Raw genomic sequence first — 72,089 nt, 5'->3', positions numbered from 1 at the left:
TTTCTCCCTGTCTTCCTCTCCACCCTTCCCAATGCATCTACTTAAATAAGCAAGGGATTTTAATTTGGCTCAGTTAAAGGGTTCTGATGATGCAAAAATTATTTTGTCATCCATTACAAATCATTTCACCTAGTACTGTTTGAAGAGATTCAGAATTAAATAATCAGTTCCTTGGTTTTGAGGGCTTTGAAAGCAATGCAGAAATGTAGATCTGAATCTACTCTATATTAAAGACAATACACTCCATATTTCCCACAAAGAAGAGTAGTAGTTTATGTTTCTTCATGAAGTGAAGGAAAAGATATAAAAGGGCAGCTGAAAAGAAGACCCATGTCATTAAACAAAAGGAAATAACATTTACCAAGATACTTATGTCTATTTAGGAAGTGCCGAGAGTGTGCTTTTGTGCATGCTGTGATAAAACATATTTGCTTGTATTTTTCTTATGCCATATTGTAAAAATTCAGCTATAAATTAAACCATGATCCCCTTCAGTTTACTCTCGGAGTACATAGAGAAAATACACAGACTGTAGATTTTGAATAGTAAAGCCAAAGCCTGGAGAATTAATGACCACTATAGTTATGTATTACAGACAAAATCCTACAAAATTGTAGGCCAAGTCCTGCCAAAAATCTTCATCTCAGCTGTCAGACTATGTAACAGGAAAACTTTTATGCTTCAGCTGTATGCAGCAAGTTCTGTCAGGATTATGCTAATACAGAAACACTTGCCTATCCCACTTTAATACCAGCTTCAAAATGAGATTGCTAGTGTGATTGGTTTTATGGGAGAGTCATAAGCCTACAGGCATATTCCTGACGTTGTTTATGGTAAGGAGTCACGAATTCAGACATGAAAGCAAAGGAATTCTCATTAGCATGAATATTTTAAGAAGTCACTTTAAGATGTCAACATTAACACTGCATTGAAAAGGTCAGTATTATGGCAATAATTACCTTTAAGGTGTTGGCTTTAAATTTTATCAAAAGGCATGCATGTTCACACATATTTCTGATCAATGAAAAAAGACTAATTAGAAAGCCAAGCAAAAGTGACTGATTGGGGAAGAGACAGTTGGAGTTTTTCTTTTTAAATCTTTAAATCCTGAAACCAAAATTCTTTAGTAGTGCAGAGAACTGAGTCTGTACCATCTGGGCCCTCATCATGTCAGCAGAAAACATTTGTGTGTATAACTTTCAGTGCAAGGGAATATTGAATGTTCAATGTCAGCCTATGGCATACAGGACATAGGAAATAGACTTCAGCCAAATTACAAAAAAGTTAAAGAACTCTCCTAGGACTTGAAAACCAAGTAATTTGTATTGACAGATGACTGCTCAACTTGTGTTACCTGAACTCCTCTGACAAGGTACTGGTACAACTCTTGAATGATAATTTGTGACTCTATCAGAGCTTGCTATTGGCAATGTACACAAATTTGAGTTTTTAAGTGATTGTTTGACAGCTGCACATGCAATGGTGATTTTATGTTATAGACAATAGTCTGTCTACTATACAAAACAAAGAACAAGGGAAAGGTTGGTAGAGGCATTCACATGTTTAATGAACTTGTGTTATTTTAGGTAATCTACTCAGAATGACAAAAACTGGTCTCACGTGGCTAATTCTAAAACATCATAGAGTTTCTAAGTATCTTTCTTTCTAAAAATTGAAACCTAAAGCATGGTCATAACCAACCTAAGGGAATGCTGACATTATCCTCCTTCTGAATTGCAAACAAAATTAAAAATAAATACTGGCACTGTTGTAAGTGATCTTATTGCAGAACTGGAATCATTCAGGCTGCATGGCACTGCTGGAGATCCACCCTCCTGCTTAAAGCAGGATCAACTCTGTGATCAGACGGGGCTGCTCACATCTTCATCTAGTCAGACAAGCCTCAAAGGACAAAGATTACCTGAGCTTTCCAGGCATTCTCTTAGTTATCCTTGGTTAGTGCCACAGTGATTTTTTTACGTCCATAAAGGTGGCATCTCGATTTTCCTTTTTTTTTCTGCCATGCCCATCAGTGGAGGGTCTGGGCTCATCTTGTTGATAACTTGCCCTTAGGTACTGGAAAGATGTTATTAAGTCTCCCCACAGCCTTCTTGTCTTCATGCCAGGCAAGCTCTTCTCCCAGCCTCTTCCCTCATCTGTCATTATGCTCCAGTAAATCACATTTACAATGTGCATAGAGAATAGAAGTATAAAAGTAAAACGTATATGTAATGATTTTAAAAGATCCTATCATAAAGGCAAAAAAACATAGCTAAATCAGATAGTAGTAAGAATTTAGCGCGTCTGACATTTGGATATTACTTTGAAGCATTTTACTAGATGCTGTCAAGCTTGCTATCAGTCCATTACGAAAGGGATTCTTATCAAAACCAAAGAAATGGAACTAAACAAAAGGCCTCAGCATTTAGAGTGGAAATTAAGAAATTAACGAAAATACTTATAAGAAGTGGAAGATATGAGAAGCTAATGCTACTGAACATCAAGCATAAACTATGGGAAACTATTGACAAACATAAAAGGTACAAAAAGGAGGTTTTGGTAGAATGTATGTAAGTAATGTAATGAATGTAAGTAATTATCTAATGTACAATAAGAAATAAAGGATTCATATTAAGTTATCACTCATTTTCTTAATACATCTACACTGGAAAAAAATTTGCTGATAAAACATTCAAGGGATCTGTCTGCTCAATAACTGTTGAATAACTAAACAAAATGACCTGTGTATTTACTGGCCCACCCATCCAATTCTGATTAAAGACTAAATAGAAAGTACCTAAAACTAGATATTATTAACAAAATACTTGAATGGTCTAATCTAATAAATACCAGTCAGAATGGATTTATAAATAATGACAGTCCTATATATGTATGTACTGATACTCCTCCTTATGAGCTAAAAGCATGGTTTGTAAAGATATTGACGCATTTTCTGTGGAGACTTATGATTAACTGTGGCACTATGTTTTTGTAAGGTGGATTGATGTGAGAGCAATACCAAGAGCTCAGTGGCTTAAAAATTACAGACCTGAACTGCTGGCATTTCTAATGAGATCTCACATGAACTTATTATTAGTTCAACACTTTCAACATATTTTATCAATTATGTGGTGTGAAATTACCACTGACAGAGCTATAAGCATGACAATGGTAAACACTTACAAATGAAACACTTGAAGACAAATCAATGCTATATAAGAATTTAAATCATTTAACAACCAGGATGCTATCAAAACATTTGTGTTTTGATGGCATCCAGGTTGTTAAATGATTTAAACCAAGTATGAGGTTGTGCTTCTTGATGAAAAAGGTCACGTCCTAGAGGTATGAGGAGAATATAGTCAACCATTGCAGAGGCTTACACTGATTCTGTGTCACAGTGAAAGCACATACTCATGAGAAGAGCTCAGGCAGCTGCTGGATACAAAAATCATGAAATTTGTTGCAAAGAGAAACAAGACTATTTTATATCACTCCCTTTGGCATTGTGTCACTGGAATACTGCAGCAAATTAGGGAATTACTAGTTCAAAGAGGAAGTTGAAAACTCAACATTTTAGAAAAAGGCAGGACAATTCTAAGCTAATGCAGGTTTTATCTCCTATTAGAGAAGACAGAAAAATGACATGACAGTACAGTCTTTCCTGAAGATAACCTCTTAATCATAAATAATAAATCTCTTCATACTCTTCATTCCAACAGCCAATCAAATATTTAAAATCAAGAATGGAATAAAATAATCAACAAATGTCAGTACTGACAATAATTTGTCAATGGAAAGGTTTACCAAGTTATTTTGTAGCTCTTTTCTTCACTTGAAACTTTAAACTGAGTTTGCATGTCATAGAAAGAGAGATGCTGTAGCTCATCTGTAGCTTTTCGACAGGATGCAGTAACTGACTCGGGTAATCCTCACAACTTGTGGCATGGAACAGGTTAAAGATGAGCAAAAAAGTCTTCCATAGCCTCAAAGTCAATTTAATATGATTCAAGGTAACAGGTTCATATGGTCCATCCATTAAGATGAAGATGTTGATCTGTGTTGTTTGTAGAAGGAGTGCACTTTACTGTTCCATTGCCAGTTAAAGCAGCTTTCTATCATGTTTCGATACTGGTTGCTAAATGCTAGAATAAGCTTACCAAATAGCAAAGCTGTAAATGCTGTGCCTGTTGCCTGTCAAGATATTCAGGGTGTGCCTTCTCTGTTACTGATAGTACTTGCTTTATCAAGCAGGCTGATGTATGAATAGCTGACAGGCTTTTCTGGAAGTTAGATTTGGCACATACTGACTTGATTGCACAAAAGCTAGTCTTGTGGACAAGTTAAGAACTATAATTTTGCTGAATGATTGAAAGAACAAATAATATCGATTTTAGTGCTTCCTCTAGGATTTTTTGAAAGAAGTATGAGAATGTTTGTGTTTTCTAGCTTGTTCGATTTTGAAAGATCATATCATCTTATCTTAAAATAATTCCTTGCAACTGAACTTTCCTATTCACTAAGGGATAATTAATTTTATTTTGTAAAGTGAGTTCCTTAAAGTATTTACTTTAAAGGTGACTGTTGCCTACCATTGTTTTGTAATGAGATTAAGCTTCTCTTCAAGTCAGATGGTGAGTCTAAAAGCATAAAAGCTAAAACCTTTTGTGGTTTTAGTTTAAGTGAATGAAAAAATGTGTAAATTAAATATGACAGAGAGTAATAGCAGATAAGCCTGAGAGTGCAAAAAATACTTCTCAGAGTGGTAAGGTGGAATTTTACTAGTCAGTTTTTCCAGCAAATTTAAATAAACTAAAATCGAAAGAGGGAGCACTATTTTAGATCAGTTATAATCACCAGTGCATTCCATAGACTAAAATGACTATTACAATGTGGAATCTGTAAAATAACAACAAAAAAAATCCATATAGATTACACTTGTCCAATATGAATTTAAGGAGTCTTAAATATTAATCTTTGGTTATAATAAAATAATATCTTGCTGTGCTATGAACATTTTTTGCTTCTTAATGAATAAGATCAAATTTAAATTTGCTTAAATTTTCTAGGACAACTTGTATTGCATTAAATACAGAATACCAACAATACTGGAAAACAGCTAAAATATATACTTTATAGACTTAAACAGTCTTGCTTTTTTTTTAGAGTTTCTTAGGGCATGCATTACCCTACTTTGTAAAAATTAAGCTCCTGTGTATTGGGTTTGCATGACCAGCTTTTGGTACTGGGAGAACACAAGGCTGGCTTCTGCGAGAATCTGGTAGAAGCTCCCCACCATGCCCAACAGAGCCAATGACCTACAGCTCCCCTCCTAGCCAAGTACCTCAGCAAGAGAGGTAGCACCTCTGGGATAACAGGTTTACAAAGGGGTAAAACTTCTGGGAAACAGCAACTGGAGAGAGGAGTCAGACTATGTGAGAGAGAGCACCCTGCAGATACCAAAGTCAGGGAAGAAGGAGGGGTAGGTCAGGGGTAGGTCTTCCTGCACTTCTTGTAAGAGGAATTACAAACTGGGAGTAAGGCTAAGCCCAGGAGAAAGGGAGGGGTGAGGAGAGAGTATTATAAGATTTGGGTTTATTTCTCATTTACCTGTTTTGAATTGCTAATGAAAAAAATTAAGTTAATTTCCACAAGTCGAGGCTGTTTTGCCCATGACAGCAATGGGTGAGTGATCTCTCCCTGTACTTATGTTGAGCCAGGACCCTGTGGTTGAGATTTCTCTCCACCACCCCACTGAGGAGGGTAGGGGTAGAGAGGCTTTGGGGGGCAGGCACCTGGTGTCCAGCTGGGGTCAACCCAACACAGTCATGCTGAGGAATCATGTATGATTTTGTACTATTGTCAGTAAGCTGAAGTATGACAGAATTTGATTATAGAAGACAGAAATAAAATTGAGGGCATCAAGAGAACTGAGATGTTAAAAAGCATTTTAGGGCATAAGGATTTGTATTAAATGTGTAATATCACTAAATGAAAGCAAGATTAGTGAAATACATGTTATCTTGAAAATTATTCAATATTTATACATGACTAAGTGCTCCTAGGTGAATATCCTGCTAATTCAGGGAATAGCAATCAAAATTTGTGACCTGAAACATGACCCTTGAAAAGGACATTGCACAATGATGTATGTATACAAAGAGATTCAATAATTTGTTATTTGCTGCTCTGTGGTTAGCAGGTGAGCTGAATGTACGATGATAAGAATTGCTGGCATTTGACTGTATGCTTAATGTATGGATAATAGCCAGTTAAGAAGGGCTTGCTAAATCTATGAAAGAAGGCAGTAACTACTGGAAGACTATATGATGGGACTAAAAAAGTATTTCCCTGAGGAAACGGGATATTTTACTCTTTGCATTCCAGTCACCTTGTTTTGGGCTTTGATAACCAATACCAGTGTTATGCTTGCTGCCTCTGGTACACTCTATTTAAGAACCTCAGTCTGATCACATGGCAAGCCTTAAGAAGCATTAGACTCCGAAGCACAGTTGCAAGCAGACTTGTTGGAGGTAAATTACTCACTGTCCTTTGTGATGCCTAAATGACAGTGGAGTTGCCTGAGTGCTCAGATTGGTGAGTGTATACCTGCTACATATAAATGCAGCATTGTATTTGCATACTTTTGCACCTGCCCTTTTCTGAGACTTCTCAACAGGTAAGTCTTCCATTCTTATGAAAGTGCTTTGTTGAAAGAGTATTTTAAAAGCTGTTGTTGGCCTAGTTGCCCAAAACACATTCAATGTTGGCCTGAATTGTGTGGGTGTTTATGGATTATTTTGAAACGGTTTAAAACTTACTCCATTTCAACACAAAAGAATCAATGCACTTCAAGCTGATGTGTTTAAACTCACTCCAAATATTCCTTCTATGTGTCATACTCTTTCCATACGGGAGTTGGGTAAGTATTTCTGTGTTTGTTTTCTAAAATGACAGTAGTTCTTTTGTAGACAGTGTACAAACACTTCTCTTGAAGATAAGTTTCTCCAAGATTGTAAATGTTTATTTTCTAGGCTAACTTCCTCCCTACCAAATTAGTTCCAAATAAAAATGGCTATCAAATACAAGATGTTTTTTAAGGTGGTATAATTTACTTAAGCTGTGGGTGAAGGTGCCTGTGCCCAGTTAAAAATTATTATTCTGTGAACTGCTACCTACACAGTATATGACTTTACAGCAGACATTTTCTTTATAATTGCTCTCATCAGAACAGCACTCAGTGTAGCATATATCAGACGTATTGGATCTTGCCAAGGAATTTTCTTACTCCTTACCAACAGTGAAGGAAAGCATTGTCATTATATTATCAATCACTTCCTCCACTTTTTGGTTCTTCGGAAATTCACAGCTCAGGTTATCTGATATGTGCAATCCAATTCAGCAAATTTACTACACAGTTTCCCAAAAGAATAATTTATATGCCTGTTTATACTAGCTTTTCATGATCTTGTTTCTAAATTCCCATGCACTTGAAAAATAATAGCAATCCAAAGAGCTGGAAATCTTCTAGTCAACTATAACCAAAATTAAGAACCTTACCAGTAATTCAGCTTAATAAAGTGTGTTGGAAATATGCTGTTCTTTTTAGGTGAGCATCATGGCTGCATCTGATATATATTCTCGTTAAACCATACTTTTTCTCCAACTGAAGTAATATGTCACAGTTGCTAAAATGACTATAAACAAGATCTGAAGAGCTAAGTGTATAAGGTAAATTACCATGTAGTATTTTTTTGACTCAACAAGCTTGGTTTATCTAAATTAATATCTTCACTCAGTTGTTTAGAACTTATCAGTTGAGGTCTTTTGTAAGCTGTCTGTTTGCACTGTGTTTGCATGCAGAGAAATTTTGTTTCATCATACAAATTCTGAAAATTCATTAAACACTGACAAGCTATTCATTTAATTATTTGCATACAAAATAGGAATATAAGTACCTATCCTCTTATAGGTATGAATTTTCATGAAGTTTTAAATTCAATTTTGTATTGATATGTATGTGAATCAGTGCAATGTGTATTTAATAGTGACTAGAAACTGTCTATTTGTGGATATTACTACTGTACCTATTTAATTACAACAAATGTTGCCCTTCGTGAAACTTTGGTTTTGCTAGTTAAGTTCTGAAAAAGAAATCTTAATTTCCAAAAGAAATGGGAACAATTAAAACCACAGCACTACATTTCACCATCTGAAATCTGGACCCTAAAACGGGTTAATGTGGCTTCTTCCTCATTTTCTTACTTCTTCAGTTTCTGCATTCTAATTTCATGTGCCCATGCCACGAGTATTTATTTCAATGCAACTTTCACACTGGAATTTCCTTTAGCAACTCTAGCTTGAGCTCTACTAATCAAAACCATTGTACCCAGAAGATAATATACAATGGGGGCTGGCTTGAGCTTGGCTGGCTTCCTGACACCTACCTAATTGTCAACATACTGGACAGGATGAAGGAGAAAATAAGATAGAATAGGTGAAGATAAAGGTGGAGATAAAGATAAGAGGATCACTTGCCCATTATCATCCTGGACTTAAAAGGGAAAATTAATTTTTTGGCAATTAAAATTGCAGCAGGAAGGTGAGATACAAAGACCAAAACTAGACCATCCCGCTGTTTTATATTTTACACTCTGAGCAGTGCAAAGGGGTGGGGAATGGGGGTTACAGTCAACCCTTAACAGTTCCTTCCTCTCTGCACTCCTTCATCCTCAACCTTCTTCCCTTCTGCAGCATGAATCCTCCACAGGTTGCAGTCCTTCAGGATAAACCTTCTGCAGTGTGGGCTCCTCTCTGCAGACCAGTGTTCCCTCAGGGCATATTCATCTGCTCTGATGTGGGGTCCTCGGTAGGCTGCAGGGAAATACCTGTTCCACCATGGCCCACTCAGCTGCCAGCAGGCAAACCTGCTCCAGCACCCGGGGCACCTCCTCCCACTCCATCTTCTCACACATTGGGATTTGCAGGATTGCTTCTCACACATCTGCTTCCTCAATCCTCCCTGCCTGTGAGGTATTTTTTTCTTTCTTAAATGTGTTTTCTCAGAGGTGCCACCAGCTTAGCTGGCAGGCAGGATCAGCTGTGCCCTGGGGAGAGTCCATTTTGAACCTGACTGGACCCAGCCATGTGTGGCATGGGGCAGCCCCCAGTTTTTCAGGTCACCTGCTGCAGCTCCCTCATTGCCAACACCTTCACACCTACATCCAATGCAAACAGTGCACTAAAAATATTTAATGAGCACAAATAATAAATAGAGTCACTTGGCAACTTTAAAAAAATGAATATATTCAACCAGAATTATCACTCTAATATTTAATCTTTTATTTCTCTCATTATATAACCTGCACTATATATTCATAGATTTTAATTATGTTAAATGTTATTGAAATAAGGTTTCTTTTCGTGATAATAATGCAAATGGATTTGTGTTCTCTATTGGAAATATTTAATTGCCTCAGTTAAATGTGTCTGTGATAACTTCACACAGAATCCCAAAGATGCCAGAAGCAATGTAAGAAGTGATGACTAGAAACCCAATGAGGTCGACTTAATCTATTTTCACTGAGACTATTAATTAAATGTTACTAATATTTTTGCTAAGTACAGAAATGACCTTAGGAAATTTTTGTTAATCCTTGTAGACACCATGACCTCGGTAACAACAGTCTATTTTTCATTTTAAGAAAAAGAAATGGAGGACAGAATGGAAAGAAGTATTAGCCATTTCACCTTACAAATATTTTCTATATTCATATCCAGTGTAACCTTTTCCATTTTTGTTTGTATGTATATGTCTAATTTAAATTAATATTTTTCTGTCTGATCAGAGTAATAGCTGCATGAACAGGTATGGTTTGTTGTCATTGCATCTTAGAGGGATATGTAGTGCACAGGAACTGGGTTTTTTTTGGTATCATTATTAGATCTTAGTTTTTGGAAAAAAATAGCTGCCTGGCTGTGCTTATAAATACACAATGCATTATAAAATAATTATCTTTATTTGCCTTTCTTATTAGAAATAATTTTTGGAACAACTATTGATTTATTTATTCATTAAATATTTTAAATATATTTTTCTCTCTTTCTTTAGTAGTTAGCTTTTCAGCCAGTTTGAGTTCTTCTTAAGGTACTGAAGGGTGTACTACAGGGCCAAAGTAGGCACTGTCTGCTTTTCCTCTTCTTACCTGAAGAAATTCAGGACTGGCAGTTTTTGCTGTAGAGGTGTACAAACTACTTAATCAGCACAGACCTTGATAAAGAAATGTAAAATATTACTGCAACTGCTATATGACTTCTCAGTAGAAATTGGAAAAAATTCCCTGAAATTAGAGTTGGTTTAAGTTTACACATATGAGTGCAAATGTTCAAAACTTTCTGAGGAGAAGGAACATATTATACCAAACATAGCTTAGTCTTATATAAAAGTGGGGTCCCCAACTGGTGTTGCAAAGAATAATGAAATCAAATTATTTGAAGCTGTCATCTCATTCTAGGGAGACTTTGACTAAAAGAAGGCACTGGGTCTTGTATTTTCAAGACTAAAGTGTGTACATAGAAGTTTCCAAGAACACTCACACAAAATAATCAAAGGATGAGTAAATATTCAGTATATGGAAAGCCAACCTCTGTAGTGTTGCTTAGCTACAAGTGAGGGAAAGACTCAATCGCAAATTCAACAGGAGAGCTTTTTCATTTATTAAACAAAGTTAGAACACTGACTATAGGTTAACACCAGGAAGAGAGATTGTAGAAATATCATATGTACTTTTTGCCACCACTGCCAACTTCTTCGTCATTAATATCTTTAATTATACTGTCATTTTATATAAAACTTTAAAAAATCTTTTTCTAAATTCATATGATCCAGTTCAGCCCTAAATTACTCTGAAATGTCATATGGTTCATGTCACACAAGTTTGACCAGGAAGCCCTTTTTCTGATTTCACAGTAAATAGAGCTATAAAGGCCACCTTATAAGTAATATAATTTCAAACAAGATTCTTCAGAAAATCAGGAGTTACTGTACTTTTTGGACACAGGATTGTGCAGCTAGTTCAGGATTTGTAGATAACTTTTTTCTCTTAAATAGGCAACACTGATCATAATTGCAACTGAGATTTGTTCCCAGAAAGAGTATTTTTATTATCAGGCAGAAATAATTATACATTAGAAAATGTGCAATGAATTTTTTTTTTTCTCAAAGGTAATAAGCATTTATTAACAAAGGTGGCAGAAACCCTACCCTGCTCTTTCTGAGAATTCTGTAGCTTACATAGGTTACAAAAATGGTGATAAATATTAAGGTCCTCTGAGGCATGGAAATAAAGTATACAGCACCATATCACAATGAAAATGTTAATTATCTGCTTCCTGGTTTTATCTTTGTGGAGACAATGATATAAGACTGTATGACTTTATTGCAAAGGTATTCAAAGCATTTCTGCTCAGAAGCAGGTAAAACAGCCTGGAGTATGAACAAAGGTAATAGAGATAATTGAGATAAGTGTTGTTGGTTTTTTTTTTCAGTCATATTGATCATGTTCTAATGAGAAGCTTACTTGAAAACTGAGAAGAAAAAGATCATGCTTTGCTTGAAGATAGATCCAATGAACTTCAGATGCCAAAGAATGATGGGTAGGTCTTGAGCACTTACAATGAGGAAAACAAAACTATTGAAATGAAGCTGAAAGGGAGGAATAATTTCTGAGGGAAAATTGTAGCAAACGTAAACATATTAGTATCCAGACTATTGTTTAGTTCACTGTTCTTGTGTGGAGCAGGTATATAGTTTCCAGAAACTAGTGAAATCATCACCTTGATGATTGACTAACTTTTTTTGCTGCGTTTTATAGGAACAAAAATACATGTCTGTAACTTAATGTTGGATTGCTCTATACTCGAACTAATGTTTTTTATGTCTTCAGTGGGAAAATAGGTAAGTCTTCCTATATTATTCTCATTTTTAAGAAAATAGCTGTGTATTTTTGCTAAAAAGAAGGGTGTGTACATATCTGGCAATTCTTGTAACTTCTATCTCTTCCTTATTTTTCTAGATCAAGACACAAGTGAACAATTTTCTTTTATCATTCACCTATTGTGCCAAATTTCCATTTATTTGCTTTATTGGTAACTATGAATAGTAAAACTATGAAAAATCAGTCATGTGAAAAGACTGACACTTTAAAAATAAACCTGTATTTAAATCTGCAGCTGGGTCAACAGTCACACAGTTCACAGGGATCTTCATGAGAATTATTACATCCAAAGTCTGAGTCTTAGACTGGCCTTTCCTAACTAATAGTTCAGATAACCCAAGTTATTGGGGAGAGCTAGAACTACTTGGTTCCCAGAAGTTCTGGTACTCATAAGTAGCATCCACAAAAAACAGATTTAAAGTATGTTTGTGTAAATACGTGTTCCTGGACTCAGAATACCCAACCTAATATCTCCAGAAAGGAGGCTGTGCCTTACCACAAACCACGTCTCATGAAATAAATTAGTGTAGCTGTGCTTCTCTCCAAAGTAAAATTTCTGACTGCCTTTGCTGTATTCAGTCTCAGCATCCATATGAAAAGCACACTGTGGGGGAACCCCAGTGAAATTGTTCTCAATCTAATAAAAATAATCTTATTAAGAAGCATCTGAAATATTTGTTAGACAGTATTATTATCTAAATATTTTCATCAGATCAGTGTATTAAGTTATTTTTATGACTGGAACACATGCTGAAGAGATGCAGCTGGGGAAATAGGCAGGGGGTTAATATCAACCACAGCATATCAGAGGTGATATTTTATAGTGCACAGCTAGTAAGGCTCTGACAAGAACAAACATAGAGACTAAAATGCTCACAGCTTTTAGTCTTCCTCCTTCTCCCTGTCACCAGAAAATCCTTATGTGCCGTCACATTCTGGAAGTTGTCCCAACTCTATTAGCTGTGTCTCTCTGGTCCAGTCAACATTACCCATCTTCTTTGTCTAAAAGTTTCAAAGCTTTTATTTCCTCTGCAGTATTTTGCCTGAAGGTAGTGCATTAGATTCGCAGCATGCTGAGGTTTATCTCATGTTTCAATATGGTTGTTGCCTTTCTTCGCAGCAGCAGCCCGTGTTTATAACTGAGCAGTTCAGTTTGTTTGCCCAACTCTCTTTGCATTCCTGGGACTTACAACTCACTGCAATATTAGTTCTTGTTGCCAGGGCACTTTGACTCTATTTTAATATACACCTATTTTTGGAGCAGTGCAATGAACAGAGCTTCGGCTTAGTCGTTTATTTTGCTCAGACATTTATTTGGAAGATATTAGTTCTGTTAGGGTATCCACAGATGATAAATTTCTCCATTCATCGGTAGTAGACCAAATATGGCCAAGACCAGATGCTTGTGGCTTAAATGTGAGCACAGAAAGCCTTATACTCTGTGTGTTAGATTAGTCCCAGATAATCTGCACTGATAATACGTGTTCTCAGTTTCCTTCTTTTACACTCTGTTCAGTTGCTCATCTGTGAGAACAAATTGGCTGTAAGCAAATACTAGTGAGCAGAGTACCCTGGTGCCACTCTCTACCAGCTCTGAGCTAATATGCCTAATTAGCAAATATTCACCAGTACAAAATGGCGTTGCTCTGAAGGGATAAGACAAAGCTTCTAAGTCTATACTGTGTATTTTGTATAACCAGTATACTAATGCTTGCCTTTGGCTGAACTGTCTGATCTCTTCTGCGCATGCTGTACAGTCTTAAGTGAGGCTGCCCCAGGCTCTCTTGAGCAGAAAGTCATGAAATCTCTGGCTTCTTTAGCATGTATTACATTGGCTGACAATTACAGTCTCTGTATGCAGGCAGCCTGGGCTGGAGGCTGAGGCTGTCTTCTCCAGCTGTGTGGTTTAAGTCTGAGACAGACATTCCCACCAAAGGAAAAAGCAACCAAACACCATCACCAGTTAAATAAACTTTTCTTCTCTATTCTCTTAGGAGTGTTTTGCGTTACCACTATTTGAACAAGGTTTGGCTTTAAATCTCAACTGAAGGTACCTGACTGCAGAAAGCAAAGCAGTCCATAAAAATGGGAATTGTGTGTATTAAATGCACTGGGTGACAACACAACAGTTCCATGGAGTGAATTATACCTTTGTGGAAAGACTAATTCATGTTTGTTAAAAAACAAAGTCAAATTACAGGTGACTGAGGCAGTATTGGGAAGTTAATCTGTATTTTCACACCATTATACAATGCATAGATTTGCTTCTTCATATTTTATACAAATAACACAACAAAACTTTTAGAGCATTCACCACTCCTAAATTTACCTTAATCACACAGCCAGTAATTCCTGCTTCACTTTCTCTCCCCTACTTTTTCCTTGTCTACTGCTTTCTCCCTATTACCTCAGATACAAACTAGTATGGTAAAATACCTTGCTAAAAATGGAATATTTTTTCTTATCAAGACCAGTCATTTTTCTTTTGTTCAGTCCTTGTCTCTGGTAGACTTAGTGCATTTCTGCAGCTGCAGAGATTGACTGGTATTAAAAAGAAATGCAAAAATTAATACATAAGGAACCTCTGAGGCCAGTTTTCCCCAGGAGATCAAGGAAAGTATGTGGATGGAAAAGGGTTTGGTTCATCCATAAAGGATGTATTTGTCTGTTTTTTTTTTCTGTACAGCAGACTATCTTATACTGTCTAGCTGGAAAAATAATTTTCAGGTGTAAATAATAACTTCTGGTGTCCATATCATAGATGTGAATGAGAACATAATGTCTGAAGACATTATCCTCAAAAAGAGATAGAACCAAAAATATTTCTAGGCATAGGAACATGCTCAACATCATCAAACTCTTCCCCCAACAGCTGTGCAAACAAAAGAGTATTTTCTCTCTTTAGACCCACTGTTCCATCTTGTACAATGATGCTGGATTAGTTCAATATTCCTCCTTTTCAATGAGTGCATCTAATAATGGACTTCCCTGTAGATGTCTGAAAAGCATCTACTTGGAACTGAAAGGCATTCCTGAACCTAGGGAAGAAGCATGCAGCTCTGCACAGTTATTTTCTTAAATGAAACATAATTGTTAGCACAAAGCCTTCCAACAGTTTTGGAATGTATATTGTCACTACATGTCTCTCTAGGGAGAGATGGGATGATGTGCAATACCACAAAAACAATAACCATGAAAACAAAAAACACCATTAACCAATATAACTCTCAAATAGATTTATGCCCATCTAAACATATTCTATTTGCTTATCTGAGACAATTATTCTAAATGTAGACCAAACAGTGGCATATTCAACTATTATGCTCAATACTCCAACAAAAGTTTTGGCAGCAGATAACTCACACTTTATCCATCTCTGCATGTGGTAATAGACCCGAAGCATGTCATTTGTCAGCATAATGACAATTCCTGTATTCCCTGAATGCCTAGAGGAAAAGGTTTAACTGCAACATTGTTTCTGGCTAAGGGGCAGTCATCTACAAAGCTTGACATTTAAGCCTCTTGTTAGTTTCACAATATCTGGGAGATCTGGTACAGTATGTTCCTACAAAAGCCCTGCTTAAATCTGTGGACAGTTTCTCCCAAGCTATGTTCAAAACAGAGAGCATGCATAAGATGTTTTATTTAGGTTCTACAGCAAGGTATCAAAGGACTGAGGTAACCTGACAGCTGATCATTTTAAGAAAATAGATTTAAAGTTAAAATTGTGAAATCAGCTGGGCTGTGCAAACTCTCTTCAGTCCTTTCTGAATACTGCAGCTCTGGAGACCAGATGATCAGAAGTGGATACTGTGATACGTAGAAAGGAACAGACTCCTACAGTTTACTTTCCTCTTTTCTACTGTATTTCAAGGGTTACTGGTATAGAAAGTCCATAAACCTCCAACAGAGGTATGATTAAGAAGTAAAATGCAATGTGCAATGAATTACCTAGCCTTGGTGGAGCAATTTGAAATCCAAAGTAGGTCACAAGTCAATTTATTTTGTAGACTTGACCTTGTACTCAGTGGATATTTAATCCCATCACAAAACCACCGGATAATGTTATAACTACCAATTTTGAAACAGCCCTTTTGGGACAGTATCTTTATCTTGGCAACTGGTTTCTGCTGAAAAGATACCAAGAGTTAGGATAAAAACTCTTCTAAAATACTATTCTCCTACATAATGTGCACTTGCATATTGATAGGTCAACAGCTGGTTGTTTCAATTATATTAATTTCTTAGATATTTAAAAACATACAGAAAATGCAACTAGAAATACAATCTGGGCTTGAAAGTTACAACTTTCAACACTACAGCTCCTTCTCAGTTTAAGCTGTAATTGTTATATTTTTTTGCTTCTTCTACCTATTTTCTTTTTTCCTTCCTCTGTTATGGTCACGGCCCTGTCCTGCTACTGGGGTGTAGCAACAGCCAGTGAATAGCCCTTCTGTGTGAATAGCATTAGAGAGGACTCCACTATGAAGAGTTCACACCAAATGGAAGTACTTTTAGTGAAGGATAGAATCTGTCCATTAAACTTTGTATTTATGATCAAATATTATCAAATCAAGAATTTTTAGTTCTGGGGTTATTCTAATGATTAAAATGTTCCATTTCCTTAACCTGTGTTGTTCTTACTGAGGAGAAGAAGAAGAAAAACAAAACAAAACAATCTCCCATGTGCTTAAAGCTGAATTAACTGTAACTGAAATTCTTGGCAGCTTTAAATGCAAATAGAGTGAGACAGGCAATGCTTTGTACTAACAAAGCATTCCATATCAGACTTAGTTTTCTTTTACATGTATTTGCTTTTGTTTCTATTTTTAAAAATAAAATGTTAGAGGGTGACACTTTGACATTGGGATGTGGTCTTTTTTTTCTTTTTCCTCTACAAATTAGTATAGATTGCAAATTAAGTGTGAGATTAGGCTCTTTAATACATTCCCTAGAAAAGCCAACCTCCAAATTTTATAATTCTTCAGAATTGTTCAGTTAATAACAAGAGAGTAAAAAACCTGAGCTCCAAAAGGCTGAATAAGCTTCACCAAGAATCCAAACAGGAGAGGAAAGGAGACACACGCATACCAGGAACTTCGTTGAGAAGGAAAGAAGTTATGAGGAAGGTAGGTTAAAAAAAAAAAAAAGTTAGATAAGTTTATTTGACTATTCAAATCAGTTGTGTACTTTCCATCAGATGCAGGAAATCAAGTAATGTATTTTAATGAAGAAAAAAGTGCCTTCAGTAGATAATACTGCTCGTGTATTAATAATATACTTCATGCTTTAGCTTCAGGCCTATAAATATTTTTTTTGACTGCTGCTACTGTTGGTTTCCACTTTTCTCATCATCCATTTTCTCTATCTATTTGTTTTAATAAAAATTGAATAAAAATTGTAATTTAGCAAGTGATTTATCTTTATAATCTAGATATCTAAAAATTAATATAAAATTAGACTTAGGTAGTTGTTCAGGCTTTCCCTGTAGCTGGCAGATATAAACAGACACCTTCAAATAATGACTCAATCCCTTCATAACATATGCCTTAGACAGATGGAATTAATTAAACCTATTTTTTCTCTTGCTCTCTCTCTTCACTGCAGAGGGTGTATACATGAGGACTGTACATCTCTTGTCCATCTTTCAGACAGTGGAAACTAGATAAAGCTAATTCTAATTCAGCTGCATGGCTTGAATAATCCCCCATACAGTGGAGTCCTGAGCTGGTTGATGTCTCCAATAGTTATTACATCCTAAATAAAAGCAATATATTTGGCAATATTTTAACTGGAGCAGAGTGAGAAATGTCTCTATTTTGTCTGCTGCTGTGTAAGTATTTCACATCAGACCACACATTAATGCTGAGAGAACTAATAAAATTATAACTCTGATCCCAATATGTTACGGGATCTTCCCATTCAAGAAGGAAATGTGATCCTAAACTGTATAATTTTTTATATATTTAGCTAATACCTACCATTTTTTAATGTAAATATCTTTTATGGTGTAATTTGGAATTAAAAGTTGAAATGGAAAGCCATTGCTTTATGTAGCCAAACATTTTTGCAGTTGAACTCTACTTTGTCCTTCTGAGAGGCTCTGGTGCCTGTTCTTAAGATAAAAGTGTGTATTGTGACAAAGTATTGCAGGACAGAGCTGTGGAAAAATGCACTAGATCACAAAAATGCTTATTCACTAGGTAAATGAGCTGAAAAACTGGTTTTGTATCCCTTGTCTTGGTAAAGAGCTGAAAAATATCTGTTACCACAACACAGGCTGCACTTACTGCCTTTTTCTTCAAGGGTCATTAAGTGTTTCAGATAATAATTGACCTAATTCAGTTTAAAACAGTTAAGAATTCTGATCTTCTAACCAATGTCAAATGGGTCAAAAGAAATAAGGACAGACTCTAGACCATATGAAAATACAGTACCTCAACAGTGGTGTTCCCTCTGATGTCCATAGGTGTAAGCTCAGTAGGGATCAATAGCAATTTTTTGCTGGTCTAAAGTGGTGGTTGCTGGTTGCCTTTAGGGCAAATTCCTACAGTAACTTCTTTTGCAAGACATTGCACAAGACTTTTGAAAAAAAAAAAAAAGTGACACATTTTATCGCACCATATGATATAACTAAAATTCAGGCAAGGTTGAGAGTGCATGATGGATGAAATAAAAGGTTCTGGGTTTTCTGTCTAGAAAGAGACATTACATCATATGATATTCTGTATATCTATTAAATAGACATTTCTTGGCTTCTTTGTCTATTCCTAGGCTATCACGTTAAGAACATAAATCCAGTGTCATTGGCCTCTGAACTTAATAAAAAAATTGTGTTTGCCCAAGACCTAAGATAATGTACAGCACTACACTTTAACTGTACCCCTTACCGAGGAATAACTAAAGAACACCTAGTTGCCCTTCTAGATACTTCATAACCATTTCCACTGTTACTATTATTCTCAGAAACATTGTTAGTTTCATTAAGTTCTTTCAAAGCATCAGAAAATTGTAGGCCAAAGAGGTTTATTAAATGATGCACAGGAAAATGTAATAATACACTGAGAATAACAATAGGCTGCTGTACTTCAAGCACTATTTTAGGATTTTTTTCTTTACCTCCAGGAGAACCACAGATGTGGCTATCTTATTGGTGAATCAAAAGTTAACCACGAGCCAGCAGCACCCTTGCAGCCAGCAGGGTCAGTGGTATCCTGGGGTGCACTGGCAAGAGTGTGGGCAGCAGGCTGAGGGAGATGATCCGGCCCCTCTGCTCAGCCCTGGTGAGGCCACTCCTGGTGCTGTGTCCCGTTCTGGGCTTCTCAGGACAAGAAAGAAAGGGAGCTACTGGAGAGGGTCCAGTGGTGGGCTGCAAAGGGGATTAAGGGACTGGAGAATCTTTCTTATATGGAGAAACTGGGGCTGCTGGGCCTGTTTAGTCTGGAGACAGAAGGGTTCTTATCAATACATACAAATATTTCAAAGGCAGGTGCCAAAGAGATTGGTGCCAGACTCTTTTTGGTGGTGCCCAGTGACAGGGTGAGGAGCAGTGGCTTTAAACTAAACTACCAGAAGTTTCCCCTCAACATGAGGACAAAGTTCTTTACTTTGAGGGTGGCAGAGCATTGAAATAGGCTGCCCAGTGAGGTTGTGGAGTTTCCCTCTCTGGAGACAATCAAACAAAGATGGACACGTTCCTGTGTCACCTACTCTATGTGATCTTGCCTTCCTAGGGTTTTGGACTAGGTGATCTCCAGAGCTGCCTTACAACCCTAAGAGTTCTGTGAGTCTGTGATTCTGTATTTCTGTGAAACTATTTGATAAACCCCACTGGATTCCGTTATGTGGATACTTTGCTTCGCATTTGCTAAAGACAAATTTTTGCCAGTAGTAAACAAGCTGAAGAAAAGCTGCAGCTGTAACAATGACTTTCCAGTTTATCTCTATGCATGAGGTACTACAATGCCAGAACATCAAAGAATTACAGATTTCTTTGGGTTAGAATAGACTTTTAAAGGTCATCTAGTTTCAACCCCTCTGCCACGGGCAAGGACACCAGCCCAGGTTACTCAAAATCCCATCCAACCTGGCTTTAAGCACTTGCAACCACAGGGAATCCATATCTGGCAATCTGTTCCAGAGTGTCAACAATCTCACAGTAAAAAAATTCTTCCTTATATCCAATTTAAATCTAGCCCCTTTTAGTTTAAAACAATTGTCCCTTGTCCTGTCACTACATACCTTGGTAAAAGTATCTCTCCATGTTTCTAATAAGGCACCTTTATATACTTAAAGAATGCAACAAGGTCTTCCCAGAGCCTTCTCTTCTCCAGGAGAAACAGCCTTAACTCTCTCAGCCTGTCTTCACAGGAGAGATGCTCCAACCATTTGATTATTTTTGTGTCACTCCTCTGGAGCAACGCTAATAGAGGCCACGTGTTTCTTGTACTGCAAACCCCAGAGCTGGATGCAACACTCCAGGTGGGGTCACCAGAGTTGAGTAGAGGGGCAGAATCAGCTCCCTTGACCTGCTGCCCATGCTGCTTTTGTTGCAGCCCAGAAGGCAGTTGTCTTTCTGTTCCAAGCTCATGTTGCCAGCTCATGTACTATTTTTCAATCATCCAGTAGCCCCAAGCCCTTTGCAGGGATGCTCTCAGCCAGGTCATCAGCCAGTGTGTACAGACTTGGGAATTGCTGCAACCCATTTGCAGGACCTTGCACTTGGCCTTGTGGAACCTCATGATGTTTGCATGGGTCCATGTCTGTAGATTGTAAAAGTCATCCTTCTCTTCCCTCAAGCATATTAACTGCACCACTCAGATTGATAGAATCTGAGTCCTGGCTGACGATGCACCCAATCCCCCCATCTGTCATTAATAAAGACCTATTGTCTTTCTTAATAATGATTTATAGGATCTTGATGAATGCAATTCTGCAGATATAATAATGTATCAAGTTTCTGTGGAAAACCATGTCAGCTTCCATATTGTCTATAACCATAGTGTCATGATACACATGACATTTTGTGGACCTATTCTGGGCACAGAAAACTTAGGCAGCTGGACCTCAATGGCAGTAGCCTTCTTTGGATGGAGCTCATTCCCTGTCTTACATCTGAGGTAGCAAGTCACTACACAGTGGGAGAGAGCAGAAGGAAGGGTGGGATCTGCACAGTCATCTGCAGAGCACATGTACTGGGTTTGGCTAGAACTCTCTTGGTGAGCCTAAGAAGGCAGAGGGAGAGCAGAAATAGAAATATCAATCAACAGCCACTCTAATGCTTACTTTTCTATCACAGGCTTGGTTCAAGTCCTTTCCTTCAAACTTCCCTACCATTCAATTTTGACTACACTGCTGAAAAAATTTGGTTCGTCCAGAGGATGAGGAAGGTAGGATCTTAGGGGGGGTTTTAAGAGCAGGGAGCATGGTTGCCACCTGCTGTTCATGGTAAATGAGACATTCTGAAAATGCCACTGGAGTCCTGTTACTGGGCTGCACAGTTAAATGATGGTCACCTCTCCAAAGGGATAAAAAAAAATATGCCAACATATACTGTCTGGGCTCTCTGTCTAGGTATTTGCAGAGCATCTGTGGAAAGTGACTGTACATCAGAGCAGATAAATAACTCATGATTTTTAATGCCTATTTTGGCAGCAAGTTTGAAGCTAAAAGCCTATTGTTAAAGGAAACAGAAGAAATTCGAAAGAGGCAGGAAGCAGCCAAAATAAATCTAACAAAACTGTAATAAAAATTACTTGGGTATTTTTTTCTCCACACTTATCAGCCAAAATTTTATTAGGCTGTTTAATTATTGCTCAGGAATACTCAACACAACTCACTAGGCTGTTGTCCTATGTTTACTTTCTCTAGCCAGAAAAAAAAAAGCAGTAAATCATGAGAGGTAAACTAATTTTCTTGGTTCCTCTCAATTGATCATATGCTTCTTTTTGGTAAAAGTATTTTCAAGACATAGTTTGTCTTGACATATATCATCTGCTGTGAATTGAGCTGCTTTAATCTGGAAAGGAGAGAGCAGGTCTAACACTCTAGTGTTAACTGTTGCAGGATGAATTCTTTCATAGGCTCTATTATCTCATTTACTCACTCCATTGACCTGTATTTCCCAGCCTCCACCAAATGCTCTGTGAAGGTTCTGCCTTTCTGGCCACAAGTACTACCTGTAGCAGATGACCTCATTCTCCTCATCTCTCCACAAGAACAGTCTATCAAGAAGTTAATCTTCTCCAGAAAGCCTCTGAAATGTGATTCTGTCCCTGACTTGTAACCTACCTCTCCCTCCTTCCCCTTTTCAAGGAGAGTTAACCAGTCTATGAAGAAGGCTTTCCTTTGTGATTTAAGCTAGCTATTACTTTTAGGAGAATTTTTTAAACATTAGCATTTAAGTTTTAATCATTAAGCAACAGAATATGAAGGTTTAGGACTGATGATTACCCAACCTAAGGTAACTTAAAGAATTTTACATTTCAGAAAGTGCTGACATTCCATCCTAGGTGAAGGCAACTTCTCTTCCCCAGTGATACATAGTGATATTTACTCTCTCCTATCACTTGGACTCACCGACCAGCTGTAGTACTTAATATGGTGAAAGAAATGCATGGTAACAAATTCAACGTATTTGTTATCCAGAGCTTGGGCCACGGGTGTTAGTTGGGCACAATTTGACAGTTGCTGAGGGTAATTGACTGATCTAACCAAATTTGACCAAAAGGGCCAATCAATGTGGTTTCTGTACGTGTCTGTGGCCACACAGACCAGTCCTTGAGACTGAAGTGACACCCTGGCCACACAGTCAGCCACAGTCCATGGTAAACTATTGGAAGATAAAATCGTATTGATGAGATTAGAGTCTTATAACCAAAGGAACCTTGTCATGACATGTCACATGCCATGAATTTGGGAAAAAATTCTACCAATTTTAAAAAGTTGCATGGGCTACTTATATTTTACCTGGGATAGGGACATATAAAAATTATATATGTTTGATAAGTAGCAGAAGTTGCAAAGTTCTCACACCTAGGCAGATGTGAATACTTTGGTGTGAGTGGGCTGGTGCAATATATGAGCAGCCAGGGATGTTAGCTTTAAATCAACTATGCTAAATGAAAGGATGAATATCAAAAGAGTTTTAAAATCCACTTTTCATACCTGCATCTGATGATTCAGTAAAATTCTAGATGCTGTTCTAGTGGGAGTTGTGCATTTCCACATAGCTGTGACTCAGCTATCTGATTGACTTTTGCTGTTGCATCGCACAAGGAGGGTAAGATCAAATTCCTGACTCTTAGGAACAGGGGCACTCCACATTTTGCTGCAAATAGTGGAAAGGATAAAAAAAATGTCCTTAGTAAAACAAAAAAAAATACTGTCTCTGAAAGCTCTTGCAAATTTTTGTGAGTGTAAATCAAAATGAATTTCCTTTTTGCATCTGAAAAGAAAGTTGAAGCTTACAAAGAAAAGAACACAGTTGTTTCAATCATGAGCTGTAAATAACAAGTAATATAGTTATAAACTCAAACAAAAAGAAAAATGTTAAAACTGGAAGATTGAAAATTTTGTTATGAATGAAGGGATCTTATTCATCTTTTTAGTTCATTTCCTTAGTACTTTGAATTCAAGGTATATATTAGCACCTTCTAAAATAAATGTAATGTAGTAGCAGCTCTCAAACTGTGATCTCTGAGGTACCAGTATTTTGTAATTACTAATTGCTAAGGAAATTACTCAGTTGAACCATTTGTTTTAGTATATTTAATATCCGTCACTAAAGGTACATTTTAAATTAAGTCTGGTCTCCTTACTCCAGAAATAGTCTAGTATAGAGTAAGATTAATTTCCTTGCTCTAGTGCATGATATGCTACTGACCTTGGCTTTCTCTGATGAGCTGAAAGCATGCAAAAAAAAACCCCTGTAAGTACTCAGAAATCAGCTAGATGTGGATCTTTAGTTCTTGCAAATCTCACATGATCTAGAACAGTTTTTCCCAGTTTGCAGTCAGCAATCTGCAAAGTTCACACCAGACACATGGTGTGACTTGCTTTCCTTCTAAATAATAAATCACATCAAATGTCACTAAGGAATAGGGAAAATACTTTCCCAATATTATTTTTCCATACAAACATGCTGCCATTGCCATAGATTGTTGTTTAACTGGACACATATGTGATCTGCAAGTCCCATCACCGTTTAAGTATGATCCATTATGAAGTATTGTCAAACACTGATGCCTATTTTGCAGGGTAACATGATAGAAAAGCTATAAGGGCATCCTTATGTCAGTGTCATCAATTAAGCATTGTTTGTCTATCCTATCTCTCACAGATTTCATGTAGACTTTGACATCCACAAGGAATACAAAGGGGATAGCTAGCTCGCAGGAGGATCTTCAAGTCTCCTCAATATGGAGGCAATGGGTCACAGTAGAACTGCTTGATTTCACTGCATTTTGTTATGTGGCTCTCTCATTAGAGACCTCCAATTCTTTCTTCATCTTCTTAACTTTTCTATGAAGTAAAAAGAAGTTTATATTTGATAGGAAAACCACAGATGTCTAGAACATTAGAACAATACATGCCTTGGACATTTTGTAAAGTATAATTTAAAATGACACCACTTTCTCTGAAACCATTTAATGAATCTAATTTAATTATTTTTAAAAAGTGTAGCTCTATGAGAAAGCAACTAATCCAATTTAATAAGTGGACTATTAAACTGAAGATTAGTATTACTCATTTATTAGTTCTGCATTCTGTATACCACACAGAGAGTGTTACTGTGCTGTGCACAGCCAGATGTTCTGTCAGCAATTTTGGTAAAGATCGTGTGTTGCAGCTACCATTTGATTGCACACCACCATTTTTATTATAATCAAGCTGTGATTGAGCATATCTTTTGAAATTGAATTTATGTTCCAATCTCCTTGAGATTCTCTGTTACCTAGAACAAGAATTGCTTAAGGTGAGAAACATAGACTTCCTGTCAGAGTCTGGTTAAGCAGTGTGCGACTGGAAACTTGACTGAAATTGGCAGTCCAAAGAAAGCTTTCATGGGTGTCTATGAGTAATCACTACCAGAAGAGTACCCTTGCTTTAGGATGATCATACAGGCACCTATGTTATATACCCTTGTTTAAAACTATACAAAGAGAGGGAACAAAACATGGCATAACTAAGCCAAGAATATCTGCAAAAGAGAGAAAGCAGCTCTGGAGAAAGATATTTACTGGCAACATCTTTGCACAGCATTTCTCCAAACTTTTATTTTCATGAAAGCATCCTTATTTAAGTAATGGCATTACAGTGAAACATATTCAATATGAATTTGTCTGTGGAGAGGCAGATTCTATCTCAAAAACCTAATTCAATACCGCTTAAAAGGCAATTTACTGAGAGCTAGAGTGCTACAGTGAGACAGTTTTCAGAAAGTTAGCCATTACTAATTTTATAGTAATGGCAGAATTATTAAATTTCACCACTTCCTGGGAAAGTTGTAGAAAACGTTTGAACTAGTCAGGTTATTTTACTAAATACTATGGTAATAAGCATCCTATTTATTGCTTACTCATCTCATAAATTAATTAGATTGGGAGTTGATTTCCTCATGTGAATATGTGAATGCCACAGGCATGTTTTTATGCATCAAACCCCTGTTTTTATGCCGATTTTTTATTCAGTCCATGATACACCACCTTATAAACCCTTCTGGGGCTATAACTTCCCAACACATAGTTCACATACATCCCTTTTTAGCTGAGGCTCTACACATCTCTGTGTCTACTCATCTGAACTTGCTGCCTATTGCTTTTTCCCACAGCTTTTTCCCACAGTCAGTTTTCCCATACGAGGTGAATTGCCTTGACTCAGCATATCCCAAGTGCCCTTATCACTGCACCATTTCCTTCTGACTGCTTAACTTAAAATATTAGCTTCCCTTCTGCCCACAGACACTAGGTTAAGTGGGCCAGCTCAGGGTACTTCTATCTTGTACAATTGCTGTATTGATTGTTGAGTAAGTTGAATTCTCCAGAACAATAAACCTGAAGGGAGCCTCATATTAGTGCTGCTGTAATGTCTATATAGAAAAATTGTTCCATGTTGATAAATGCCTCACTATTATTTATATAATATTTCATTCTTTCATTTTTGTAAGTCCCCTTAAGGTACTAGAAAGTGGCAAAGTCTCCCTTCTCTTTTCCAAGCTGAACCTCAGCTTTCTCAGCCTGTCTTTGTAGGAGAAGTTGTCCATCCCTCTCATCATCTTTGTGACTCTCCTCTGGACCGTCTCTAGCAGGTCCATGTCCTTCCTGTGCTGAGGATGCCAAAGTGGGATGCAACACTGCAGGTAGGGTTTCATGAGGGCAGAGTAGAAGGGCAGAATCCCCTCCCTGGCCCTGCTGGCCACTTGGCTTTTGCTGCAGCCCAGAATGTGGTTGGCCATCTGGGCTGCAAGTGCTCACTGTTGGTTCATGACCAGTCTTTCATCCACGAGAACTCACAGGTCCTTCTCCACAGGGCTGCTCTCAGTGACTTCTTCTACCAGTCTGAACTCATGTTTGGGATTTTCCCTACCCCGATGTAGCACCTTGCACTTGAACTTGTTGAACAAGTATCTTATATATCTTATGTACCTTATGAATACGTAAGATTCTCAAGGACTCACTTCTCAAGCTTGTCCAGGTCCCTCTGGGTGTCATCCCTTCCTTCTGTTGTGTCAATTGCAGAGCTCAGCTTCCTGTCATCAACCCTGCTGAGGCTGCACTCTATTTCACTGTCTGTCATCAGTGAAGGTACTGAAGTGGAATGATCCCAAAAGAGAACCATGAGGGATGGGACTCAGCACTGGCCTCCACCTGGACATACAGCCATTGACCACAACTCTCTGGCTGCATCCCTACAGCCAGTTCTTTATCCATTGAATAGTCCATCCATCAAATCCATGTGTCTCCAGTCTGGAGACAAGGATACCATGTGGGACTGCACTGAAGGCCTAACAGAAGATAGATCTCTTTGTCAGCCACTGCCATCACTCCATCACAGAAGGCCACCAGGTTGCTCAGGCACAATTTGCCCATTGTGAAGCCATGGTGGCTGCCTTGTATCACCTTCTTGTCTTTTATGCACCTTAGCACATCTTCTAGGAGCATCTGCTCCATGATCATCCCGGACACAGAGGTGAGGCACACTCATCTGTAGTTTCATGGTTCATCCTCTCTCCCCCTTTTAAGAAAGGGAGTGATGTTTCCGTTTTCCAGTCAATGAGGACTTCACCTGACTGGCATGACTTTTAAAATATGATGGATAGTGGCTTGAAAACAATGTCAGCTAGTTCCCACAAGACCCTGGGTTGCATGTCATCAGATCCCACAGACTTCATCAGTGGTTCTGAACCTGCTCTTCACTTGTAGTGGGAGGGATTCATTTGGCCCCCACCCGCCCAGAGGACTGGAGACTTTGAGAGAAGCAGTGAAGACTGAGGCAAAGAAGTCACTGAGTATCTCAGACTTCTCTATAACAGTTCACTGCAAATTCACCCTTCCGGCTTATCAGGGTGAATAGAGTCTCCTCACCCTTTCTTTACTGACTTATGCTCTTATAGAATCCTCCTTGTTATTCTTTAGGTCATTTGTCAAGCCATGTTCCAGCTTTGCTTTCTCTTTCCTGACCCCATCCCCACACATGAACCATATACCTGTACTCTCCCCAGGTCACCTGTGTCTGCTTCCACTGGCTGTGCGTTTGCTTCTTTCCTCAGCTGGAGGAGAAGATCCTTGCTTAGTCAAGCCAGTGTCCAGCCTGTCTTACTGAACTTCTTACACACAGGGATAGAAAGCTCTTGTGCCCTAAGAAAGGTGGCCTTTAAGAGCTGACAGGTCTAGTCAGTCACTCTGTACTTAATGATGCAATGTTTTATAATTCAATTCTTTTTCCTAGGAAGTGGTGGTCTGAAGAAACAGGCTTTAGGTGTTTTAGAGGCTCAAAGCATGAATATGTGCTTAAGAGGACCTAAAAAATATAAGCTTACTTTAAGTGAACTGTAAGCACACTGAACAACTTTGAAAGACCAGGATGCATTCTCCAACAATTAATCAGCTTATCCTTTTAGCCTTTAGGAGAATAAAAATTATCAGAATAACCCATTATGTGAAACTATTAAATTCCCTGTCCTCAAAAAGGTCTTCATGATCTCTCATGCCAGATTATGACTTTATTTACTCTGAAGAACCTAATTTGAGTCAGGAGATTTATTTTGGATTTACACCACTTGAAATTAAAACTTTATTTACAAATGGATTGGATTAATCACATATTTTTCCTGGTATCAGGATATAATTTAATCCATTCTTCTATAAGCTTTTAGGTTTGTTTGTAGGTAGGTTTTAGACAGAATTAAAAGCATACTGGCAATTACTTTCCTTGAAATGTTGCCCTTCTGTGGATTTATTCAGACTCCAAATAATTGAATAATAAAAAGGCATTTTTGGAGATAGTGTTTGAAACAGGCCATTCTTGTGCTCCTAAACTTTATGGAAGCACTTGAAAATGTTTTGTTGTTGTTGTTCATAGTGAAGATGCAAATTATGCTAATGGATAAAATGGTTAAATGACTGGGTTTTTTTCAAGTGTTTTCAACATGCAGTTACAATAAGACTAAAGTTAAACAGAACTAATTTTTTTAATAATAAAAATTGTCACACATTATTTATCATATGTGTTGTGTCAGTTGGATACTTTATATTGCATGATACAGGAATACTCACAGACACAGGTGACAGTACAGAGCACTTTCCCATCCCTGTCACATCCCATTCAAATTTTTTTTTGCAGCAAAAACCTGAGGGTAAGAAGGAAAAACAGTGGAGACCACTTTTTCTGAATTTTACTCCTCACAATATTGACAGCCAGGTTTCTGTCCTCCCTGTGGGAACAACCAGCATTTTGAAAACCCACTTGTTCATAGGTATAATTGTCTTAGGACTGTTTTAAAACCAGAAAGGTTTGGGGGTTGAAAGGAAGGTGTTCAGAATGCAAAACACTTTGTGTAACCTTCCATGGAGTAATCAGTCACTCAGTGAAACAGTCTGTAACACAGAGCTGCATTTTGTCTTGAATGAATTTAAAGAGTGGAAAATATAAGTTGCTTAAGAGCACTGCTGAGTTTAATATTCCTGAAATTAGAAATCTGCATCTGCTAATGAAGACGTATGAATGCTCTGGCAAGGTATAACTGCTGGCAAAGCTACGTGGACAGCTGCACAAAGCCCTGCATACTGCACTTGCATTCCCCAGGCCAGAAGCAAGCCAGCTGTGGTTGGGAATCCATGCATATTTCTTGCAGGAGGCATTTTAAATCAAAAGCAGTACTTTGCTAACAGGGCTGTACAGCTTCTGGACTAGAGGTTTTTTATTGTTGTTAGGTTTGGGGTTTTCACACTTGATTTTATGAGCATGTAGTCAGATAAACTTGACTCTGCCAGGATGTAACCTTGTAGCATGGCTGAAATTAGGCAGAAGTCCTGTGGGAAAAAGGATGTGATCATTTAACTTGAGCCTCTATTATAATCACATGGATAAAAGCCTGAATTAATGTTGTACAGGCAAAATTAATATTGGCATTTTCCAACTTCTTTTAAAGAATTATGTTGCAATTTCAATGAAGTTCTTTTGTGTTTATAATTTCACACACATATATAATCAAATGGGGTTTTTAACTCTTTAATTGTGTAATGCTTAAAAAATTCCAACCTTCCTATGTCTTTATTTTTGTTGCTGCACAGGCCCATTATCACTGTCAAATTTGCAGCAGCAGAGAGGGGTGGGGCTGGGCTTGTAACCTTTTATTAGCATCATTAGGATCATCCACATTAATGTATACCTTTTAAAATATCCAATAGTATTACTCTAAAAGTCTTTATCTTGGAATATATACAATATTTTCAATATAGTCTTCTAAACACCAATGCACTGCACATGGAATTTTTTACTTAAATAATGTGATTTCTGGAAAAAAAATGTGTCATGTTTCACTCTTTTTCTAGTTTAATCCAACATTTTTGCTATTGGTAATTTTGACTGATTGCTTTTACAGTAACATTAGTTTGCTTAGCACATATCATAAATATACAGAGAACATATAAGGAACAGTACAGAATCCAGCCGTAGTATAGAAAGTGCTATGGGTTAACCCATCAAACTGTGAAGAAAAATACTGAAAAAGTCTCTGTGCTCTAAATAAAGTAGATTTGTCTTCTGGGCTTTAAGGAGTGTCAAGCTGGCCCCTACTGACCTGTCAAAATGTGTTTGTTTCAGCAAGAAAATATACTACTGGAAAGGTCAGGTCACAGAAAATTCAACTCAAGAGTCAGTAACGAGTGAACCTAAACAGTCATCAGATCCCAGCGAGTTGTCAGGGGAAAGGTTATCAGTCAAAGCACAGGAGTACACCATTGGTTTAGAGTGCAACTCTAACAAATGGCTTTTCCATTCTAAATGTTTTCTTAATTGTGTGGCAATAATTACTCAAAGCATGTTAAGACTGGAAAATATGACAACAGCAATTGAAATGTACAACAGAGAATGAGAGAAGGTCATGAAAAACTTTTTCAAAGAGACATTCTTTCCTTTCTTACTAGTAAAGCAGAGGAAAGTCTCATGTTTAACTCCTTAAATGAATATATCAGATTTGTCAAGCTGTACGTAAACTAATTTCCAGGTCTGAAATTTGGTGGGCATATTCTAATGCATTTCAGTGATTTTATGTTTCCTTCTACACCTTTTTTAGCCATATGTAGTTCAGATTGTACAGGGTACTTATGTGATCTCAACGATACTCTCCAGGTGCCCAGTGCAGAACTAAGGTACAGATCCAGCTCATTTCAGCCTCACTCCTACGAGTGAAATTGCTCTATGCTTCCTGCAATCAGTGGGGAATGAAGAGCCCTGCAAGGCACATTTTCCAGTACAGCACCATAAACGCCCCAGTGTATGTCTCTCTGTCTCTCTCTAAGGTTTCTAAGGAGACTGAACTCCTGATCCAGGCATCTGAGTTAGGTAGGACAAATCTTGCCTTAGGCTCCTGATTTTGAGTCCCTGAATTGAACTCAACTTAGATCAAGTAGCCTAGGTTAGTTTATATGAGTATTTTGCACTGAAGACTCTTGCCTAAGTTATGTTGGATACTTAATGTTTTAGTGGCAAAGAATTTAGACAAAACAGTGATGGAGACCCTACATTAGAGGTGAGGAAACTCAGTCAAAAAGACTGAAGGGCTCAATGGAACGTCTTTACTCTTATAAAGATTTAAGCTTTTTGCACAATGTCAAAGCTGTAGATCAGAGGGAGAAAAATCATGAACTTTTGAGTCTCCCACCTTGTTCTTTAAGGACAACATTAGCTTTAAGCTGTGGAGAACAGAGAAGAAATTCTGCAATATCAACTTTTTTCAGTTCTGGAAACTTTACATTTTCTGTTTTGAATGGAGTGTTTTAAACAGAGTGCAAGGGCTGTGCCCATAATTCTTTCCATTAAGTTTTACTGTTAAATAAAAGATACAGTTGTTGCGAATAGGAATGAAAAGCAGTTACTGTGAAAAACAATTACTTCCTCAGTGGTAATGTAAAAAAAATTCTATCTTCACTATTTATATGAACATTCTTGAAGCATGGTACTGGTCATCCTTTATTGAAAATTCCTTGGCTTTTAATTCTGATTTATATTTATACAAATGTAAAAAGAGCTGGAGTTCCAGCTATCTACCATGCACAGTGTTGTTAGGACTATTTTGTATATCTGAGGAACTGAGCTGTCAGCTGGCACTTCAAACCTCACTGTAGTAGACTTATATGAATTGGAAGTCTTTCTTTTCCTCTTTTCTGGTGGGGCAGATTCTTCTGTGATCACACGAACAGTTTTATTGTGCCTGACACTGGCTGGAACAAACTATTTCATAGCTTATCAAAAAGAAAACATGTTTATTTGAAGAAGCCTTGGTTAATGGAATAGATAACAAGCAAGTTCCTACTTAAGATTTCTGAATGGAATAATGGCATAAAATAAAGTTATGGTAAAAGCTTTAAGCTGTCTTTTATTCTGATGGTTGATTTTTTGAACAATCATTGAGGTTTTAGGTATGTGGATTTAGTCACGTGGATTTGGTCACGTGGATGACCACATCCTACATCTCTTCTAGGTAATTTACTGCACTTTTCTCAATAAACTACAGAGAACTAAAGTAAAAATCACTTAAGTCTTCCACTGAAAAAATATATGTGCATTTGAGATAGTTTGGATTCTTTCTTCCAATCAGTTTTTCTGCAAATTTATGAATTGTAGTATCTGTAATATTTAAAGCTATTTTATGTGTTGTCCCTTGAACATAATCTCTACCTCTGTAGAATCAATTTCCTTCTTAAGAATATGTAACCACTGATTCCAAGAGTCTAAGTACCCTTTCAGCTATGTAGGACTTTGAAAATGAGGAAGTTCTAATTTCCAAGGAGAATAAAGGATTAAGTGAGTGATCATTGCAAAATATCACTGTGTGTTAACCCTGAAGTATCAAATTAGAGACAGAGCTATCTCTGTAAAAGGACATGGGCATTACAATATCTTCCTGCACTTTTAGGTACAGGATAGCTATCCAGAAACCCCAGGCTGGCTGCTGACGGAACCACAGGAGGAGCTGCATTCTGCAGGCCCTCATGTTTCTACCAGTCCCTGCCTAGAGTGCTTAGCCTCATGGAGGGGCCTCAGATACCACAGCATGGACTACTTCCATGCTTTAATAATATATTACCTGATAGACTTACCCCATCATAGTCAGGCACCTTTTTCCTTTGCATGGCACATCACTCACATTGCAAAGCAGAAGATATCTAAATTACCCACAGACATAAGATGCTTTGTTCACCTATGTGATTTAAGTGTCATGTAATTAAGACTTGTGGTTAAACAACATTTGTCAATAATTAATTCAGACATGCAGAATTCAGATATGATTTTGGAATTTAACAAAAAATATTACCCAGAACAGATCTAGAAATTATCTTTTGCTTTTGCTCAGTTAGTGTCTATGTCCATGGGAGTTTGTCTTTTTTCTTATATTTAATGAAAGCATCAAATATCATCATTTCATCCACAATAAGATACCATCCAAAGAAGGCATGCATGCAAAGAATGCACTCCATGACACTGTTTGGACTGTGTTTGGACTGTCTCCTAAGGTAAAAAAAGTCTAAATCACTTCAAGATATGTTTGAACCGACTCTTCCCTGAGGGAAGGTATGATCATTAGCAAGCAGGTGTCTGAAAGAAGGAGAATTTTCTGCAGTTCAAGGCATTCCTTGAGAGAGCAGACAGAAGATGATGTAGGGCTATCAGTCCTGACTAGAGTGGGACACATCCCTTCAGAAAGCCATAGAGACAAACAAACCTGAAGTTTTATTGCTGTTCTTTGTGTTGGCTATTGGACAGCTGTGGTAACCCACCACTCGCTCTGTTGCCATCTCAGATATCATGCTCAGACAATTAGCACCTTCTGTTTCTTGCAGGGGTAGCAGACTGTACACTCTGGGAGCTGGTGGGGTGCAAAAGATGTGGGTGCGCCAAGGGGTGGTGCAGTGCTTTCCCTGCAGACACTCTTGATGTTTTGCAGCTTTCTCCTGTGTTTACTCCACATTTTACTCCTCTGAGAAGGAAAGACTAGGACTGTGTGAGGAGATACAATTGTCTCCTGAAAATAACAACACCCAGCAGCAAGCCACCTACCCAACCCCCACCAGCTGCTTCTTCCTTTAACCAGCTCCAAATAACATTTCTTGCAACAGGCCTTTCCTGAGTTCACAAATGTCTTATACTCCTGCCACTTTCTTATGAGCAAAGGGGGCAGAGTTCTCTCCACAGAGCTCTCTGACCCAGGCATAGCCTCCTGAACTGTGTCATGATTGGAGTATGCCTAAGGCTTTCTCTTCTGCCTCCTCAATAGTACCAGTCTTTGTTGCCCTACTGGCCTGTGCTTGAATGAATCTTTTGGGTGAATGACGTATTCCTTGACATTATGTGTGCTGGTTTCACAGAGAAGGATGTTAAAATGACCTAGCCTTATTATTCACATGACAGTCACTGATAACCCTGTATCTACTAAATTATATCCACTATGATTCATGACAGAGCACATTAATTACAAGCAATATGTTGGAGTTTAGAAAAGGCTTTCTCTTTCCAAACAGCAGTGCTTTAGAGGGAAATACACAAATCTCTGCTTTGCAACAGCCAAAACTAGATAAAGAAAGCAAAAGTAATGAACACACAATGGGAATCAATAGAAAGGTCTTGTTAGAAAGAAGCAGTAATAAACTTTATTTATGTATCTTAATGTTTGAAATCAAATTATTGTGCCTTGTATATCATCACACACAGAAACTCCAGCTTTCCTTCAAAAAGTAATACTTTGCATCACAGAGTGTACAATCTTGGTTGCTCAACTGCATGTGTGACAGATTGGAGAAAACTATTACTGATTTAAAACTAAAGAAGAGTGTGTTGGGGGAGCAGGAACATGCACTGTCCCACACCCCACCCCCGTGGAGCCTCTAGTCCAACCCAGTCACTGTCACACCTGGCACACCTGAAGCCATGCGCACACCCAACCTCTGGTACCACAGTCTAGCCCCAGAGTGGCCAGATGAGTGGATGGCCCACCTGGGCAGAAGGTGGCCACAGGAGGCCAGAGCAGATAAATCCATTGCCCTGATATGCACTGGTCGAGGCCCAATTGTCCTTGCATTTTATGGCAGCTGAGTCCATGTTAGGATCTAAGGCTGTAGCTGTATCTTGCTTTTCTCTCTTTCTTTGTATCTTTTTATCTCTTTTCTGCTCATAATTTCCTTTTCTTGAAATATGGGTAATTTAAGGTTGGATGGGTAGAGTTTGTGAAGTCAATGCTCTGTGAAATGTTTCATTTTGATTATTTGTTTTAAATTTTGCCAAATTATGGATTTTCTAAAGTTTGCCAGAAAAGTTTGGGTTTTAACCTCTTGAGACAATTGTAGTGTTTCTCCCGCACATCCACCTCAGAGAAAAGTAGTATCCCAAGCCTTTTTAAAATAAACTCACTGGGTGAGGACTGCAACTCAACAGCATGATACAAATATGTCTGGAACTTCCTATTCAATACTCAATAAAAGTATTATTATAGTGTGAAAGACATGTAAGTTGTGTGTTTTCCTATTTTTAAAAAAGGGTAAAACTGAAAAAGACACAAACATTGCTGAATTGACACCAGAACGGTTAAGCAGGAGACTAGGAAACCTTAACTTCTACATAAAAACTTGGCCGTGTGGGCTAAGCAGACAGTGTGCAATTTACTAATGATTATACCACAAATCCTTAAATGGGGAAAAGGTGCATAAACACATAACACTAAGTTTAATGATGAGATAGATAGTTCCTTTGGACAGATCTATGACTGGCGAAATACATTCATAGAGAAGAAACAGAAAATTATCAATGACTGACATGACCTTTTCATGCATCAAATGTAAGAATTGTACAGTTTTCAGTATGAATGACATATGTATGGCTAGCTCCCTTACCTGCCCCTGAGAAATGCCAGACAAAGTGGTTTTCTTGTGAGGGAGAAGATAAGATCATCCCGAGGTGAATTGTTTCATATAATGAACTGAGGAACTGAGTCCATATACTGATCTTACTCATTAGTGACAATTTATCTATAAAGTGCGTGCTATAACTCTAGATGAATTGCCTTATTATGTAACCATAAAGATTACTTAATATAATACATAATACTTAATATAATACACACATATATTATGTACTATATACATTAGATAGTACATAATACATGTGTGTGCCATTTTATTATAGTACTCTATAAAGAGTACTATAATAAAATGGCACACACATATATTATGAAATTGAAAACAGAAGTAACTCCTGATAAAGCTCTCCCAAGAATTTTTCTTCCTACATTCTGACAAAATGAAACAAAATGCTGCTAAATATTTGGGTATGTAAACATGCTAGGGGGTATTATTGAAGCTATGTGACACTTTTAGGTCATACTCTAAAAGTCTAATGCTTATTTTAGGATCAAATGAAAGGATCAACGTCATGCTCATTGGCATTCACAGAAGAATAAAGTCATGAACTCAGAAACTCAATGCAGTTCTGGGATTTCTTAATGAACCCTTGGTTTCAATTTACATTGGCAAATTACAAGAGACCTACCAGCCAAGCCCACTGGTGTTGGCTGAATGATCTCCTAAATGTTTTAAGTAATTGCTTAATAATGGCGTGAATTTATCTAGGATGTCAGTTTCTAAGGTAACCAGATAACTGGGCTAGTTCAATAAAGCATGACAGGCAATTCCAACTGATATCACCAAAGAGAGAAAGGCTTTGTGTAAATGATAGCAACAAAAATCATTTGCCATCTGAAAGCTGTGAGAAACCTAAATGGCTCAATCTGTTTAGCCTTTAAATACTACCAAACAAATCAAACTAATCAAATAATGAATTTTTTATATAATTTAAATACTCTAGCCATGAGAGACAATAGAGTTTCTCATTGGGAAAGATTTCTACCTTAAAAGATAGACTACAAGTACTTATGATTGGAAGTTAAAAGATGGTGAATTTGCAATAGAAGCCATGAAATGACTTTTGTTTTAATAGTGGTTAGACATTTTCTGTCTTCTCCTGTCATCAAGCCAAAAGTGGATTCCTTTTTGAACATTTGGGAATCAATGGTATCTTAAGACTTAATTCCTATGAATTAATACATGAGTCCTCCAGAACAGACATCACTAATGATAGTACAAGGCTCACATTTTCCTTGTGAATCTCAGATGTTTTCTGACAGCAGGACTGACAGCAGTAAGGCTCCACTGAAGATTATGGAACAGAATGATTTTTAACTAAAACTGACTCTTTTACCCGTTTTCACACTTTGCTTCTCTTTCCCTTCTCAATCCATCCTGTTCTCCACCCTTTTTCTTACACCATGTTTTGGCTTAGTCTTTCCAGCAATTTCACTTTTATCACAGCAATATTTTTCATCTTGCTTCATCTCATGCCCAGAATCTGTTCTACTTTTTTGCTTTCTTCCTCCTCAGAAGGAAGCTTTCAGTTTTCTATACCAGCTCATCCCAATGGTTGTACCACATCCCAGCTCTTGATGGAATCCCAGCCTTTCCACATATTAACCCACCAGTTTTCCATACACAGCTTTCTAATTTTATATTAATAAAAACCAGGTACTGCTACTCCCATCTCCTCTTCTGATCAGCCAGTCATTCCATCACTCCCTTCCATTTCTCTTACTGCCTTACAAGACTAGATGTAGTCCTCAGTCTCAACACTTTTTGTTACTTATTTATTTTTCCTGTGAAAAAGGTTTTCCAGTCCTCATAAGAGTAGTTCATAAGGGTACTTGCCAGAGTACACAGCCTTGTGCTTTCTGATGTCCATTTGTGTACTTGTCCATCCTGTTCTCTGTGTACTCAGTTAATCTGTAGAGATAGAGCAAATGCAGACTTGTCTCATCTGCACGTCTCAAGGTGGCAGAATATAAGAAATTCTTCTTTGATGATGGAACATGAATTTTTTGAGCAGTATTGCCATCAGCCAGGAGATGTGAATATGCTTCATGAGCATGAAGATTTTAACTTTTAAAATGGAGGCATTTACTGAGATTATGAAAATTCAAGGTCTTTTTACTGAACAAAATTTAGGAGATTAGAAAGAAGAACCATGGTTTACAAAACCTTTGAAGGTGAGGAATAAAGCCACGTGTGCCTCTCCATTTCTAAGACCACTGCAGATTATGGGTAAGATTTTCTGGCACCATGAAATTGTGCCAGACATGAAAAGCTCCTAATATGCCATTTGGATAGAGTCCAAGTACAATGCAGCTCAATTATGTTCATTTTCATAATAAGAACATATGAAGATAGGGACAAGGTTTTGCAAGTATCCCCAGTTTTGAGGGAATCCCTCCCTGGAAGGATGTGATTTCTGACATTTCTTTGCCTTCTTTGAATCAGGTGAATAGACAACAGACTGCCTCAAAGTTGCAAGATTGTTTTCATCTAATGCTACCACAACCATTTCTGAGATATTTTTTTAATGTTTATTTTTTGAAATCTAACCCTGTGTACAAGTAATTTCCTTCTCCAACCTGGCACCATACCAAAACCACTTTCATCTCTGTTGATTCTTCCAAACTTCTTAATGACTCTGTCAGCTTCCTGTAATTGTCCCTCCAGTATAGGATTTCCTCCATCCCCTCCTACCAGCTCAGGCAATGTCCTTCTGGTTTATGCTTTAAAATACTTTGACACACCACACAGACTAAAAGAAGAGACCAGCATATATCAAATGCAGATAATTTTAACAGCAAATGGGAAAAACAGACACCTGAACTATACCTACATTTGTTATGCTTGACCAGGATCTGTGAGCAGTCTGTTGGCTTTAAATGGTTGCTTTATGGTGACGTCTCAGGAAAAGGAAAGGGAAGCATGAGAACACTGATGAGTAACTAAAAATAAGATAGTGATGTAAAGAATAAAGGGACTAGTCAGACTGTGATAACTTCCATTATCACTTTGCATTTAGGCAGCATTTTGCAAATAAGAACTCTCAAAACTGTCATGCCAGCTCTCACAGTGACAACTGAGTATCATTTTTATTATACCATGAAGGTAACATGAGACCAACATCTCCAATGACATGAAGTAGTCTTAGTTCCAATCATCATGACAGTAGCAAATTTGATTCAAAAGCTAGAAGTATTTGATTAAAGCCATACAAAGCATCTAGAGAAAAAATTCTGCAGACTCCAACTTACTTTTTGATCTCTCATTCTGTCCTCTTTCTTGAGGATTTTATAGGTTTGTAGAACTGCATTGTATTTTGTATACAGAACTGGTCCTCCCGGGCCAATGATAAAGATCACAAGAATATTCCATCATCTTGGAAAACTGATGACTCTTCTAAACATTAGTGGATTTGAAAAATATCTAAGAGAGTTATGTTGCCTCAGTGTGTACTCGTCAAAAGAGTTACAGAAATTATTAGTTCAATGGGAAAGAGCTAGCAACAGGCACAGTGGCTTTCCTGTGATATGTGGGGGTCCCACAATCTATAGTTCTATTCAATCTTTCTTCTTGCCCAAGATTCTTGACTATTTTGCATGTGCTGACTAGTGTCCTTATCTGAGGATGACCAGTGTTCCTACAAAAGGGGAAAAAAAAGCCTGCCTTCCAGCAGGTCCACATTTCCTATCAATTAGCAAGTGGATTGTACTCACATGGAAGTGACTTGCTGTGTGTGCAAGATCTTAAGCTTAGTGATTTCATTTCCAAAACCTCTACTAAAACGCCATCTGGTACTAAAGATGCCCAAAGTATAAAGCATTTAAAGCTTCCTCAGTAACACCCCTACACATACAAGAGCTTCTGTGAGAATGGTCTTTTTGGCAACACTGAGACAGTAGGCACCTGAGCTTTGCTGTGACTCACAGACTGCACGTTTTTCAATTTGTGCACCTTCATCGCCAGGTCATGTTGGTTTTTTTTCTGAAAAACTCTATCTGGTCAAGCCCTGTACAAGCAGTGGAAGGAGCAGTTATTTTATTTGCATTCCCATCCAGTAGCCAGGTGATTAGCAAATTCAGGTGGGTTGTGAGAGACTTGAATTTGCAACCACCTTCTGCCTAAGGGGATGTAAATGTACAGGTTCAATCAGTAAGACTGGTGTTCCAGCCAGCTGGCTAGGATGTTCTAGAAAGCAGGCAACTTCTGCAATGTCCCTTGTTAAAGTTCTCTTATCTCATAGTGAGTAACTGAAGAGATAGAAAGTCCTGTATCCCATCAATAAAATATGTTATTGTCAACTACATCTATTCTAACCCAAGCAATTTCTGTCTTTTCTCCTACCATTGCTTTTCTTCTACGAATTTAAATGCCTTATAATATAAATAAATTGTAATATCAAGTCTCACCTGTATGCATCGAAACACAAGGAAGGTCAGTTGTGTGAACTTGTCTAACTACAGAATATGGCAAAAAGTTAAGTAATTAAGACAAATCAGTTCCTTTCACTTTTACATGTACATGATAAGAAAATATGCGAAGTTGTTGAATGATAACTCCTGGATTCTCATTGTAGGAAAAAACTGACTATGCAACCTGAGCTTTATATCACACAGCAGATTCTTATAATTTTAACTCTGAAAGAAAGAGAGAATGTTTTATGCTCTGATGATCCTCCACTGACCACCCAAATACAAATTTTTAAAGAAGGAAACACCATGCTCAAGAGCCTAAATGATGAAACAGATTCTTACATAGCGCATTTTACTTGAATGTGCATAAGTGAAATCTGCCTGGAGGATGAGAAATTCAGGTGTGAAATGGGTGCGGCTACAGTTGCAAATTTAATAAGACATGAATTTGATTTTTCCTTCAGTGTGTAGTATTGACATGCCTGTGGCTGCAGGCACATTAGAGATTGAACATAATTGAGGTGCTGGCAGCACACTAAAACTGTAGTATCTTACATGTTTCTTTGTAATTAATAAACTTTTGATTTTACCTCTTAAAAATGTATTGGTGAATCTCAGGTTTCTGGAAGAAAGATCAAATGTCCTATTTTGTTGTATTTTGTTCCATTACAAATACTTTCCATACCATCAGGAAACTCAGGACCTTAGTAGCATTGTAAGTACTGTGACCCACTCTGTCAAATAGAGTTTGCTTTATCTCTCATGACTGGGGGAGAAATTCTGTTCTCATCAGAGTGCTTATATTACTTGGTCTGTTTTTAAAAATCCAGGATGTTCTGAAGCGCTTCAGTGAGTATGACCCACTGTCATGAATTACGTTGAGCAGGTCAGCTGGAATTGTAGACAACAGCCCTTAACCCAGACTAAATCTTTTAATTGTACTAGCACCAAATGTCTGACTGCTTTGCATGGAGGGACTTAATGCTAGGTGAATGAAATGATGGAGCTATCTAAAGATGAAATCTTAATTTTTTACTCTGCTGTCAGCTGATATAGGAGATGGAAATGCATTGTCATGGTGAGAAATTACAACTCTGTTGAAAGGACATGGTATTTAAGTTTCCTTCTCTACATTCAGGTATTTTCTGTTGTATCTCTGTGAATTATTGCCAAATATCATCTGAATTAAAATCGCAATTCCTGAATTGTCTAGGTAAAAATGAACAATATAATCAGCCTCAGCCATTAGCAGTACACTGGGTGAACCTTTCCTTAAAACTCTGATCTTCCAGTTTGCTTTTTTCCCCTATCATTAGCCTGTCAAGCTCAGGAACCTGTACTTTCTGTGCAAGTACCCTTTTTACCAGGCAAAAGGATCTGCCTTCCTATAACTCAAATAATAATCAAATATTCTATACAAAATTGAGTAAGTTGAATGAAAAAATATACCAAGTTGAACATACAGCATTGGTCAAAGATACCCTGTAACCTGCAGGGAAAAAAACCTCATTAATGGATCAGAAGAGCAAGGTTGGGATCTCTGTTCGTGCACATAAATGTAGAGAGAAACAACTTCAGCAGAGTGGCAGAGACAGGCTAAACCCTACAGTCATAGTACAAATTTTAGAAGGAAAATATTTCTATTTTTCTTGTGCCTTAGTGTAGGTGGGTACAGGAGTCTCTCTTTTGCTTTTGTCATCAGCTCCTTTGAGTCAACTCCTTGAAATATGCTGATGTTTCTGACCCTCAACCCATGGGAAAATGAGTGAGGGTGCATGACCCAGAGTTGCTCATTCTACATCAGAGAGAAAGTCAAGAAAGTAGGTTTGTAATGAGGAGTGAGGCCACTTTTTGTAGAGTCTAAATATTGAACTTCAACTTGGCTTAATACTTCAGGGAGCAGGTTATCCTGCTGCTGTGCCTGGTGTTTACATTCCTGCTGTATACCTGGGCTTTGTACTGCTCATGGAAGGCAGTGCTCAGCTTCAAGGTTTTTAGGCATGGGGGCATCAAAGATATTGGGACCAGTACAGGTAACTGCTGCAGCTGTAAAATCAGGTAAGCATACTGAAGGGAAGCAGTATGTACAGTGCTGCCGTGGACACTTCTATATCGTAAGTACAAGAGATTAAGCAAAAGTCCTCCAAAAAGAATTTTAAAAATACTAATAAGGTTTATTTATCCTCCAGAAAGAGTAAATTCACAACCCTCTTGACACAGTCCATTTACCCTTCCTTTCACTCTCTTTGTGGGTGAGTACCTTCACAGATCCTTTAAGGAAATGAGCTTTAAGAGCAATTCTCTGTTATCACCTCTGCGTGAAACAGGATCATTAACTTTTGTCCTAACCAGGAGACATGAAGTCAGAAAAGCACTTTTCCTCTACATACAGGCTCATATATTCTTCGAATGCTCAGATATCTAGATTCTGATGGCTTGCTATTTGTTAGAAACTATTGACTTGAAGAGGAAAGAGAAAGGGACCAACTGAAAGCTCAAACAATAGGCAGCTCTTGGTGGTATCTCAAAAGCCTTGAAGACATTGCAATAGACCCCATGATTCTTATGTAACAAATAAAATTCCCACCTTCCGGCCACTTCAGCACAATACCTACATAAGAACAAAAAAGTGTGGAAATTCCTCAGGTGATTTTACAGGGATAAGAGGGTAATGGTTACTATGAAAGAAATAGTATGAAACATTGCACTGTGCCCTTGGCCATCCTTTACAGAATGTCTGACAGGAACAGGTATCCTCAGACCTTTCTTATTTCTGTCACTTTGCTCTCTGCCAAACAATGCCTTTTTTTTTTAATTTAGCATGATTCAGCCCTGTGTGGAGGCAAGAGTAAGTAATGCAGCTGATAGCAAAAACAATTATCTCCTGTCCAAACTGGGTATTTCCCAAACTTTGTTGCTAAACTCGCAGTTGCAGGTTTAGCAGTTGCTTGAAGGTCGCGACAGCAGGTTCTTCAAGACAAGAACTGCTTTTTATTATGTATTTATGCAGTAGATGTACTTATGACATAATGGGTGTCCATTTCTTTTGGCACCTCTAGATGCCTTTATAATATAAATCTTAATTATAATAATAAGCTTTTTGGACAGGAGCCAAGGAATTTATCTATGGGTGGGGAGTTTAACGTATGCCCCAGTGTACTGGTCCCCAAGTCTAATTGGGACCTTTAAGCTCATTCATACTGAGATGCAGCTAAAAGTCAGAATAACAAGATCGTTGGTTGTAGCTGTGTGAGGACTCAGCACTGTGTGGCGGAGAACACACAAGAAGGCTGCAAGGGTTTAGTTAGATCTGTGTTATGATAATGCAGCCTGGGTGCCGAGAGCTATAATTTCTGTCCACATACCCTGAGTTTCAGCCAAATCAGACTTCTAGGGAAAATTAACTCTTGCTGGAATTTGCTTTAATAAATTTTGGTACCACTCCATATACAAGGCAAATTTAAAAAAAAAATTATTAAAATTTGTGTGTCTCTGACAGAGATTTTTGGGTAAATTAAATACAGGGCTGTACCAAGGAGAAGTCTGGGATGCACTGGCTTTGAGATATGGGGAAGTAGGGGCAGCACAGGGGATTTATATTTTCCATATAAGGGTTGTGAGCATTCATCTTTCTTTTCCATAAAGCCACACCTCAGTTTAAGTTAAGGCCATCTCTGTTTCAGCCTAGAATGACAGGTCATAGTGCTTGGAGGATTACTAGAGGAGAATGCTCTTTGTTGCTTACTCCATCTGTTCAAACAGGAGTTAGTGAGCTGTCAGTGCACTGACCTGCGTACACGCCCTGCAGATGCCTGTGGAGCAATGACAGACAGCACTGGATTTTTCCTTCCCTTGAGCTCCTCAGTGTTTTGTAGATAAGATCATGTTGCTGCTCCTGTGGCATAATGGAAAAGAAAAGGAACCCTTTCTCCTGTTTTTCTTTTTGTCAAAATTTAGCTGCGGTTTAGCCTGTTTGTTGCCACAATGCTCTCTAGACCCACTGAGAGACACAATCCCTACATCACTATTGCTAAATGAGAAAGGAGTAATTTTCTGACCATCAGAGTGGGTAGCCCAGCCTAGCCACAGCTATGATACGTAATGTTTGGCTGCCTATGAGCCTTGAAAGGTACCCTTCTAGGACTAAAACGTAGCTATTTTTTGTGATTTTATTTTTTTTATTTTTCACTACAAAGCATGTGAAAAAAAGCTGGGCATTTTTCTGGGGTCTCATCAGAATTATGTTTTCATACATGAGATCTATGTTTTCATACATGCTTGTGGACATTGCTTGCTCTAGGGTAAAGCATCAGGAATGCGTGGAGATGCAAAGCTGGAATAATGTTGGAAGACTGCTGAGGCTGCAGGGAACAAAAGCTGGTGCCATGGTGTCTAATACTGCCTACTGGAACTGATCCCTGCCTGGGCTATCCCTCTAGCCAGGCTTAGGCACTGCTTCCCAAAGAATTGGCATAGACCAAAACAGCCTGGAAGCATGCTAGCAATTAAAAAGTGCAGATGATCACCAGGCCAGTGCTCAAGCTTGTTCCTTGTCCTTGTTTTATTTAGCAATATGGAAAGAGCTGAAATATCCACACATCCTAGGATTAGGTTGCCAGGGGAGCTGGAAACATTGGGTTTAATTCACTGGGACACTTGATAGTACATTGCTTTAATGCTTCACTGGGACACTTGATAGTACATTGCTTTAATGCTACTATGCAATATTCTTTGTCATTAAAGAGGTCAGTCTTCATATGTGGGGGTGGGTTAAAATTGTTTGAGAGGCACATTTTAACCATCAATACCCAGGGTTTTGGTAATACGCAGGGTTTTGACTTCTTGTCACCCCTTTGCTCAGACAGATGCTTTGCTCCTCTCAAGCAAGGCCATGTCTTCTCTCTTATTCTCTCAATTCAGAAGCCAGCCTGTCTTTGGTGAAGCTGTACTGCTGTTTCTGTTACTTCTTACAAGTGTGAAAGATCTTTTTCAGACAGTAGGAAATAGAGAGGCTCTTGGCTTGCTGCCATGTGCCTTGTTTATGAAGGGTAGTATGACACAGAACATGGCAACTGCAGAACAAAAGGATGTGATCTTCTGCTTTGCCAGGTCTTGCCCATGGGGTTCACTGCTGACCCTGAACAGTGATGGGTGTGGTCTCTTTTCAGCTGTTCAGCACATCAGGCACTTCTGTACCTCTGTCCTTAGGGGTAACTGCATGCAAGATCATGGAAGGATTCTGACCTCAACTGATGTTTAAAAGCTGTGCATACTCTGAGGGCTAGTATGGATGCATTTCTGCCTACCTGAGTCAAATTGGGCTTTTCTTCCTGTTTCTGCCCATATTTTTGGCATTGCTGTCTAACTAAAATTAATTTTTTTAACTCTTATAGTTGAGGTCACATGATCCTTCTATATTTTCTTGTGATTATCAGTTTCTGATCCTCTCATTACCTAACGCTTGGTCCTGGTTTGGGGCAGAGGGAGTGGTTCAAATGGTTAATACATCCTGAAGCACCTTTCCTCAGTAATATTCCTTCAAACTTTATACCTTCAAATGTGTTACAAAGCCAAATAAATTTTTTTAAGAGACCCAAAAACCCCCCTAACGGAGAAACAAGCTTGACTAGAAATGAACCTTCCAAACTCGCTTTTAGAATTTAAATAATGGATTATTTGATAAACACACCAAAAAATTGCCTTTTTTGTGATAGCTGTGTTTCTGTCCTGTTAATGACTAGTACAACTGATTTCAAAGGAAGTACTTCTTTTAAGAGGGGAATCAAACAGATTTAACAGTCAGAAGGAGAAGATGATTGCTTATGCTTCTTAATCTTTACAATAGAAGGAGGAATAAGAACCCTGGCATACAAGCCCTTCCATGCCCACATACTAGCAATCCTGCGTGGGAAGGCTGGAACTGCATATCTTTTCCATTGTTTTTAATGAACTTTAACCTACCTGGCAAACACAGGAACTTTGAACTAAAGAAAGGCAGAGGAAGAAATCATCAAGTAAAGCCTGATCCTCCCTTTTGTTGCATCAGTAACAAAATTTCAACATCTCTGGCAAGACCTGCAATTTAGCTGCGGGATTTAATACTGGAAGATTGATGTGTTTACTGTAATGGTAGTAAATTGACTATCGAGAAAGAGCTATATATCTTTGCAGCACAGGAAGTGTCTGAGGGAGATAGCGACAAGTTACATCAAAGGGTAGATACTCAAAACAAAATGGTCACACTAAAATCATAAGAAATAATTAGAGAAATAAATTATGAAGAAAGAGAGAAGGAAGAATGGAGGCTACTTTAAGCCTCATCCTTTTTGTTTATATTGACCTGAAATCTTGGTCTAATATTAGAAAATTATGTGGTCTTGAGCCAAGTGAAGACTCAGAGAGAATAAATTGTCTTGCTTTTATTGAATGAAAAGTCTCTGTTAGCAACAAGTAATGCGGTTCAAAGAAAAAAAAAAAGAAAAAAAAGAAAAAGATAAGGAAGAGAATATTTCAGAAGCCTCTGTTACAAATTGCCTTTAATTTGAAATAGGAAATCTTCACAACTGATGAAGTAAAAATTCACTGAGATTCTTTTCTGTTGCATCTGTGACATCATGCAAGATAAGATAATTGGTGACTTCAACATACGATTATTGACATGTTATTTGCAGATTGGTACATATATTTCAGAAAGTGACATTTGGAGACATATAGAAAACACAGAGAGATAGAAAAAAAGCAAAATTTTTCTACCCCCCTTTTCCTCTTTCTCCTAGATTGTATGAAATACAGAAACCTAGAGGAAAAGAATTATCCATTAAGTACGTGGTGCTCAGTACTCTTCCTAAGGCATCTGATATGTACATTCCTTGCTGTATCATATTTTCAAAGCTGCTATAAAGAAAGATGCTTGCCACAAGAATACACGAAAGTGAAATATTTCTGCCTATTGTGCAATCACAAGAAAGTGACCTTGGGCAGGACCTTGGAATGAACTTCCTGTGGGCTGCACGTGTGTGGGCAGCAAGCCTTTGTGAATACAGAACTTATGCCTTATCTGCTGGACCAGCCCTTCTGTTATTTCATTTCTTTATCTCCTTTTCTCACTTGTCTAGTATTTTTTGGTTTTTGACTATTATGTCTTTGGATACCATTTTCCCCTCAATTTCCGTGGCTTACACACTTCTCCCTCTACTTTCCTCAGATATTTTTCCTTACACTTTTATAAGTACTACTTAGTGTCTTTGGCAACTGTATTATAACTGATTCAATTTTATCAGCATTACAGAAGATTCCTTTTCTGCTGTTTGTTTTGGGATATGGGCAGTATGTACAAGATTTTGCCACTCAGTTTTTAGTGTTTAATATTGAAGGAAGGGTCTAGTTTTTTCTTTATTGCCTTCACCTTTTTGCCCAGCTCTTCTCAGTCATTTTTACTCAGTAAGGTGAGGAAGCAGACTCAGGGTCTATTGCAAATGTACACACTTAAAGTCCTTTCATTCTCTATATTGTGTCTATCAATTCTCTTCTCACATTTCTACAAGAATATTTCAGCAAAGCCAAGATGATGGGACTGTAGTAATAATCACCACCCTATCTGATAACAGGCTTCCCAGGGCCTCAGCTGGCAGTTTGACAGTCCTCTGCCATAGCTGCTACACCCTGCTGATAAAACTGCTGTTGCTACAAATTGATCCTGACAAAAACAACTCCATCTCTGTTCTGAATTTTAGACTTGACCTTGGTGTGTTTGCAAGTCTAACCATCATACTGGGCACAAAATATGTAGTACAAAAGCCATGTAATGAAAAAATATCCTAACCTCTCTCTTTTGCTATCTGTTTATTGTCTCTATTGCATGATTATTTTAAACTGTTCTGTGGTATGGCTAAAAGTCAGATTTGTTTTTTAAAGCACAAGAAAATTACTCACTAGTGGTTATAAGGATTGTTTACCTAGGCACAGAATCTCTGTCCTTCACCAATTTGGGAATGAGATACCCTAGCCCCTACCAATGGCAGTCTGGGGAATGGTGTTACAAGGCAAAAATTGGAACAATGAAGGGGAAAACAGAGGGAAAAGCTACAGATAAGCTGCCTCTCTATAAAATACTGCCAAAACAGAGGGACCCTTTTTTAATTACATGTACTGTATGTATTACGCAGTAAATGCTGTGTAAATACTGTATAAATACAATAGTGAGCTGCATGGGGATCCTTGCAAAAAGAACTGCATGGAGATCCTTGTATGCAAACCATCAGTCCTCATTAATTTTTCAGTGTATCTATAAGCTCTATTCAACTTCTGGACTTGAGGAGAATGACAAGCAAGGACATCCCCAGAAAGGCACTTTTGGTAGCACTAAACATATTTTTAACTATGTAGATTCAAAGTATTATTGCAGAGAGGCACAAGCAACAGAGAAAACTACTTGTAATCCCCAATTCTGGGAAACCTCACTGGTACTTAAATTTAGTAGCCATAAAGTTATTCAGTATGCAGGTATAAGTATGGAAGGGTGCATGTCCTTGACTCTTTCTGAAGCTCCCAGAATTCTATCACTAAGTCTCCTTCCACTGGCTCTGGCCAAGATCTCTGGTCTATCATCTGTTTTTCGGACTAATTTCTAAGATACAAGAAATATTGACATGAATTCCTCAGAAGACGAAGTTAAACCTGGACCTCCCACATTGTGGTTAGTCTTATTTTGTGGATTAATTCTGGAAACACGTTGTGCAATTCAAAAGAATGGGACACATGCCTCTATATTTTGTGAGATCTGAAGCTTATGTTTATAGGTATATTGAATTGCTCAGAACTCAAAACTAGATTTAAATAGTAGTGCAGCCTGTATCTGCAGAGCTTCAAGTCAGGAGCACCTGAAAGTGCAAACAGTTGAGGTCCTCAGAATTATATGGCAGCTGAGAAGTTTTCAACAACACAATATTGGACATAAACACTGAAATGTCATTCCATTACATGTTGTCTGGTATATAAAAGTCTGTCAACTTATTCAGTCCTGATGTCAGCGATGTGCTGGCATACATATCTGGGAGTCAGCCAAAGAGTCATCAGCAATCTCCCCAGCTGCCAGCAGCCAGGCAAAAAGGCAGTGGGACATCTGAGAGAACGCAGAGGCAGTACCTACCAGAGATGTATAAAGAGAATTCTTTTCTTGGTGGCACTAGCAGAAAAAAATGCCGTGGGAATGGGAAAGAGGGTACAGTTTTTGCCTAGAGACAGGAAACAATTGTGTTATAGCAAACAGGAGAGAATATAAGCATTAATACATTTAGGATACAGAAGAAAAGCAAGCACTGATGAAAAGGTATTTAGGAGAGTGAGAAGCAGAGGTTAACAAGAGAGAAGTGGTCAGGGGGAGCATATATATATATATTCAGTGGAGATATGAGTGACTCAATGGAACTGTAACTGATAGAAGCAGAAGAAAAATAAGGGAGACCAGTAATTCTAGGGAAATTAAAAGAGAAGTAGCTGGGCATGGAATAGGGACCTTGAAGCTTGGGGACCTTTCCTGCCCTTTGGGAAGTGTGTCTCCAACTGCTCAGAGGGTGTTTCCAAGTCATCTGAGCATTTTTTCACTTTCCTTAGCACTGCTGGAAATATCCCAAGCTTAACATCATGATGTCACAAGGAAAATCTCTGATTTACTTTACAAAAACAACATCTTGTCTATCTCTCAGTGACAAGTTAATGGACAATTAATGGAAAATCCTGGAACATCTGAGCTGAAGTATTCTCATTTATAGACCATCTGCTCTCAAACAGGATCCATTCAAATGGCCTCTGTTTGGCCAGATTTCCAGGTGTGTTCTCTGGTGTGTGTGTATTGCCCAGGCAGCTGCAGAAGGCAAAATGCAGAGTGAAGACAGGTGGGGAGACAAGGTTGTTGTGGGTAGGTTTGTGTACAAGAACATCTGTGAGTTCTGAGGACTAGTCTGCAGCATTTCTATTTGCTGATTTATAGCTGTTGAAGCACTTTGGGGTCTTGGATCAACCAAAAAAAAGAGAACAAGAAAAGAAAAAAGGAACCCATATAATTAGAGTAATTCTGCTGCATGCAGAAATAAAGGTGTTTGATGGCAAAATTGAGATTAAAATCATTGTGGTTGGATACATTCAGGATAAGTCACAGCATTGCCTTAGAAGCCACATTAATCAGTTACTTTAATCACAGCTGTTTTTCATAAATTTAGTCTGTGGATAAAGAAGGTGTGAGGGTACATCAGTGCAATTTTCTTACAACTTTAAAGAAGAATTAAATAACACCTTTACATACCTGAGGTTTTCAGACCAATGCTACTACTTGAGAAGAGCAGAGTCATAGTCTAAACTGACTGTTTCCTTTTAAACAATGTCCAGTGTCACAGGACAAAGGATCTGTCATTTGCTGTGGGAAGCCTAAAAATAACAGCTTTTTAAGACTCAGCTCAGAAAAGGACTTTATTCTGTTAACCATTTTGACCTTTTCTTCCTGTCTTCTCCCTTGTGAGGGATGAAATCATGGGCTATGTGCCTCAAAAGGGTAATGGAAAAGCAGATTTTTCTGGTGATTTTTTAAAAGAATGTTTCCTTATATATCTGTTTGCATAAGAGCTTAAAAGAGAACATTATATTATTATACCTGTATTTATTCTAGGCATGTTTGTGATGCTCTTCATGTTAGTATATCTCTCATTCCATAAATTATCAACTACCTAAAAAAAAGTCCTTTCATTAGCCACTCTTCCTTTTAACTATTTTCTTACAGATAAAAGGACTTCTGATCCATTCCTCCTCTATGAGGGATCTTTTTGTGTGAATGCTTTGTTTAAACAGATGTTAAATAAAATTACAAGAATATTGTATGTCTACAAACCAGTCCTGTCAGGTCATAAGGACTGATAATTCCCACTAAAGGGAGAGGATACCTGAGGAGACTTTGAAGACAGCTCTCAGATCCTCAAGAGCTTACCCATGTCCTTGGGCATCCTTCGCAACCTCCACTCATCTGGATAAATTTTACTGAGGTTAAGTTAATGGTGTACTTAAGGCTATAGCTTGAGTTGCGGTGTGGTGTTCTCCTTTTTATAAGTATATGGGCACAGCTCTCTTTGATCTGCATTTATGCATCACTTTCCATCTCAAGATCTTAGATGGCTTTTCAAATGCTAATGAATTCTACCCATTTTACCCTAGGGAAACTGAGGTGGTGAGAAATTGCAGGAGATACTTATGTTCACAAATACAACCTACAACTAAGTTGAATACAGCCCAGTGAGATCACTTATTCCCATACCATGCAGGTAGTACAGGTATCTGTTGCATAGTCTGCTCTTAGTCCCCAGTGAATAGAGATGTCTGGTGCTGATGTGAGGGGAATTTTGTTCTTTGCGATGCGTTCCCTGGGATATGGAGCTCATAATTACTGAAGAGAGGGGGTTGGTAATCTTTCAAGAGTGATGAGCCAGATCATAGTTTTCATTCTCAAATTAGTGCTTCAGTGTGACAACTGAAACCCAGCAAGATCTGGGAGAAGATAGTGCTCACAGAGGCAAGATGAGACCAGTAGGCTGTGTGAGGTAAGAGAGTAAGTTTTCAAATACCTAAAAATTCAGGAGTGCGGGAAATACCTGCTTAATGCTGACACTGATTCAGAGTTTCCTTGAATCGCAGGGCTCAGATCTGCTCAAGAACCTGCTCACCAAACCATACTTAAAGTGTGGTGTCCACACTCTAAATATCCAGCTCTGGTATGAATAGTTTGAAAAATGGCCTCCAGCTGTGGAAGTGCTGGACGCACTTTCAGTTAAACGAAACCCTGGTAACTAGAATGCATCGATCATGCTTCATCACAATAGTTTCAGGAAAAAATAAAGATTATGCTTAGTATTTGAAATATTCTGAAAGAAAAATATTGACTTTTCAGTCTTTTGCTCTTTGAATTTTAGTGTTGTCCTTTAGGTGTGTTATATCTAAGGGGTACTTACACTGTAAAATAGGTGATGAATGAATATGGAATGTTTGGTTTATGTAGATTTCTATGTGGGAGAAAACTGTTTTAATTTACACACTCACTTGGTTGAATCATTGGTGTTATTTGCTTTCATATACATGAGAAGGAATTGGGCAGTTCTTTTATCACTAACTTTATGTTGAAGCAGCAAAATCAAACTCATGTAAATTACTTTCACATAGTTATCTGGCTTAATTTCAATGGGCGTTAAAACTTAAATTTCACAGCCTACATTCTCAGTGTTTGTTCTTGTGTCTGTTCATTAAAAAAAAAAAAAAAAAACATTTTGTACACTTCAAATATTTGAATGAGAGAAAAATAATGTGTGACTGAATGTGCTGCAAACAAATAAATCTCCCAGTTATCACAGAATTATAGAATGGTTTTGTTTGGAATGAACCTTAAAGATCACCTTGTTACAATACCCCTGCTATGGGGGGTGTCAACTTACACTGGACCAGGTCGGTCAATGTCCCATCCAACTTGGCCTTGAACGCTTCCAGGAATGGGGCATCTGCAGCTTCTGTGGAAAACCTGTGTCACTGTCTCACTATCCTCATGGTGAAGAATTTCTTCCTAATACTTAATGTAAACCTACCCTCTTTCAGTTGAAATCCATTACTACCTGTCCTGTTGCTAGACACCTTTGTCCAAAGTCTGTCCCCAGTTCTCTCATAGGCCACTTTTAGGTATTGGAAGGTGCTATAAGGTCTTCTCAGAGCCTTTGCTTTTTCAGCCTGAACAACCACAGGTCTCTGTCTCTTTTCATAGGAGAGGTGCTCCATCTCTCTGATCATCTTGGTGGCCCTCCTGTGGACTGGCTACAGCAGATCCATGTCATTCTCATGTTGAGGACCTCGGATCACCTGCATGCAGGTGGGGTCTCACAAGGGCAGAGTAGAAGGGCAGAATCCCCTTCCTCACTCTGCTGACCGTGCTGCTTTGGAATCAGCCCAGCATATGGTTGGCTTTCTGGGCTGTGAGTTCTGGGGCAGGTCGTGTCTGATTTTTCAATCAAACAGTATCCCCAGGTCCTTCTCTGCAGGGCTGCTCTCAGCCAATTTGTCACCCAGCCTGTTCTTGTGCTTGGGATTTCCCCAACCCACATGCAGGGTCTGGCACTTAGTCATGGCAAACTTCATGAAGTTTGCACAGTCCCATCTCACAAGCCTGTCCAGGTCCCTCTGAATGGCATCCTTTCCTTTCTGCATGTTGATCACACCACACACCTTGTTGCCATCTGCAAACTTGCCGAGGGTGCACTTGATTCCACTGTCCATGTCCCCTGCAGAGATGCTAAGCTGTGCCAGTCCCAATACCAACCCCTTAGGAGCCCCATTTGCCTGAGGATCCTCACTCGAACACAAAGTGGTTGACTGAAAACCTGTGAGCATGACCATCCAGCAAAATCTTTATCCACTGAGTGTCCATCTAGCAAATCCATGGCTCTCCAGTTTAGAGAGAAGGATGTTAAGTAGGACAGCATCAAATGCTTCGCACAAGCCCAGATAGATTAGTTGCTCTTAGATCAGTTGCTCTTTTCTCACCCACCACCACTGTAACTCTGTCACAGAAAGCCACCAAATTGGGCAAACACAATATGCATTTAGTTGGCTGTCATCAATCACCTGCTTATTTTCCATGTACCTTGGCATAGTTTCCAGGAGAATCTGCTCCATGATCTTGATGGTCACAAAGATGAGTTTGACCTGCCTGTAGTTATGGGAGTTTTTATTATTTCCCTTTTAAAAAAATTGCATTATATTTCCCCTTTTTCAGTCAGTGAAAGCTTCTGTGCATAGCCATGATGTCTCAAACACGACAGATAAAGGCTTTACCACCTCCTCTGCCAGTTCCCTCAGGACCTGTGGATGCATCTCATCAGGTCCCATGGACTTGTGCAACTTCTAGGATGTTCTCAAACCTGATCTTCTACAGCAGGCAGGTCTTCATTCCACCAGTCCCTGGCTTTGTGTTATGTGACTTGGGCAGTATGGCAAAGCTCCTGAGCTTGGAGGAGGTGATCCTTGAATATTAACCATTTTTCTTGGGCCCCTCTTCCCTAATGGGTTTTATCCCATGGCACTCTCCCATGCAGACCCCTGAAGAGGCCAAACTCTGATCTCCTGAAGTCCAGGGCAGTGAGCTTTCTGTGCACCCTCCTCGCCCCCCTAGAGGAGCTTGAGCTCCACCATTTCATGGTCACTGCAGCCCAGGCTGCTCTTAAGTTTCACATTCCCCACCAGCCCCTCCTTGTTGGTGAGAACAAAGTCCAGCATAGTACCTCACATCTTTGGCTCATCTATCACTTGGAGAAGGAAGTTCTCATCAGTACATTCCAGCTATCTTCTGGGTTGCTTATGCCCTGCTGTGCAGTCCTCGCAACCAGTCTGGGGATGGTTGAAGTGCCCCATGAGGACCAGGACTTGTGAATGGCTGCTTCTATCTGCTTACAGAGGGCCTCACCTGCTCAGTCTTCCTGGTCAGTCAGCCTGTAGCAGACCCTCAGTATAATGTCACCTTTGCCTGCCCTCTCTTTAATAAGCTCTCAGTCAGCTTCTCATCCACCCTCAGGCAGAGGGAGCTCCATTCACTCCACGTGGCCAGTGACATAAAGGCAACATCCTCTCCTTGTCTCCCCTGCCTGTCCTGACTAAAAAACCTGTACCCTTCTACTTCAATAATCCAGTCAAAAGAGCCACATCTACATGGTGCCAATATGATCAGAGTCCTGTAGGTCTGGGCACGCCCCTAAGTTCTCATGTTTACTCCCCACACTATGTGCATTTGCATGGAAGCATTTAATTTGGATCCCCAATGAAGCCGACTTTCTGGCTAAAGTGGAAGGAAGTCCTTTGTGCTTCTCCTCAAATGCTCTCTTGCAGATGCACAATTCCTCTCAAAATTCTGGGCATCTATTGCTGACACTAGAATTATTTCCAGCAATGCTAATAGACCGAAGATTGAGCTAATAGTTCTATATTTTTGCTTGGAAATAAGTCATAAGAAGGAAAAATAACTATATTGTAACCTACTGCCGCAATAGCCTACGTTGTGCAGGACTGCAGGCTGGGAACAGAGAGGCTGGACAGCAGCGAGGCAGAAAGTGACCTGGGAGTACTGACTGACAGCAGCTGCACATGAGCCAGCAGTGTGCCCACATGGCCCAGAACGCCAATGGCATCCTGGCCTGTATCAGGAATAACGTGGCCAGCAGGATCAGGAAAGTGGTTTATCCGCTGTATTGGCACTGGTGAGGCCACACCTTGAGTGCTGTGTCCAGTTCTGGGCCCCTCAGTTTAGGAAGGATGTTGAGATGCTGGAGCATGTCCAGAGAAGAACAATAAGGCTGGTGAAGGGTGTGGAACACAAGACCTGTGAGGAGGTGCTGAGGGAGCTGGGGGGGTTTAGCCTGGAGGAGAGGAAAGTCAGGAGACACCTTACCACTCTCTACAAGTCCCCAAAAGCAGGTTGTAGCCAGGGGGGAGGGTTGGTGTCTTTTCCCAGACAACCAGGGACAAGAAAAAAGGACACAGTCCTAAGTTGCACCAGGGGAGGTTTATTTTGAGCATTAGGAAGAAGTTCTTCCCAGACAGAGTCATTGATCATTGGAATGGGCTGCCCAGGGAGGTGATGGAGTCACTGTGCCTGGAGGTGTTTAAGAAAAGACTGGACATGGCATCAGTGCCATGGTCTAGTTGCCAAGGTTGGGCTCAATGATCTCAGCAGGTTGTCCAACCTTGTTGATTCTCTGATTCGATTATTTCTTTGTCGTTTATCTCCTATCACAATACAGCATTTCAATTAAACAAATACCATGGAATATAATAAACTCTGGTTTATTTGTCCTTTTTTCCCAGTACAAGAAAGGAATAGCTGTGGTAAATAAGATGAGAACATCCTTGAAAATAATAAGTATTGCTACTCTCTCCTCCAAATCTTAAATCAATTACTTTTACACTACAGTGGGACTAAATGAAATAGAGTAGTACAGTTTCAAGTTTTAAAGCATTAGTTGATTTCAAACACCTTTCTTTTAAAGTATCAAAAATGAGCCTTGGTTTAGAGAACCTGAAAATGAGGGCAATCCAAATCAGTGTATACTTTTCAAATTTTTGTTCTATGTAATTTGTAACAGTTCCCTAGTTCTGCAAAGATGACTTTTTTCTATGATGAACAGTGTAGGACGACAAATGCTAATTCTTACCACCTTTTTAATTTCAAACCCCATTCCACAAAAATATGAAAACAAAACACCAAAAAAGAAAAGAGCATTTCAGTATAAATTCAGCATTCCAAGTTAATCCCATGAGGAGAAAATAAATTACAAACAATCTCCAATATACTGCTGCAGTGAATTATCTGAAATTTTGAACTCATTTGTATTAGAAGAGACACCACAATATGAGAGGACTCTCAGCCCTTTTTGACCTAAAATATGACACAAGTGACTCATCTGTGCATGAAGACCAGAAATTAAAGAGATGGTTTTGTGTAGAAAAATTCCGGCACTAAGCAAACAAAAAAAAAAAAAAAAGTTGTTCTGTGGAGAGGACAGGACTATGAGAAAAGAAATATAATACTAGAAATATTTCTTAAACATTGTCCTTAATAAAGCATTATAAATCTAAACCCCAAATTTGAATTGGTTAGAAAAAAAGATTTAAAAATATATAATTTTTCCTTTTTCTTTAAGGAAATGATTTGCAGCCTAAGGAGAGGGAAGATCAATGACTTTGCTACAGCATCTTTCCCAGTGTAAGGAGGCCTTCTGGTGGTCAAAACAGTGAATATTTCTTCCAGAGAGCACTCATTCAAATGTATGTGACCTTCTACTCAAATTTATTAACATGGGAATTAAAACTCATCCATTGCATAGAAGGCTGTTTTAAGGATTTAAGCAGTGATTGTTTATGCCTTGACCTTTTGCTGTTACTGCATAAATTTTGTCCTTTTTCAGTCAGTATATGGGGAACTAAGGCACTTAGCTTGAGTACATAGTGCCAAAACTTTGTTTAAGTAAGAATGTAAGGGTATCACATGCTGTTATCAACCATCAACCCTCTGCATTATATTTGAACAATTAAAAGTTAAAAGAATTGCAATAAAACATTTTTCAATAAACTCTTTCTTAATATCTTATTTAACCTGAATGTTGGTTATCTGAACAGTCACATTTCATATTTTTAAGACTACTGGACTCTTCTTTTTTCCCCAGTCCGGAAAATTCCCCTTCATGAAGTACAGCCAGACACTCATGAGGATATATATTTTGGTATGTTTTATTTTAAATTAGGAGATTTTATAGTATTCAACCCAAAAAGTGTTTAATGCTAGAATACTTATGTTGTCCTTAAATTCAGAGATTACATTGTGACAAGAGATTTCTTCAATGCCAGTGCTTCACTTAGAATAAGTATTGCCAGCTGACATGTAGAGAAAGGGGAATTTTTTGAGTCCATTGATAGTGAAAATGTCTTCCAACATGTAGCAAACACTGAAAATGCTGGGGGATGCAGATGAATGAAAAAAGATATTCTTGCTAGTTTTCAGTCTGGTTTGTACTGTTCCCTGAAGCATGAAGAAATTGGCATTGGTATTTCTTCTAGGTTCTCAACTGAGCTCTTAAACAAAGAGCATTAGATTTTAGCAACAACCAGCAATGTCATCAGCAGCTTGTATCAGTTTTTTATGCACTGAACTACTTTACACTTCATCTTTTGAAGAAGACACTTGTCTACTTCTCAAAGAGCCCTAATCTGTATTAACAGGTCTGCCACCATTAACTGGGCTCTGCCCATTGTAAGGGACCTTTTTTGATATTCCAGAGGTAGGTCATTAAAGCCTGTTTGCAAGAGGTGACTTTGTTCCTTTCCAGAAAAATTCGCAGCCAGACAGACATGTGTGAGTTACATGAATCCTGGAAAATTCATCTTAAAGGCACAGCTGTTCTGTAGAGTAACACTGGAATTTCCTAGACGTTCTTCACTGTAGTGAAAAACCTTTCAGAGGGATGCTATGGTAAATTTGAAATACTGTGTAAAAAATTTAATCTAAACCATACATCACCAGTCAAATGAAATCCATCTAGAAGTGTCATATTTGTAGCTTTCTGGGTTTTCTTTAAGCTGGGTTTGTTAGCTTTTTTTGAAAAAAATTCAATCTATCCTTCAGCATTATTAACTACAACCATCAGATGGCAGTCCACAGTCAAGTAAGAAATATTTTCCCAGTATTTGGGTGAAGTTATGTGGAGAGCAACTTGCTTTCAATCTTTTTCTAGAATCCAAAGAAGAGAAACTGATTTCAAGATACTCCTCCCTTGTTTCAGGTTTTTCAATTCTTTCTGGACTGTGAGATCTGGCCTTTCTTTTTCTTCCAAACTTGAATAGAAAAATCACTGTGACTGTGCAAATATGTCCCAAGAGTGAATGGCTTTTCCCTCCAAGTTTTTCTAAAAGTTCTAGCTCCAGAGAGCTAGAACCTGTACTTCTATTGATAAAATATCTAAAAAGTTAAAAATCTCTCCCACTCTTCTATTAGGGAATTATCTAGTTAAACCTCCCCCCCCCCCCCCCAAAAAAAAAACCACCCAAAAAACTCAAATCACAAACAAACAAAAGAATTGTAAAATAAGCAGGTGTATTGATATAGGAGAATGACAACTTTATGTTATGCTTGCATAGAAAAGCATCCATCTTGTCTACAGGTGGGAAATTGTAGTGATCATCCTCCTTGTTCTCTGAGTACTCATTAAAAAAAAAACCACAGAGATTTGTTAAAAGCATTGCTTTAAGAGTGGTATCAAATCTGAATACAAATTTTCTCCTAAATTTCTTTCCAGTTCTGAATCTTTCTTTGGGAGCTCTTCAGGACCAGAGCTCTTAAGAACAACTCTAAAGCTTCAGTTTAGCCTGCCACTCTGCCACTAGTACTGCTCTAGTGGTACTGCCATGAGTACCTTTGAGGAAACTTGATAATGATTTAGGGAGAACTAGTGATAAATCTTCCTTTTAAACTGGGTTAAAAATTAGTTCCTGTAATGTGTTTCTTGGTCATTTTCCAAGGATTCCCTTTGTCCTTGTTTGTGCACTAGAGGAGAGCTAGGGGGACTAGTTTTTGTGAGAAGAAACCAGGGATTTAATGTAATTTCTGCTTTATTGGCAGAACTCAGTGGGCATTTCTTGCCAAGATGTGAGAAGGAGTTAAAAGATGCACTGACTCACAGTGTATCTATCCCAAAGATGCTATCAGCCAGTGATAGATAGGACTGTAAAAACTGAGAATAGGAAATGCTTTTGCCTTTTGATCCAGAACAAAAGATGTCCGAGATCCATTCCAGCTTCTTTTTTTTTAACAATGGGGCCTGTAGCATTTTAAACATATTTGTCTTCTAGCCTTCCTGATTCCCTGGCTACACTGTGAGATCAGACAAAATTTATTAGTGTCATGAATATTTTGTTAGTTCCAGTGTTCAGAGTTTGCCTTGCCTTTAGTTTATCCCCCAATACATCTTCCTTTACAGCCAACAGAACATAACTTGGTACAAAATATCTATTGGAAAGCCAAAAGCAGCCTTCTTCAACATTATGACTTGGCTTCTGGCTGGTAGCCAAGTTGAGAAGGTTCATGAATCTCAAAAAATATCTTAACACACATTAGAAAAGACCCTTGCTGGCCAGCTCTCTGGATGGGAGATTTACCAGCTGGTAGTCAGTGGTAGCTCATTGATCCCAGCTGCCTCCTAACATACTGGCTTATTTATTCTCTATAAAACATTATATTTTTCCATTAATTTGATGGTCATGTATTTTTGACAGTCCCTTCTCCACAATCACTACAGGACTGTTACCCCACTTTATTGAAGATTCTTACCATGATCTTTCTGTCTGTCAGAAAATGTTTCTGATCATAAAACCTTAATGTTCCTCTCTTTGATCAGGATGGAAGTGGAAGCAGAACATCCTTCTTGCCCAGTTTAGCACTAAAACCATGTTTCCAGTCGTTGCACAAAACAGAGAGGCTGTCCACACAGCCACTAGTCTTGTTATTTAAACAAAATATCGCTTACATCAAATCAGTCTTTCCTCAAAGTACTAGTGATTTTTAGATGCAGGCATGCAATTGATTCAGCTTAAGCTTATTACAATGGAGTCATCTCTCAGGTCACTGTAGAGGTCTAATAAGCAGCCCATGGAGACCATTTGCAGAATTTTCATGTCCCATTATTTTCTCTGATATTTCTAGAACAGTCACACAAGTGTAAGTATGTTTTTGACAAAAGTCTTATTCTAGGATGTAAAGGCCTTTTGGTAATGCTGTGTGACAATGCCAGATTTTCAGCACCTTTCCTTGTGATGCATCTGTGAATAAATTTCCAAAATAAGAAAACACCCTTATTGTTGAGTATCTGAATACCTCCAGGGTCTGTTCATATGTGACTAATGACTGGTTCACTCTATTTCATTGTTGTCAAAGTATTCTGGGCTTAGTAAGGAAATGGCCTTGCCCTCCCCATGAGGACAGCTATGGACACATATATGGCTCCAGTGAGCAGAGGGCAGGCCAAGAGAGTCTGAAAATGCATCAGACATATGCAAAATAAGAATAGGATTTGTAGAAGACAACCTGAAAGATTTGGGTTATTGGGTGAGATATTTCTCTTCATAATCATTCATTTATGAGTATAGAGACTCCATTCCAAGGTATGATTTGACAATGTCCATGTACATAAAATAATGTAACTTGTAATTACACAAAGGGAAAGCTTATATTTTATTAATTTTACTAGCTAACTATAAACGAGTGGCTCCATTTTTGAACAGAACACTTCCACATGAAAACAATGAAAAAAAATATTCATGCTGCTACTTGAACTTACCATGTAAAATAATATGAAATTACAATCCAATCATTGATGCAGATGAGTCAAACTGTTATTTTCAATTTCTTAATAGTTTTATGGTGGCTTATGGCATCTTAACTTGTCATTTGCTTCATTTACTTACCTTTTCCTACATGGAAATCTTGGGTTTATTGCATTAAGACAGCAGCATTTCCAAGAAACTTGATATTTCATTAGTCTGATATCCAGCCAGAAGCCAGAAAGATATCTGGATCCATGTTTAGAAATTACTATAGAGTTTGTTATCAGTTACACCTGTAAGTTAGTAGGCCATAAGGACTCTCTAGAAAATAGGCAGTACTTACTTTTTGAAGACATATTTAAAGAGTCTCTTTTCCTCCTCTGGAGTTTAATTTTTTTTCTAACCTTTACTATCCAACTCATTTGGGTTCTGGACATGCTGAAAAATGTTTCTTTTTCAGAGTTATCTGAGGTGCAAATGGAATTAGAAGTTAAAGCTTTTCTGTGTCTTTCACAGTAATTTTGCTACCAGGTGCTTCTCAAGAGTAAAACAAACAGTACAATGAATGATATTTAGATATTCTAATATAGGTGTCTAATGGAATAATGGCTCATTCATAACCTGAAATAAATAAAGTACATTGTGTGATTGAACATCCTTACACAGTTTTACTACAGCTAGGAGAAGTATTCCTGCCTTCCTGTTGCATAGTGCTGCTGCCACATCTCACACAAAGACAGCTGCTGATCACTTGAGAGTTGTTGTCTTAGTGCAGCTGTGGAATGCTTCTGTGCAGAAAATGAATACTTGGGTTTGTAGGTAATGTAAAAAAGATCCATCATATGGATCTTTTGGATCAACATGGAAAGTTTTTCCATATTGAAAATAAAAAAATACTCTTTTGATCTGTGAAATTTGCCTAATTATTAGTACAAATTGATACAGGAGGAATCCAGCTCTCTGTGTTCTTCTTCCATCTTTTCTCAATGCAGAATGTATATATTTTTGGCATCTGGAATTATGTGCCAGAAATTTGGTATTCTTGACCACTCCGATACACACAAGAAGCATACAAGAAATGGGCATTTCCCATGTATATTGTCACAGGCAGCCTTGTTGAAGAGCTGACATTTGCAGTGATGTTCCTTGTATGGCCCTAAACCTGTCCTTGCTTTTATGAACACCCAAAGTCAGCTGTCTGACCACATTGCATAGGGCACTAGGCCATCTGAACAGGTGGCCAGAGCACTGACACAGAAAGATGCTTCTCACGTGTGCTTACCAAGGGCACAATTTCCTGCTGGACCATACTGAGCTCACGCACAGATAGAGGGATGTGCACTCATTAATCCAGCTCTGAGCTGTATTAAGTTTAAAAATAGCTTTTGTGACAGCATGGTGATAGTTTCTGACCCACTTAAATTTAGCAGAACAGCATATAAGCAACAGAGATTTCTGGTAAGCCTTCAGTGTTCAGCAGAACAGATCACAGTAGTGCAGACTAATTTAGATCAGCTAGCACAGAGATAGTTCCTAGTCTTCCAGAGCAGAGAGGAAAAAGACCAGCAAGATTTTACAGCAGCCTTGATATCCAAGCAGACAAGGGTCATCTCTGAATGAGTTTATACTTCTCAACAAGGAACTGAGTGTATTATTAATATGAAAGCTCACCCTGTAAATTTAAATATAGTTTAGATGGTTAAGGAGTAAAAATGTGCTACAAACTAAAAATATATTTCAGAAAAAAATACATTCACACTAACAGAGCAGTTTCCATTCACTAGGAGGAGCAGTTTTATACATGTCAAAATACCGTATCATAAGAGGTTAGTTTGGATGTAAATTCATTTATCATTGCTTCACATATTGCTGTAAACTAACCCTTAGCAGGAATGTAAATCAATGTAGCTCCATTAGAGGAAACAGAGGCACACGCAGGAGTGTGGCAGCAGCAGGAGGAGGATTCTCTGTTGTGGTCTTTTTATATTGCAGCAACTTAGATGCGAATCCTTGCCTGTAGCCTTAGTCACAAATATTCCATGGTGGAATGGCAGGAGTGTGTGAAGGTCAATGCAAATGATATTATGACGTGTAAAGCACACTCAGTCTTTTTTGCTATATTCAGTAAGCCCAGTTGTGCCAGGGGAGACCCATCCCACACGAAATAGAGCAGGTCCACAGAGACCACTGTTTCAGAGATGCAGCTGTGCCAAAGATTTCCAAAAATATTGATGTAGTTGCTTGAATGAAAAGCAGCCATTATCAGAGAAGCCATATCTACTTGGAAAATATTTGTCCTTTTGAAATCAGGATTCTCTGGAGTTGCTTTGTACACATGTACCACTGATCTCTTACACATTCTTAATAGAGTATGTGGCATTTCACAGATGTTTCCCACCAGAGGCATATTGACATTTCAGAGCTTGCTATAATAATAGTAAGTGATTGTGAGCTAATAACTTCTCAATTTCACTTAGCTCTTTTGCAAAGCCTATTCTTGGCTAAAGCTATTCTAAATTCAAGCCACTAGAAGGCAAAGCAACATCTGGTTTTCCAAGGCAGAGACTGAAACAGTTGCTTAAGTGGAGTGCATGTATTCATTCCTCCTAGCATTGTTTCCATGATTTTCCTGTTTTCCCTCTCTCTCTCTGTATATGGGGCTTACTAATAAATAACTTGTAAAAACATGAATGCTACATATTTTAAAGTGCACAAATTATCATTTAAGGTGTTTTGTTTCATATAAGAGCTGACAATGCTTAACAGCATTCAATAAGAAGTGCTTCAGTAAGATACAACTCATCTCCACGCAGGAGTGAGTACTAACAAAGAGGCTGTTGCTGGGAGTACTTTTTAAAAAGCAAATCCTTTGCAATTGGGACCACATACACTTGCATTTATCTGGTGTCAGTAATTCTGGAAGTAACAGCAGAAAATATACTAAGATTATGAGGGATTTTTTGTGGGTCAGACCTGCAATATAGAATATAGGAAATCTGTCACTTTGCTAGCTGATTTCAGGAGCTGTAATTAAAATAGAGAAATATATTTTATAAATAGGCCCATTTGTGTTGTAAGATTGTGAGAAATCAGTATCTATTGTAAAGCAAAAAATTGGTCCACTGCTTATCTACCTGCACTTTTTAAATTGCATCTCCCTTCTAGGCTAGATTTATTTAATATTATCTTCCATTAGAGACTGTTAAATATTTGTGGGATAGATTGAAGAGCTATGTCTTCTAATCTTATTGTTACAGGAATTTATAGACTATATTCCTGTACCTTCTTCCTTTCTTCAAGTAAGTTAAATGGACTGAGCTTCTTAGGCTTTATATTATACAAATATTTTCTAATTCTTTATCATTCTTATGGCTCTTTTAAATTGGTATTACACCAATTCTTTTCCAAAGTCAGAAAGGTGGAGTTTCTAAAACTTGAAGTGTGTTTGGTAGAGTTAAATGATGCAAGCTATTAACAAGCTGAGCAGCAACTGTCCACTCATCTTCATCCCCTTGACAGAGGTAAATTTGTATAGAAATGTTAATGATCAATACTAAGGGGAAAGCCAAGGATGTAGGCTCACAAAAGAAAGGCAGCAAGAAAACAGCTGCTGTTGCTGCATACCAAATGAAAATGTAGCCAGTGGTGTATAATTGGAAAGTCATGGCTTCTTGTTGGCCTCAGTACACCTACTTTTTGGCTGCTTGCCAGCCAACAAGTTATTTAAATTACTCAGTGACCACTAGTCCAACATCTCCATTACATACCACTTTAGAATTGTTTGTATGGCTGAAAATTTTTAGTGATTATTTTTCCAAGTCAATAAGAAAAAATGTAAATGGAAGAAAGCTAGAATTCCTGTATATTCTTCCTCATGCTCTCTAGGAATATCTGTGCTGAAGAAATGAGACAACAGAAATTTTTAGAACAATAACATGGCAGGAACTCAGGCTGGCACAGTAGAGCAATTCTGCACTTTGTTGTTCAAATTATGTCAAAACCCTGTACTGGTGTCATCAGGTTTTGCACCAATTGAAGTCTAAAATAAACAAGTCTTTTCTAAAGCACTTAGTCTTTCTATGTTTGGTAAAAATTTTAGGCACCTCTTCTGTGCCTGACCACTGTTCATGACAGCTGTTAATGAATGAAGATTGAGTAGCAAAAATTTCTAGCCAGCCACAAGTCAGCTTCATTCATGTTAATTGCAGGAAGTTGAAAACAACTTAGCAATTTGGATAAATGAGGAGAATCAATAGAGAGCATTCATAACTATAATAAGGCAAACATCATTAAAAGCTTTATCTTGATCACACTGCCTGCTTCCGTTTGAGTTCTCCAAACAAACAGTCCACATGTTGCATTACCAACACATCCATCCCAGCCCTCTGGCTATTTTTGTGCTGAGCAGGGAGCTGTCAGGCACTGCCGGCTGCACCAGGGACAAGTTGGCATTCCTTAAGGAAAAAAAAGCAATAGGTATCAGTCATTTACTGTTTCTAACTGAAAGTGGAAAATATTTCATTAAATAATGCAGTAGAATTACCTTTGAAACCTTTTATAAATCATAAAGATAAGTCACAGAGACCAGTGTGTTAAACACACACAGTAACACAACACTGAAAAAAATTGAAAAAAAAGTTTATATAAGTAGTGCTAATTGTTTGCCTCTTGCCATAGACATCCTTTATTAAAATAAGATCATCTCTCAAAAAAAACCCTGAAGCCTGTTTGCAAATGTTCTGTGGAAGCATTTTCTGTATTAATATTTCATCTACTTTTTTATAAATTGCTGAAACCTTCAGACTTAATCCATGTTTGTTAATCAATGTCCTTTTCATGAGAGTATAGCATTGCTGTCTGCTTCTAAATCTATGCAAGTAAATCAGAGGTGGTTGTCTGAAAAGAAGTTTCTGAAGATACTTCATTAAAGAATTTCTGAAATTTATTTTAAAGCTCACGCAAAGAACAAATCAGTTCTGATTCCAATCAAAGAAAATGACTGAATTCTCACAGGCTACTTTTTTAAATCTTATCTTCAAAGACTTTTTTCAAAAAATCCAATATCCCACACATTAATCACATAAAAACAAGGGTGTGTGTCAATGATCTAAGTATTTTGACATACAAGTTCTGAGGTAAAAAAAAAAATCAGATATAGATTACTTGCATACCTTGTTTCCTTATTGTTTTACACACATTAAATCAACAAACAATGGATGTGTGGGCTCATTTTATGTTAACCAAAATATCAGTTGCAACAGATATGACTTTATTATGAGCATACCTATGGTTATACAAAATATATAATCAATTGCCCTCACATTAAGAGAACTTCTAAATTGATGTTGCATACATATATACATATCTATGATGTATAAAAATCTTGAATACTTTAGGAACTGCCATGGTTAATTTTGACATGTTTGGTTCAATTGTATGCAGACTGTAAGGAGACCACTTTCTATAGTTCAAATATTTTAATAGCTTATGTATTGTAACCATTAGGTGTTTTTTTAGAGGGGAATAGGGACTTGAGATGTATTTTGAGTTGAACAGTTCTTGCAAACAAGTAAATCAACGAAAAGTTGTGTGGATATGTGACTCCTAATGCCAAGCATTGATTTTAAGATTAATTATTTTGTCATGAGTGTAAGCAATGCATTTTCTGAACAGTAAAATCCCACAGAAGGCATTCCTTCTCTGTAAAAATCAGTGGCATACAGCAGAAATACAACTATCAGAGGTTAGTTGTACTTTGATGTACAGAAGTGTAGTTCTCTGTGCAAGTAAATGGCAACACAACAAGCAGCAACTCATTTGGCTGACACAGATGCCATGGTACCTTCCCTTCTTTCAGGTCCTGCTTTCCCTTTGGTTGTAGCCATGGTACTGACAGGAAAGTTACCAACTGTGTGTTTCATACCTCAATTGCAGAGAGAGCAAACTGCTTTTGAGTTCAAATTGTCAGCACTCAGCAAGGAAGTGAGATGTTCTGGGTGAGACAAAAAGTAAGATCTACTCCTTTGTAGCTCAACAGTAGATTTGTCTTTTCAGCCTTGTGCTGAGACCAAATAATGATACCTTTCAGTACAATCTGGGAGGCCCATGCTTGTGCTCACTCAATCTCCTTCTTCCCCCCCACCCTGGTGGAATGGGGAGGACAATCAAAGCCAAATATGTATGTTGAGACAAGAAGAGTTTAATAAACGAAAATAAAGTCAAATACAATAATAATGGGAAATAATATTAATTGTAATAAAAAGGGGAAAAACAAGTGGTACACAATGCACTTTCTCACCAACCACTCACTGGTTTCAGAATCCCCTTCTCAAACCCAGATTGGCCACATTCCCTGCTAATTCCTCCCAGTTTATACATTGGCCATGATGTTCTGTGGTGTGAAATATTCCCTTGGTCAGTTCAGATCACCTGCCCAGCTGTGTTTCCTCCCAATTTCTTTTGTGTACCTCCTCACTGGCAGAGCAAAAGACAAGGGAAAAAATCCTCGACTTGGGATAAACACGGCTTAGCAAAAAACCAAACCAGCAGAGTGTTATCAACGTCATTCTTATTTTGAATCCAATACACAACACTGTGACAGCTACTGAGAGGAACCCACCATATCCTAGCTGAAATCAGGACAATGCTGCACCTGCCTCCAGTAGAAATAACACTGGGATGAGTGCTGTGCCCTTCTCTTTGCTGCCTGCAAGACATGAGGCTGCACTGCAGGCTGGAGCTGGGGTGTCTGAGGAGGAGTAGGGACCAGGGTGGAAGCAGAGAAATTGCTCCTGAAAAAGCCTGCCTCCAGCAGTCTGTGCCAGGCAGCTAAAGGTGGAAGGATAAACTTTAACCTGCTGACAACTGGCTGTGCCCACCACTGAGGAAGAATGGCATGAGGCTTACCAACACAAACCAGCCCCACCCCAAAAACGGTGCTTTCTAAGTGAGGAAAAAATAAATTTCCACTCCTGCAGCAGGGTTTGCTCTGGCATGCAGTGTGGCAGTCTATTCTGACCAAATAATGATATCTTTCAGTACAATCTGGGAGGCCCAGCTGTCAAAGTGAGAAAATATTGGAGTTTTTTTCTGTTTTCAATGTTTTCCCCTACATATTAACAATCTGAAGTTGTTGTTTTACAGCAAGTATATTGTTGGGTTTTCAACTGACATCAATCACTATTCCTTGAGATTTCATTTGAAATAATGTTATACAGTGGAATTCCCTTTCATTGTGACAAAAGATGGAATAGAATCAAGATTTAGTAAACTCTGGTAAACTTCTGAGGGTTTTTTAACCATTTTTTAATTAAAGAAACAGCCATAAAGTATTAAGATCACCTCCCTGCTTTTCTTCGAGATGAGTGCCAGTAATCTGTTAATTTCAGCACATAGCATCACCAGAGGTATTAAAAGAAAAGTCTTTCTAAAGGTGTTTAGTGACTCATTTCCCAGTGGTGTTGTAAGAATTAATTAGCTAATGCCAGTACAGTATTATATAAATGCTAAGTACTATTGCTGACAGATTAAGGTTATGAGTGCCAAGTGGCAACATGAGATTTGTTATTGAGAGTTGTCTCTCCCTCTCAAAGCAGAAGAGACCCCTCTCAGGAATGACATGATAAATCACTCTTCCTGACTTTTCAGCCTTTCTCTCTCACAGAATTACTGAAGATGACACGAGTCATAATGGTGGGTTTTGTGACAGCAATCCAGCAAGGAATTTCAATATGCTAAAAGTCAATTAGGTAGAAGTTTCCTCTTCCATTAACTGAATCATAGAGCAATACCCCACAGAGAGAACTATCAAGGCCCATTTGTCTGCAGCTCAGCAACCATGCACTATGTAATCTAGGATCAATAAACCAAAACCTGGAAGAGGCACAAGGCACAACATTACCATTTTTTCTGTACCAGCCGTTTAGAAACCTATGCATTTATGGTTCCAGCCCTCAGAAGGAGTCAATGCAAGCAGCTGTAAATGTATATTCAGCTCATTTTCCAGGAACACAAGCAGTGATCATCAATCTTAAATGACGAGTTCTAGCCATGGTTACTTAACTACTCTGCTTTAAGTAGCTGCTTTCCAGTGTGTTTACATCTTTATATTCTAGAGTGTATGTGCAGATCTTATTCTCTTCAATTTATATTCTTTTAGCAAATAAAATCAGCAGAAGTGATGGATTGGTTTGTGAGGCAATTAAAGAGGTTAAAAAATATATAAATAGTCATGTGCACATGAGTTATAAGCAATCTCTCTCCCTTCCTCTTGTTCCAGCATACACAATGTGCTAAAATATAATTATTTGAAAACTTCCTGACTTTTGGTGGTGGAAAAAACAATGAATCTGAGCATCACGTAGAATTCAGACATGGCAACCTCATCATAGGTTACTCTCTCTTTCATCACTTTCTAAAAGTTTATTTTTACATGTTTTCAATGCCTCTATCTAAATTTGCCCTTTTACCAAACACCAAAATATTATAGCATATGAGGCACATCAGCAAATATCACAGCAAAAGAGTAATCAGGTTTTAATTTTTTCTTCTCAGTATTTTTGTCTGAGAAGACCCTTGCAAAAAACTAATTCATTAACAAAATCAGTGCTTCAAATTTAATTTTAAAAAAATTTCCACCATATTTTACCTCTGCTAGTTCCCTGTCACAACAAAACAAAACAAAAAACAAAAGCAAAAACAGACAAAGAAAAATTAAACAAACAAACAAACAAACAAAAAAAACCAAAACAGAGCTATTCTAAGTTAAAGAAAACACAGATCAGACTAAATTTTGCCTGGCAAAATAAAAGTGCAGATCAGACTTTACCTCTATGATTATTGCCTAATAAGTTGCTCAGAAAGGGCAACTCAGACAAGCAAATTGCATTAAAAGTACATTCATAATAAATGCTTGCATAGAAACAGGATGTTAAGACATAATCTGTGATGAATAAAAAGGCTCTGACCAGAAAAGAAGACAGTCATTGCAAAAAGACTGATATTTTTCTGATCATTTCAGCATCAGGGCCAATTCAAATATTATTAAAAATTCATGAAAAACAGATTAATTAGTGCTTCCCTTTGGAAATTTTTTCTGAAGGTAGTCCGTTTCATCATTTGCCAAAAAATCCAATTTAACATTTCTTGGGTTTGTGTTGCATTCCTGCTTTCTCATTATGCTAGAATAAAAACCCCTCCAGTAACCACTATTTTCTACCTACTTGCTGTACTTACACTCTGTAATTAAATACTCTGTCATCTTATTTTAATAAGCTAAACTCTGCATCATTATGGTCTTTCCATTTTCTTCAGTCTTTGAATTATTTCTGAGGCTCTTCATTATGCCCTGCCCTGTACAGAACAACCCATACAACACAGAAGAGGAAAAGTTTTCCCCTGACTGCACTAATATTTTTATATTTTTCTTAAAAGGGATTTATTTTACTACACAGTCCATGTTATTTTGCATGCATTGCATGGTGCTCTCTGCAAAGTTTCTACAAAGCTTCAGGAAATCATCTCCAGTGAGATGTAGTGAGAACAATTCCCTCTGGTGATTGTTTTGGTGGGCTTCAGTTAGTTAGCTCTTAACCTATGTAATTCAGTATGCTTGATTCACCCTGTATAGCATTATTTTTTTAAAGAGAAAGCCAGATATTACTGGCTCAAGTGTCCAGAATATGTCCAAGCAGACTATGAGTTTGAAAAATAAATGAATTTTCATGGAAGTAATCTCCTCAGTGAAGAAAAGCATAGTTTTTTGACCATTTTCTATAAAAGAACATGGAGTTGTACTGATTATATTTATACTTTTCTATCAGGGGAATACCAGATTTCTTATCATAGTGCGTGGGAATAATGAGGACATGCATAACAATCCGCACATCTAGGGGTCATCTTACTTGACTTTTGAAAATCTGTTAAAATATTAGCACGCAGAATTCTTGCTTGTTCCTAGTATGCCAAAATTTAAAATTTAGTAATCAGATCAGGGATTGCCTCCACCTCAGGCTAGCAAACGCATGTTGACTGGCACTGTACAGTTGAATTGCTAACTTAGCATCAAATTTGAATAAACACTGCTAATACACCACTTTTTCTGTGCCTCTTACTTATGGTGTGCTTGTTCTTCCAATGTATTTCTGCAGAAAGTAACCTAGAGAGCTGTGCTCAAGTAATGGAGTGAAACAATAATATTCATCATTAAATACTCAGTTCCCCAAACCCAAAAATGTACAAATGCTGTTAGTCCACTGATTATTGAGTTAGCTGTGCATATGAATGAATGACTGACTATGAAAATACTCAGATTTACATCTTCCTAATATTGTGGTTTTTTTCCCCAAGAATTTAATACAAAATTTTTCTGCCACAATAGTATCCACTTTTGGAAAATGGTGTCTATTCCCTGACTTTTATTCAATCCCTGTGATCCCTACAGTCCTGTGTGGCATTTCCTTGGTGCCAGGTTAGCTGCAACACTCTCCACCCTCTTGATCTCCTTCAAAAATTCTCTTCAGGCAAGGTCTCTTGTCCAAATTTCTGTTTTAAATATTGTATTCCTGGGTTGCTGTGTAGTTCAACAACTGTGTATCTATCATGACTCCTATCTGCACATGAATCACCGCAATTCATTCAAACAAAGCCTTTTATTGCCATTTTTTTCCTGGAATTTGTATGGCACACTAAACATGCTAGAATTAATTTAATTTAATGCACTATTTTGTTGAAAACTAGAGTATTGCTAAATGAGATTACTTGGTTGTGGGCAGCACAGTGCCTGCCCACCTCTTCTTTAGCTGGAGACTGGAAGTGAGGGCCTCTGTGATACATTACCAGGGGATGCAGGGTGAATGTTTTCAGGATGAGAGGAGGGAAACAATTTGAGGAATACTTCTGTATCACTCACAGCTAGTGTGTAGGCTGCTGCCAAATGCTGGTTATTGTCTTCCTTCCTGCAGCACTGGTGAACACTGCAGCACAATGCTATTTTCAGCTCCTTGACAAGATGATTACAATGTAAAGTCATGCTGCGTGACCAGCATGCCAGGTGTTCACTGCTCTAGCTCTGCTTTTATTACTTTGGGGATGAGAGAATGATGAAGGGAAGGATTGGAGTTAGATTTTCCAACAGCAGGTCAGCTTAGATAGCTGGGCTATATTTACTC

The sequence above is a fragment of the Molothrus aeneus genome, chromosome 5, assembly GCF_037042795.1.
Source record: "Molothrus aeneus isolate 106 chromosome 5, BPBGC_Maene_1.0, whole genome shotgun sequence".
NCBI lineage: Eukaryota > Metazoa > Chordata > Aves > Passeriformes > Icteridae > Molothrus > Molothrus aeneus.
Note: the sequence above shows the minus strand (reverse complement) of the source record.